General features: G+C 37.1%; 2 protein-coding genes across 2 annotated transcripts in view; both read left to right on the top strand.

The window, feature by feature from the left end:
• The first annotated feature begins 3,902 nt into the window (after positions 1 to 3,902).
• LOC131662557 (nudix hydrolase 3-like) lies at positions 3,903 to 43,163 on the top strand. The gene is made up of 21 exons (XM_058932372.1): positions 3,903 to 4,078; positions 4,155 to 4,334; positions 31,939 to 32,016; positions 32,536 to 32,632; positions 34,577 to 34,710; positions 35,939 to 36,020; positions 36,217 to 36,303; positions 36,648 to 36,754; positions 37,102 to 37,273; positions 37,464 to 37,696; positions 37,808 to 37,889; positions 38,835 to 38,900; positions 39,757 to 39,834; positions 39,937 to 40,032; positions 40,315 to 40,421; positions 40,545 to 40,713; positions 41,635 to 41,718; positions 42,016 to 42,110; positions 42,193 to 42,283; positions 42,381 to 42,527; positions 42,766 to 43,163. Exons 1-21 carry the CDS (start codon positions 3,978 to 3,980, stop codon positions 42,817 to 42,819), a joined length of 2,340 nt encoding a protein of 779 aa, XP_058788355.1. The 5' UTR covers positions 3,903 to 3,977; the 3' UTR covers positions 42,820 to 43,163.
• Positions 43,164 to 71,556: 28,393 nt separating this feature from the next.
• LOC131659297 (uncharacterized) overlaps positions 71,557 to 72,089 on the top strand; it is a 546-nt gene continuing 13 nt past the window's right edge. The window contains exon 1 of the mRNA XM_058928509.1: positions 71,557 to 72,089. This exon is cut by the window's right edge and continues 13 nt beyond it. Coding sequence (XP_058784492.1) covers positions 71,557 to 72,089 — 533 coding nt within the window.

Raw genomic sequence — 72,089 nt, forward strand, 5'->3', positions numbered from 1 at the left:
GATGAATACTAAAGATCATACGTGAGTTACTATGTGTAGCACAAGCCGCAAACGTTTTGGAGAAGCAAGTATGCTTCTGTATCTGATCACAATTGGAAAGACCTTAGGACATCTCATATTTTTGTTGCAATGATCCTATAGATTATGTTCAGAGAAGTGATTCTAATTCGGAAGCCAGTGGAGATTCTGAATGTATAATCTTCTGAAGGAACAAGTGCTGATGATTCTGAAGACTGGAGGTTTTGAAGATTGAAAGTCTGAAGATTTAGTTTCTGATAACAAAGAATTTTGAAGACCAAGTGCTGAAGAGTATGAAGGCGCGGTTCTGAAGACTTGAAGCTCTAAAGAATGAATTCTCAAGATAAGGGCTGCAGCTTCTACGACAAGGTTCCGAAGTGGACAAATTCTTAAGATTGAAGACCTAATCATGATATGATGTCTCTCTTCCACTCATGCTTTAAATATCTACCATCAGAAGCCTCTGAAATTGAGAAGACAAATGTTACTGTTAGCACTGATAAAGTAAAAAGTACATAAACACTTTATACCACTACCTCTCCATTAGCGTGAATTATGGAAAAGGACAATTGTGGCTGTACTACTCAATATCATTGTGTAACGACTATTCATCCATAGCCAACTGGTTCTCAACGACTATTTTTCAACGGGTCTATTTCCCTTGGCTATTTAAAATGAAGATGATTTGAAGTGAAATGTTGTTGGTGTTGGCATCAATGCGGCAGTCACTGGAACACAACCAACCCATCAACCATTGTAACGAAAACAAGTACAACTGCCTCCGTATGGCTCTTGCATTATGTTGTTAGTTACAAGATGATCATAGATCTGTATCAAAGAAAAATCCACAATATGATTATTGTGATTTAAAATGATTATTGAAGAAAAGAGAACATGGGTTCTTATCCAAAATGTTCTTAGAAAATCCAAGATGAAGACGTTCTTCCATCTGATGTTTATCAAGTTCAACCAAGCTATCAGAAGCTTATGAAGAATAAGACGTTAGAAGCTCAAGAGCTTTGGGTTGTTGTGTGTAAAAATCTACTTGAAGAAAAGAATACCACACATCAAGCTACAATACAATGTAATATTCTTAGTGTGTATTAGGATCTTCTTACGTACTTTATTGAATTTACTCTTGTTTGTACAGAAGCACTTTATTGTAAACGAACTCCTTCAAACAGTTGTTTGATAGTACCTTGAGAGGCCAAGTGAAGGTCAGAAGTTCGAGAAGTCAATGGTTGCAGTCATTGTGGGAAATCCTCATAGGAGACTGAGTGAAGGTTAGGAATCTAAAGAGGTCAATGAATGTTATATATGTGGATCAGATCACTAAACATTTCATTGTTGGTCAGTCACAAGAGGTGGCTTGTGTAGGAGTCAATCATAAGGGTTTCCAGTGCAAGGGTGTTAGTCACAAATAGTGGTTTGTACAAGGGGAAATGAATGTTATATCTGTTAGCTCAGATCAATGAACATGTCATTGGGTGTTAGTCACCGGATGTTATCCGTGCAAGGTTGTTAGTCACAGGGTTTTTTGTGCAATGTTTGTCACCGGTTGTTGCCCGTGCAAGGTTGTTAGTCACAGGGTTATCTGTGCAATGTTAGTCACCGTGGTTGCCCGTGCAATTGTAATCAGTTTGGTTATAGTGGATTAAGTCCTCGTGCTCAAGGAGAAATGACCTCGGAAGGGTGGATTGGATTAGCTTTGGGGTTTCTCAAGTGAACCAGGATATATCATGTGTTCTTTACTCTTATGCTTTATTGTTTATGCTTCCGCATTATTCTTATAAAGCATCAATTAACATAATGATGATAAGAAGCGAGAAACTGTCAAAGAGTGAAAACCCTATTCAAACCCCCCTTTCTTGTGTTTTCTTCACCTTCAGTGATTGCGAATGAGTGATTAGTAAATAATTAAACATGTTAACCTTCAAATCACTAAAGGGAACGCGAAATCCTATCAAGTAGATTATGCATTCATGAAGGGAAAAGTCACCCATTGTATTTGTTACATATCCTCTTCACGGAGAATCGCCCCTCAATCTTTAGAAGGTCCCACCGCCGTGAAGGCATGGCCTAGGCCTCCCTCACAAACAAAAATAATGGTAGTATACAATGTCTCTTGATCCTCCTATACTAATGAGTTATCCTTTGTGGAACTCCGAACTTCAAGTTGGATGTCTTTCATCATAAGGGATCATGTTAACACATGAAAGAAGTAAATACAAATAACAACATGAGGTAAGCTTATAGCCAAGTCTAGTGTTCCTACTGATAGTATACGAAATAAGTCATTAAATTCACACCAAACTCCTCCATTAAACCCCATGATCTTCTTCTCTAGAAAACCTAACAGAAAAAAGCAAATTTGAAAGAAAGTGAAATCTAGGCATACCTTAAAAGAAGCAAATTAAGAGCTCACATGCTAAAAAAAGTGGCACGAGCTAGTCGAGGATGAAGGCCTATGTGAAAAATTGGCAACAACGGAAGAAGTCACAAACAAAGAAGAAGAATAAGACTTTCTCAAGTCCACATATAATGAGAAAATATGATTAATAGTCAAAGAAATTCTTATATGCATTTCCACAATAGTGAACAATGCGATCTACCACATTAGAAAGTGAAAACCACACCACCAACGATCAAAATCTCATCGAGGACTGTTTGAAGCACTCGAGTATCCTAGGAGATAGGGGACATCATTACCATCAAACACAGGGACACAATCAGAATCTCCATGTGAAACATCGTTAATCAAGATAGAGACTTTTAATGAGCCAATTTCTAATGCTAATGACATTCCACAAAGACCATTCACTTACTTTTATTAAACAAATGGCCTAGAGATGTACATTGCAAATCTCTTATTCTATAGAATAGAACAAAGGCTTGAAGGAAAATTTTTCTGGGCCGTTTGCAAGATCCATAGAAAGGCCCAAGAGCGAACCTCGAGTTGAAAGGTATGTAGAACAAGTAGACCTTCGTTCTAACCAGAAACATGACATTCATCTCTTCAGCACATCAATCAATATTCAATATAATTTGACAGTTGTTCGCATAACACATTGTATCAAACACAAGTAGTTTTAACCACTATTGGTATATAAAGGTAAAACACGTCATTTTAAATATTCAAATTCATTCTCACTAGCACATTATTTCTAATTTCTGTCAATGACTTAAGTATTAGAGTGTTAACTTTACTGATAAGCCTATCTCCATCACCTCAAAAGTACATATTCATTGTAACAAGCTACAAGTCGCTCCCTCACATTTCATTTCTAATTCCTAATTCCTAACTTAATTTCTAATTCATTATAAATAGTTACAACAATTATTCAATGAATTAAAATTTATCATATATACTTCTCATATAATAATAATAATAATAATAATAATAATAATAATAATAATAATAATAATAATAATAATAATAATAGTAAAAACCATGCAGGTGTATTTATGAGTATATATATTTGGAGAATATCTCAATTCATGCCATGATATTTTTGGACATCAGCGCAATTATATTTATGTCCATTGCTTTCGTAGATACACTTCTAGAAGTATTTTCTTTTCTAAAATTTGAATTTTTCTGAAAATGTATCTACGAAATTATTTTAAACTAAAAAACATTTAAAAAAATATTTTTTAAAAAATTCTATAAATATATCTACAGAACACATCTAATGTAAAAAAAAAAAGGACTTCTACATATACACCTTAAAAACAAAACGATAAATTTGGCAATGCAAATGTGAGAAACTTATGGGCTGAGATAAGCTATTCTCTATTTTTGCGGTCCATTATTATTCTTTATGTTGCGATAGGACTCGTGTTACACGTGTTTATCTAGTTAACAAGTGGACATGCTGTGACAGCTGTATCTGAGTTGATGATAAGTTGGTTTGGAGTACAACGACGACGACACTCTCATCTCATTCAGCTCAAACGCAATGGCAGAAGAATCTCAAATTCAACACTCACATTCTCAACAACAAGAGCATTTCGACATTCTCAACAAAACCGGTGACAAAACAGGAATTACCAAGCCCAGGCAAGTAACACACTCTCACACAACAAATTTATCCCATAACATAACTTATATAACAAACCAAATGTGTGCATTTCAGTGGACAAGTTCACCGAGATGGAGATTACCATCGCGCAGTTCACGTTTGGATTTTCGCCGAGAGCACACAGCAGTTACTTCTCCAACGTCGTGCTACTCGCAAAGATTCACGGCCTGATCTTTGGGACATTTCTAGCGCCGATCACATCTCTGCCGGTGATTCCGCTCTCGTCACTGCTAGGTACTTCAAATACTCAATTTTCATTTCTCTCTGATAGAAATTTACTTCACCCAGTTTGTGTCGCATTCGCATGCAAAAAGGATAGATGACGTGACTATATATTTGATTGTCAATGATTGAATCAAAAGAATCTATAAACTATTTATTATAATTTCTATAAAAATTCAAATCAAACTACAACTTATTAAGGAAGAAATTTGTCCGATATTTCCATTAATAAATTCAAAACAAATTATTTTATTAAAGATAAAATCAGTCAGATCTATTATTATCAGAATTATATCTATAAAATTACTTTAACTAATTTATTTCTTTTTTTCAATATTATATCTTGGATTTTAAATTTTACAAAAAATATTATTTTAAAATCAAATTCTAAAATTAGTTTATATATATATATATATATATATATATATATATATATATATATATATATATATATATATATATATATATATATAGGGGCGGAGCCACCCTTCGTTGAGGGGGTTCACTTGCACCCCCTGGATCTTAAATTTTACTACCTATAATTATCATTTTTTACATCTTGCACCCACTCATATTATGACACTTGGACCCACGCTCGCTTATGTAATATGAGACTTTTTAGTTTTTACCTATGCTTGGTTGTTTGCTTTCACATTTAATTCTTTACTTTTTATGAAAAGAAACAAACTTGTTCATTATGTTTATGACATTTATTATGATTATATTAACCTAAGGATTAAAAATTTATGCTTGTCACGTGAATACACAGGCCACCGTGATAATGTAAAAAATAAATATGTGAGATATATTATTAGTAACATTTCTTTTTTGATATTTATGACTTTTGGTTGAACATTAATATGTTAATAAAAACTAATTTAAAAATTTAATTTATTTTAAACAATATGATTTTAAAAAGAATATATATTAAACAAGATTATTTAATTGGACGAGGATACCGTTACTCAACTAAATTCAAGAATATCGAAGTGTTCATAATATTATATATATAATAAATTATAAATCATATAATGAATAAAAGGTATAATTTATCAAACAAATATATTATATTTAGTTTTAATTTCTATAATTTTTTATTTGTTTTTTTATTGTTCTCTTGTGTTATTCCATGTAAAGTCAGTTAATAATAAAATTGATATATTATATCACTAATATTTAAAAAACAAAAATTAAATATTTTATATATTTTAATTTTAATATAAATCAACTTCATATAATAGAAACTAAAGAAAAATAAAATATTTGAAATATATATATATATATATATATATATATATATATATATATATATATATATATATATATATATATATATATATCACCGTTAAAAGACATTATCTAACGGTGATACTAAATGAAATAAAATAATAATAAAAAAATACATAGCATATTTTTCTCCTAAAAAATAAGCTATCTAGTATCACCGTTAGATCAATTCTTTTAACGGTTAAGATTTGGTGTCAAATTAAACTTTGATACTTTAGTGTCATATATATATATATATATATATATATATATATATATATATATATATATATATATATATATATATATATATATATATATATATATATATATATATATATATATGGGGACGACTCAAGTGAGAACACTTGGTTATTATGAGAAATGAGAACAATGAATCACGACCATTAAATTTTGATTTTGTTGATTTTAATTGATTGGATTGGTTTCTCTTTCAACGTTGATTTATAATAAATACTAAGGATCATGGAAAGAGAAACCATTCTAGTCCATTAAAATCAACAAAATCAAAATTTAATGGTCGTGATTCATTGTTCTCATTTCTCATAATAACCAAGTGTTCTCATTTGAGTCGTCCCATATATATATATATATATATATATATATATATATATATATATATATATATATATATATATATATATATATATATATATATATATATATTCCTATGACATTATACGTTCCCTATATGAGAATGTATTTTTATGTGAGAATATGATAATAAATCTGAGCTATTAGATTTTAAAATAAATAATATAGATTATGTGTTATTATTTTTTCTCTCTTCCATTATTAAAATAAATGATGGAGGAGAGAGAAAAAAGATGACATACAATATCCACCATTTATTTTAAAATTTAATTGTTCAGATTCATTTTCATATTATCACATAAAAATGACATTCTCATATGATACGTTATATATATATATATATATATATATATATATATATATATATATATAGAGAGAGAGAGAGAGAGAGAGAGAGAGAGAGAGAGAGAGAGAGTGTCATCCTTCTGACTTGAAGCCATTCTAGATTTTAAGGAAGAATGATCTCATATCTTATTTCATCATTGTCTTGGAGCTTATGATCTTTTCTCTTTGATCAACTCCAAAACCCACAATGCAATCGGGCTTAAGTTATAGGCTTTGGAACATATGCTTTCTTCCCCCATGTATTGCAAGCGGTCAGAGTCTAGGTACCATAACATGTGTTTCAACTGCACTGCTAAGAATATCTACAACATAGATTATCTGTTTCTTAGAAACCCATAGCTTCTTGGGTTCTTTCTTGTTAGCTTTCCCATAGTTCTTAACAACTTTAGATTTAACAACAGGATAATCATACTTACAAGATTTAAAACGGGAAGGTTTTGCCTTGGGTTTATAATCAGATTTCTCTTTTTCTTTTCCTTTGTCTTTCTGCACAAACCCAGTAGAGACAGAGTGGGAATGAAGAGTAATAGGTTTATCTTCCTTATCAGAATTGGATTCGTGATAGGAGTTATAACCAACGCCATTTTTCCCATTTCTGCTCACGCCATAAATCATAGAAGCCATCATGCTTCTCCCTATGCTTCTGGCTAGGAACTTCTGAAAAGTTTTGTCATATTTCTTAATGACATTATCAGTACTCTCAAAAGCTTCTTGAAGAGTTCTCGTGCCTTTGAGGTCATAGTTCCCATTTTTAAGAAAAAGAAAATCTTCATTTAAAATGAAGAAATCTTCCTTAAGCTTATTGTTTTCAAAAGATATGGATTCTTTGGACCTTTTAAGTTCCTTGAATTTAATCTTGAAAAACTCATGTCTTTCTAGAATTTCAATTAAGGAATTAGATAATTATAAATGAGAAAGTTCAGAAAATACCTCGTTGGAGATTACCTCCTCAGCGTCTGATTCTGAGTTTTCTTCACAATTTGGAGAGATATCGGCATCCGAAGTTTCAACATAAGCCATCAAGGCCATGTTAGCCTTTTCTTCTTCTGAGCCATCCTCTGATGAGTCAGACTCATCCCAGGTTGCCATCAACCCTTTCTTCTTGCTCGTGAGTGCTTTCTTCTTGGACTTGTCCTTCCGGAGTTCAGGGAAATCATACTTGAGGTGTACTGGCTCGTTGCATTTATAGCAGATGATTTCTCTACAACTATACTTCCTCTGCCCAGAAGTAGACTTGAAGCGACCATTAGTCCTTCTGGTACCTCAGAACTTGTTGCCTTGGTTTCTCTTCCAGATACGCTTAACCCTTTTGGGAAACAGAGACAACTCATCTTTGACTTCATTATAATCTTCTTCCGAATCCTCGATCTCTTCAGCATGAAGAGCTTTGAACTTCTAAGATCTTTTGACCGATTTAAGCACAACAAAATTTCCTCTCTTTATGAGGTTCATCCTATTCTAGCTCAATTTCATGACTTCTCAAGGAACTCACCAGTTCTTCTAGAGAAGTGTAGCTCAGATCCTTTGCAAGTTTGAGTGCAGTTACCATAAGCCTCCATTTGGATAGCAAGCTTCTGATAATTTTCTTCACATGATCTAACGTTAAATATCCTTTGTTCAGAACTCTCAATGATGCAACTAAGGTCTGAAACCTTGAGAACATCATCTCAACTGTTTCATTATCCTCCATCTTGAAGGCTTTATACTTCTGAATCAAGGCCAGAGACTTGGTCTCCTTGAATAGAGCGTTACCTTCGCGAGTCATCCTCAAAGAGTCAAATATAGACTTGGCAGCTTCTCTATTTGTTTTTTTTACTAGTATAAGAAATCGCATTCAGCATAATGGTTCTAGATTTGTGATGATTCTTATACTCTTTCATTTGTTGATCGTTCATACTTCTTCTTTCGACCTTATTTCCTTTAGAATCAACATGATGTTCATAATCATCGACTATCATATCCCATAGATCACATCATAACCCTGAAAGAAGCTTTCTATTATGTATTTGCAATAATAAAATCTTTCTCAATCAAAGATTAGAGGTTTAGTGTTGTAGTGTTCTCTTTCATTGATAATTTGTGTCGGTGATGGTGGTGATGGATCAACCATAATGTTTCTAAACCTCGCCTGGATCTTTATCTGGCACGGTTAAGTGTATAAAATAAGAACCAGAGATTTGATGCCAACTGAAGGTGCGATAAACACAAGAAAGGGGGGTTTGAAATGGGTTGCAACAAATATAAACTTTTGGCAACTCAAGCACACAATTAACAAGTGAGTAAAAATAGATAAAAACAATTTTTTTATACTGGTTCAAAGTTAACGAAGTTACTTCAGTTCACCCGCCAAGGTGATTTTTCCTTCTCAATAAGGACTTAATCAATTATAACCAAACTGATTACAGATAACCACGATGACCGCAACCAATATCTTCTTGAGAATTATGACTAACAATAGTCCCCTAAGGTATCACCCATAATAATTCCGATCAACCTTTTTAACAACCCTAACACGTTTAGTTGATCCTTATCTGACTTGGTTTTCAGAAGAGATGTCTTCAGATATTCAGAACCTAATCAGCAGAATCTTTGTCTTCAAAATCTTCAACATGGGACAACAAAAGCAATATCTTCAGATCAACAGAACTTGTTCAGCAGAACCTTGTCTTCAGCATCTTTAGAACATGCAACACAAAAGCAAAGCTATAGAATGCCTCCAAAGCTTCTTTGTAAAAGTCAAGATCAGAAGCTCTTGTACTAACATTTCTTAGAACCGTTGCAGAAGTAGCATCCCAAAATCTTGACTATCTTTGTAACACACATAGGTATTATTCCATAGTGTTGAGTTCAGAATTTGATGACGCCACACGCCTGCTTACCAGAGTCAGAAACTATTTAGAAAAAGATACACACTAAACAGAAACTATTAGAGTACACAATTGTTTTTTTTAAGATAACATGTAAAATTATCATCAAAACTTTAGGCCAGATGTAGAAACAATCTTGTTCTTACAGAAAGAATTTTTTCTCGACAGATCCTATGTCTAGGACTATGGACACGGGTCACGGATATCTGCTTCCTCACACAATTTCTCCCCGACTGATCCGAATTCATGAACTATGGACACGGGTCACGATTTTCCTCATTATCAGAGAATGTCACACGGCCGATCCGAATCCCCAAATTTGGGTCACGGGATTACAGGCTTCCCATAACATGAAATACTTATCACCATTTAATCTGAATCCACTAAATATGGACGATATCCAACAAATAATCATTTACCTTCTTGGTTACTACTTTATATGAGGCTCGAACTCAGGATACACACAAGTATTTTAATACCATGTGATTATATCGCAATCACAATATATCATAAGGTGTTTTCATACAAGCTAGTTGAATCACAACTTTGATATCATTCTTCAGGGATACGTCTGGGATACGTCTAGCGCTTCTTTGCCTGCTTAGCGCCCTGAATGTTCTTTCAGGTTTAGGAAATCCGTTGTGAATAGGGCGCGACAATTTGGGCATGCAATAGCTTTCACCTGTCGTGACACCAAACTACAGTAGAATGCCAAAAACACAAATGCTTAAAATTAAAATAAATAAAATCAATTACAAAATCAGAAATGTAGTAAAAATCACGTCCCGACAATGGTGCCAAAAACTTGTCTGCTTTTCATGCTTTTCAAAGGTGTCACATGCAATTATACATGTTTTGATTGCAGCAAGTAATAAGTATAAGAGTATCGTACCCACAGGGAGTGCTACTACTTAAATATGACTTTGCATTAAAACTATTCTTTCACCTTAAGCATAAGTAGGAAAAGAAACAACAATAGGTGATAGTTTTTGATCTAAAATTTTGATAATAAATTAAAATAGGCACAGAGAACAACATGTGTAAGAGTGTTGAGATAACGATAGTTGAACTATGATCCATTAATAACTTTTAGTGTGCTCATGTGTTAATGATGTGTAACGTCGTGACATGCAAGGTCAGAAGGATCTAAAGGTGTATCTCTATAATAATCAGTAGCATGCATAAAAGGGCAAGGAAATCAAATCTCTAAGTTCCACTTGTAACCTTAGTATACGTCTATTAAAAGTTCTGATCTTCCTTAACGATTGAAGTTTCTTACGTCTAAGTAACTAATTCAAGTAAATATCTCTATTACATTCTTTCAACCATTTTTACTGATGAAATACACTTGATGTTGGATCTCTCACAACAACAAGCGTATACCTATCTCTAAGGTAATTAATCAAAGAAATAGATGTTGGAGTTATAACATATGGTAAAGCATGCCTTAATCTCACAAGCATATAACATAAACACACTATTAATATTAACTTCACATAACTCAACTACAAGGAGTTTAGCTCATAATGAGTTGAGTACAAATAGTGAACATGGTTCTTATAGGAAACATCTTAAGACAAGAAAATGCACAAAAGAAAACAACCTAATAGAGACTTAGAGTAGAACTTGAAACGGCTAAGTCTTCAAGAAGAAACTCCAGTCGCGCCAGTGTTCATCAGCAAGCACAAAGATGGATGAGGAGAGAAAATGACAACACTCTTCTGCAACACGCTTCAGGAAAATATGTAAAATTAGAAAAAATGATGAATCCTTTCCATTGTTGCTTCAAGCTCCTTTTATAGGACAAATAATTAGGGTTTTTCTTCTGTCTCGGATCATGAGCCTAGGACCAAGAATATCATCCAGCCCAATGCAATCAGCAAAGTTTCAAGCAAGACAAAGAGGATATTCATACTACCGACCAAGGGGAGGGGACAAGGCGAAATGGACAGTCTGACGCAGCAGGTGCAGGTGGCACGCAGAGTTCTTTTTTACCAGAATTTTATCTTCTAGTGCTGCTTGCTTTCCACCTTGAATTTGAATTCATTCCACTATCTTTTTCAGCATCATGTGAGTTTTTCCCCCATCAGTACTCCTTCATATTCCCTTGTTGCTAGCTTCCAAGTGAGTTTGGTATTTCTTTATAATTTCTTCTTCCTCACTCATAGCTCATCAACTGTCTTGCCCAGTCGTGAGTCAGCTTGCCTAATTGCTAGCTTCTGCACACAAAATAAACATTAAACTAACAAATGGGAGCATCTAATGTACTCCACACTAATTTGATTAAAACAATAAATAAACAGACAATTAAATAAATAAACATAAAAATAACATTAAACTAATTACTAATATAGACATGTATTAACTCACTAAATGTGGGTTAACAATATACAATCCGAGTTACATGCTTAACTTTAGGAACATCTCATTCTTACACATATACAATCCGAGTTACAAGCTTAACTTTATGAACACCTCATAGGGATCTACCTCCGAGGCTATGTATGTGAGTGAACTTTCTAGATGTCATACTATGACTATCCACTTATACTTGATCGATACATTAGCAAGATACTGAACCGATCTCTTCGAGATCACCACTTGTTAAGCTTCTTCCAGCCTCACTCCTTAAGGATCTTATTAGTCATAAGAGTGATATGCTCAATACTTATTCACACTGATTACTGTTCATACAGGTTGGCTCCTAAGCGTCCATGTAACACCCATATACAAATACATGCATCAAATCATATAAGTATACATGAATCCAAGTATTTGGTACTGAAATACCAATAAGTTCCTAGACAACACATTATACATATTAATGCCCAAATACTAAGGTTCTACACAATGGCATAATACATACAAGATGTTCAAAATAAAAAGCTAAGAACTAGATCAACAATGATCTCAAAGGAATTCCACAACGGAAGCTTCGCCATATCCAAAAAAAAGAACAAGGAATAAGGAAATCAAACTTCTTTCTCCTTACCCTTCGCGGAACCTGTAGTACCTGAAACAATATATAATGGGGTGAGATATAAAATCCCAGTGAGTTCCCTATCCTATGGATCCTCTCGGCTTTACAAGGTTCTAGCCTATCACTCTCAATCAAGACAAGGAACTAGACCTTGAGTTCACACACTAACATTATATGGAATCATACTTAGAGTTCAACAACTCAACACAAGATTATTAATCGGAAACCAAAACCAAGGCATCCCCATATTCCCGTCCCCTTCTACGTCTAGGAGGTGGCACGAGTCATGAATCCTTTGGAAAAATCTTGACATACGAAATGGATTCGGACTCATGAGCCTTTCCCCATGAATCGTCACTTCACATGGCCCGTACACCATCACAAGTCTCTACCCGTAGGTTCCATTCGTACACAAAAGCGGGAATCAAACCTGCCAAGATTATGTGCCTTTCTGCACGGTGAATGCCTGTTAGCATTCAAAGGAAAAATAAAGAATAAAGAAAATACTACGGTTCCGATTAATACATCAACAAGGGTGATCGCTTCCGCAAACCACTAGGCCTGTTAGCCTTTCATCATAAGATTCCAACACGTATGTCCATATAATGTCTCATCCTAGGTTTTCTTTGTTAAGCTACATAACCTAACAATTCCTAGTTTTTCCTCACTTATCCTTTATTCACATAACAATGAAGTTATTCAACCCTCTTGATATAAACATTTATAACAAGGTATACTAATCCACCTGCAATAGAACTCAGTAACAATTAAAGAGTACACAAGCATCATACAAAAAGCATAACGTTCTCAAGAATTCGAACGAAAACCAACCCAAGTACTCAAGAAATTTCCCGATTCTCGATTAAATAATCCTCCCTTTGTTCCCAAAACCTATACTACTAGAAGTACACGCTTCTAGCTTCCTATCACTTCGAACGGTGATTAAAACAGAGTTATGGTTCAAAAGTTATGCTTGAAACAATTTCCATTAAGTTAAGAAAAATTGGTTAAGGAAGCTTCAGTTCGCGCCGCGCAACAACTAGGTCGCGCCGCGAACCCTATGGCAGAAGCAAACCACTATAATTTCTAACACTGTTCGCGTCGCTAACTAATCTACGCGCCGCGAACCCTATGGCAGAAGCAAAGCTCTAAAGATTTCCAACTGTTCGCGCCGCGACACCCAGTACGCGCCGCGTGCTGAAGGCAGAAGCAGAACCCCTAAAACCTGCATAGTTCGCGCCGCGCAGCCCCGTTCGCGCCGCGAAGCGCGCGAGAACTCAGTTCTCAGTTCTGTTTCAGCCACAACTTCCATGGTTCAAAACCATCCAAACCTGTTCCAAATCAGATTAAAGCATGGATACAAACTATAGGTGATCTATTCATGGATTATAATCACTTTGCTCATGAACATTGATGAATTTGTCCAAAACCTAGAATTCCTCTATACAAAACCCTAAATCAAAACTTATGATTTCTCATCCATAATCAAAACTATAAGTTTCTAACTAGAACCCACCTCGATTAAGAGTCGTTGATGTCGAAGATGAGTTGATTCGGCGAAGAAATGGTGAAGATCCAAGCTTTTCTCCTCTTTCTCCTTTGCTCTTCCTTCTCTCTACTTCTTCTCTCTATCTTTCTCTTTTTGGTGTAGAATGAAGAAGAAAACAAAAGGAAATGATATAAGGAAAATATCTTTAAGTTAACACTACTAACTTAATGTCCAAAAGTATCTCTATCGTATCAATTGATAAAACCTCAGTGTCAGTTAATACATTAGAGCATTTAATTAATACGGGGTATTACATCCTCCCCCACTTAAATAGAAATTCGTCCTCGAATTCAAGAATTACCTGAAAAGGTGAGGGTAAGCATCCCGCATTTCCGATTCAAGTTCCCATGTAGCATCGCCCGGATGCGTCACATCCCACTGAACCTTGACAAGAGGAATCTCCTTGTTGCGTAACACTTTAGTCTCTCTTCCTACGATACGGCTCGGTAAGGGTTCAAAAGTCAAATCTGATTCTATCTCAATTGCATTTGGTAACACCGGCTGGAGAGGATCGGGAATAAACTTCCTCAGTTGAGACACGTGGAAAACATCATGCATTTCTGATAGAGAAGGTGGTAAGGCTAAACGGTAAGCTACTTCACCAATCCTCTCTAGAACCTCATACGGTCCCACGTATCTCGGACTTAACTTCCTTGACTTAAACGGTCCTTTCAACCTCAACCTCGGAGTAACTTTCAAAAATACATGGTCACCTTCCATAAACTCCAAAGGCCTCCTGCGGTTATCCGCATAACTCTTCTGACGATCCTGTGCTTGTTTAACCTTTTCACGAATCATTCTAATCTTGTCCGTGGTCTCTTGAATAATTTCGGGTCCCAAAATTCTATCATCACCAATTTCTGACCAACACAACGGTGTTCTACATTTTCTCCCATATAATGCCTCATAAGGTGCCATACCGATACTCGCATGATAACTGTTATTGTAAGCAAATTCAATCAATGGTAAAAGTTCCTTCCAATTTCCTCTACTTTCAAGCACACACGCTCTTAACATATCCTCCAGGGTTTGTATCGTCCGTTCCGTCTGACCATCCGTTTGAGGGTGGTTCGACGTGCTCAAACATAATTTAGATCCCATCGCTTGCTGAAAAGCTCTCCAAAACCTTGAAGTAAACTTTGGATCTCTATCCGACACAATACTAGAGGGTACACCGTGCAACTTCACAATCTCTGCGATAAACAACCGCGCAAGATGACTTGCCTTGTAAGTAGTCTTCACGGCTAAGAAATGTGCAGATTTCGTCAACCGATCTACAATCACCCAAATAGAATCATATCCACCTTGAGTACGAGGTAAACTAACCGCAAAATCCATTGAAATACTATCCCACTTCCATATTGGAATCTCTAGTGGTTGTAACAATCCACCCGGCCTTTGATGTTCAATCTTTACTTGTTGGCACACCGCACACTCTGATACGTACACTGCGACATCTCTTTTCATTCCGGACCACCAATAATCCCCTTTCAAATCTTGGTACATTTTTGAAGAACCCGGATGTATAGTGAAAGCACCCTTGTGAGCTTCATCCAAAATCCTTCTTTTTAATAACGCATCATCCGGAACACAAATCCTCTGATTAAACATAATCACCCCATCAGTAGCTCGAGTAAAACCTGGTTGAACCAACACCTCTTGTAACTTAGTATCAGACGCTTGTGCTTGTTGGATGTCGTTCCTCAAAGTAGAATTAACATTCAAGTTCCCCATCAATACTCCATTTTGGGTCCAAACAAATTGAAGGTTGAGATCTCGAAATTTCTCCAATAATGCATACTCTGACATCATCAATTCGGCCCTCTTTAACACCTTCCGACTCAAAGCATCCGCCACTTTATTTGCTTTGCCTGGATGATACTTCAAGTCAAAATCATAATCCTTTAAGTATTCCATCCACCGCCTCTGACGCATATTCAACTCCTTCTGGTCGAATAGGTACTTTAAACTCTTGTGGTCGCTGAACATTTCAAAATGAACTCCATACAAGTAATGACGCCACACCTTTAGGGTAAAAACAACTGCAGCCAATTCTAAATCATGAGTTGGATAATTCTCTTCGTGAACCTTTAACTGTCGAGATGTGTATGCTACCACCTGACCATCCTGCATTAAAACCCCTCCTAATCCTTTCTTGGAAGCATCGCAAAATACTTCATAGGACTTATTTGGGTCAGGAACGATCAAAACAGGAGCAGTCGTCAATCTTTCCTTCAAGCCCATGAAACTCTGTTCACACCCCGAATCCCAATCATAAGGACACTCCTTCCGAGTAAGTCTAGTCATTGGTAAAGCCAATTGAGAAAACCCTTTTATAAATCTTCTGTAGTAGCCGGCTAAGCCTAAGAAACTTCGGACTTCTGAGACATTGCTCGGTCTCTCCCAATTAATTACCGCTTCGATTTTCGTCGGGTCCACTGCCACACCTCCTTGAGATATAACATGACCAAGAAATCTTACCTCTGTCATCCAAAACTCACACTTACTTAACTTAGCAAACAATTGATTTTCTTGCAGTACCGACAGAACAATCCTCAGGTGTTCTTCGTGCTCTTGTGGATTACGAGAATAAATAAGAATGTCATCGATAAAGACTACCACAAATTGATCTAAGTAAGGCTGAAATAACCGATTCATATAATCCATGAAAACAGCTGGAGCATTCGTAACACCGAAAGGCATCACCAAGAATTCGTAATGACCATAACGGGTTCTAAATGCAGTCTTTGGCACATCTGAGCTCTTCACACGGATTTGGTGATAACCTGACCGCAAATCAATCTTCGAGAACACACAGGCTCCTTTCAATTGATCTAACAAGTCGTTTATCCTAGGCAAAGGGTATTTGTTCTTGATGGTGGCCTTATTCAACCGACGGTAATCAATACATAGTCTCATCCCACCATCCTTCTTCTTTACTAACAACACTGGAGCTCCCCACGGTGAGACACTAGGTCGCACAAAATGTTTAGCCATCAGTTCTTCCAATTGCCCCTTCAATTCTCTTAATTCAAGTGGTGCCATCCGATACGGAGAAACGGATATAGGAGCCGTTCCCGGTACCAGGTCAATAGAGAATTCCACTTCCCTTTCCGGAGGAAGAGAAGTGACATCCTCGGGAAAAACATCGGAAAATTCTCTAACGACAGCAATTTGTGAAACCTCTAACTGGTCACCCGTCTCCTTAGTGAGAACCAACAGAACAGACTTCTCTTTCTCAAACAAGAAATTAATCATACCTACCGTACCTTCTAGTATAGTAGTCAACACATCCTTCGGAGTAGCTTCTTCAGTTGGAATAATGATTAACTTCTCCTCACACCCAATGAACACCGAATTAGCAGAAAGCCAATCCATTCCCAATACAACGTCTACCTTCTTAAGTGGTAAGCAAACAAGATCAATCTGGAAATTCCTACCACCCACAGATAACACACAATTTTCACACACCAACGGTGTCTCTACCATCTCATCCATAGCAGTAGTAACCGCCATAGGAGGAAATAAAGGAGTAGCTTGCAACCCAAGTCGCTTCATACATTGTAATGACACAAAAGAGTGTGTTGCTCCACAATCAAACAGAACAAAACAAGAATGCCCATTAATGAAACACGTACCCGCAATCAAAGAGTTATCACCCTTGGTCTTCTTAGCATCCAAGGTATAAACTCTACCAGTACCCCTTCCTTGAACTTGATTCCTATTCTGAGGACAATTCCTAGCCATATGCCCTTCTTGATGATAATGGAAACACTTCGCCCCTTCAAAGGCACATCTTCCAAGGTGATTCTTACCACAACTACGACACACCGGAGGTGCACTAGACCGAGGACCTTGCACTTGCTTTCCTTTGAAAGCTTGTGGCCTAGGTCGAAATTGTTGGCTTGGCCTTCCTCTTTCATGTTGATTCTTCTTCTTCAAATCTTCCTCAGCTTGAACTTTCTTCAAACTAGTCTCGGCCACATAACATTGTCGCAACAACTCTGTATAAGTAGTGAACTCCCTCTGGGACACACTATGTGAGATATCAGCCCTTAAACCAAACAGAAACTGGTCCACCTTCCAACCCTCATCAGGAGCATACGCGGCCTGCCTAGAGTAAGCAGCCAAAATCTCAAACTTCTCAGCATAAGTAGCTACTGACATATTGTCCTGCCTTAACTGCTGGAATTCCAACTCCTTCTTAGTTCTCAGTGAACTAGGAAAGTATTTCTCCATAAAAGTGGTCTTGAAATTCTCCCATTCCTTAGGTACTCCCTGAGTAATCATCAAAGCAGAAGCACCCTTCCACCACCTCATAGCTGGACCTTTCAGCGAATGAGAAGCAAACACTACCTTGTCCTCTTCACTACAATGCACGATCTCAAAGATTCCTTCTACATTGGCCACCCACTCATGCGCCTTTATAGGATCTAATCCACCATGAAATTCCGGAGGATTCATGCGAATGAAATCTCTATAAGTCCCACCTACAGCTTCGGGCACAACCACTGGAGCATTATGACCGCCATTCATTTGTTGCATCATCTGCAGCATGAACTGATTCTGCTGCTGTTGCATCTGTTGCATGAACTGGGGCCATGGAACATTCGCACCGCCATCCGGTGTATTCACTTGTGGAGGTCGTGTGGGGGGTCGACCACGAGTCCTGCGTCCGTCCGCCATGTTCCTGGAGGTTATCAAAATGGGATTAAGTTGATCAGGCTCAATGCCATAGTCATAACACAACAAAACTCATGGGAACACAACACATCTTGGACAGAAAGAAACACTTATAATATCTCATGGCTAGGTCGAGGATACGACCTGCTCTGATACCAACTGTAACACCCATATACAAATACATGCATCAAATCATATAAGTATACATGAATCCAAGTATTTGGTACTGAAATACCAATAAGTTCCTAGACAACACATTATACATATTAATGCCCAAATACTAAGGTTCTACACAATGGCATAATACATACAAGATGTTCAAAATAAAAAGCTAAGAACTAGATCAACAATGATCTCAAAGGAATTCCACAACGGAAGCTTCGCCATATCCAAAAAAAAGAACAAGGAATAAGGAAATCAAACTTCTTTCTCCTTACCCTTCGCGGAACCTGTAGTACCTGAAACAATATATAATGGGGTGAGATATAAAATCCCAGTGAGTTCCCTATCCTATGGATCCTCTCGGCTTTACAAGGTTCTAGCCTATCACTCTCAATCAAGACAAGGAACTAGACCTTGAGTTCACACACTAACATTATATGGAATCATACTTAGAGTTCAACAACTCAACACAAGATTATTAATCGGAAACCAAAACCAAGGCATCCCCATATTCCCGTCCCCTTCTACGTCTAGGAGGTGGCACGAGTCATGAATCCTTTGGAAAAATCTTGACATACGAAATGGATTCGGACTCATGAGCCTTTCCCCATGAATCGTCACTTCACATGGCCCGTACACCATCACAAGTCTCTACCCGTAGGTTCCATTCGTACACAAAAGCGGGAATCAAACCTGCCAAGATTATGTGCCTTTCTGCACGGTGAATGCCTGTTAGCATTCAAAGGAAAAATAAAGAATAAAGAAAATACTACGGTTCCGATTAATACATCAACAAGGGTGATCGCTTCCGCAAACCACTAGGCCTGTTAGCCTTTCATCATAAGATTCCAACACGTATGTCCATATAATGTCTCATCCTAGGTTTTCTTTGTTAAGCTACATAACCTAACAATTCCTAGTTTTTCCTCACTTATCCTTTATTCACATAACAATGAAGTTATTCAACCCTCTTGATATAAACATTTATAACAAGGTATACTAATCCACCTGCAATAGAACTCAGTAACAATTAAAGAGTACACAAGCATCATACAAAAAGCATAACGTTCTCAAGAATTCGAACGAAAACCAACCCAAGTACTCAAGAAATTTCCCGATTCTCGATTAAATAATCCTCCCTTTGTTCCCAAAACCTATACTACTAGAAGTACACGCTTCTAGCTTCCTATCACTTCGAACGGTGATTAAAACAGAGTTATGGTTCAAAAGTTATGCTTGAAACAATTTCCATTAAGTTAAGAAAAATTGGTTAAGGAAGCTTCAGTTCGCGCCGCGCAACAACTAGGTCGCGCCGCGAACCCTATGGCAGAAGCAAACCACTATAATTTCTAACACTGTTCGCGCCGCTAACTAATCTACGCGCCGCGAACCCTATGGCAGAAGCAAAGCTCTAAAGATTTCCAACTGTTCGCGCCGCGACACCCAGTACGCGCCGCGTGCTGAAGGCAGAAGCAGAACCCCTAAAACCTGCATAGTTCGCGCCGCGCAGCCCCGTTCGCGCCGCGAAGCGCGCGAGAACTCAGTTCTCAGTTCTGTTTCAGCCACAACTTCCATGGTTCAAAACCATCCAAACCTGTTCCAAATCAGATTAAAGCATGGATACAAACTATAGGTGATCTATTCATGGATTATAATCACTTTGCTCATGAACATTGATGAATTTGTCCAAAACCTAGAATTCCTCTATACAAAACCCTAAATCAAAACTTATGATTTCTCATCCATAATCAAAACTATAAGTTTCTAACTAGAACCCACCTCGATTAAGAGTCGTTGATGTCGAAGATGAGTTGATTCGGCGAAGAAATGGTGAAGATCCAAGCTTTTCTCCTCTTTCTCCTTTGCTCTTCCTTCTCTCTACTTCTTCTCTCTATCTTTCTCTTTTTGGTGTAGAATGAAGAAGAAAACAAAAGGAAATGATATAAGGAAAATATCTTTAAGTTAACACTACTAACTTAATGTCCAAAAGTATCTCTATCGTATCAATTGATAAAACCTCAGTGTCAGTTAATACATTAGAGCATTTAATTAATACGGGGTATTACAGTCCAACTTACTTGACATCTCTACAAGTGATCGATTATGCAATACAATATCAATTATATCAATCTAACTTTCATTTAAGTTGCAACTCTTTCCCCTAAATTGTACATTACGAAGACACAAAAAATGAGATTCAATATTAACTTAGTTCAAATAGTGTGTGAACATCATACTCCGGGTTCATCACCCCCAATTACTACTTTGGAAGATAAACAACAAGAGGATTTTCAATAAGCCACCCCCACTCTTGCAAATTCTGTTAGAAATGTGGAGACTTACTCCCAGCAACTGATAATATAAATCAGATCATTTATCACATTTTCTTCCCCTTTTTGTCATAACATCAAAAACCACAAAAGATTCAGATGAAAAACAGACAATATGAGAGAAGAATAAAGGAATTCATTCATCGGAAATAATCAGAAGATACAAGGGATGAGAAGATAGATGCACAAAGCTGATGCAAAAAGAAAGAGACAACTAAGACACAACAGACTACGACTGGCCTAGTTTGGAAACTATCTTCGCCAGAAGGTCTTGAATCCCAACATTGCTCTCAGCCTGCTTCTCCATGAATGAGCGAAACTCATTGTTGATATCATCTTGCTTGTCCATGCGAGAAGCTAGTTCAACTTGATTCTTCTGAATAACCTCTAGAGTCTTCACCAGAAGAGAGGGTTCACCAGAAGAAGCTTCACAACTTCTGTTCAGAGGAACAACATTCTCAACAGCAGCATCCATAGTGAGATCATCATCATTATTTTCCTCAGCAGGAATATTCCCAGCAGGATGAATCTCAGCATAAGCTTCTTCCCTAGAAGCATCTTCTTCATACTCAGGAGCAGGAAGATCAGAATCTCCATTCTCAAGGGCTTGAAGAATGGCAGCAAGATTCCTAGGAGCAGTAGGAGCATCATCTTCTGGAGGATAAATAACTTCTGGGATGACCATATTGGGGGACTTCTCAGAAGGATTTTCCCTCAGAAAGTCAAACAACCACTTGAAGTCTCCAGTCAGAACTGGATACTTAGGCCTCCAAACCACAATCTCCCTACAAGGGTTGCCTTCCATCTCGTTAGAAACTTGTGCTTCTGCAATTTCATCAATGAATGCCTTCTCTTCAAAACAATATCTCCCTCCAAGACGACTGAACCAAAAGTCTTCATAGTGCCTCAGAAATCCACAAGGTCGTGGAGCAAGTTCTACACAAATTTCCCGAAGTTCTTGAAAACAAGCATCTGCTTTTCTTCTGAAGATCCTCCAGAATTTTCGCATAGCAACATCATTTAATCCAGCATGATGAGCTATTCTGAGAGCATCAAAGACTCTTCTGACATTCCGCTTTACCATTTCATAAATTACACCAATAGGGTATGCTCGGCGAGATTTTATTTTGGTTACGGCAGAATCTGGTTTCAGAACAAGATAGGGTTGAGGTTCTCTATCAAGACAAAGAGATGATTCTGCTTCATTCTCAGAATCCAACACTACCAGCTCAGGTTCAGGACGAGGCTTGGGTGTGTAATTACAATCACGGAGCAATTGCTCATGTGATGCAGAATTTGGAAGATCAGATACAGAAGGATTATTTTGTGAGGTAGAAGGAATGGATTCATAGTTTGCATGAGGTGGAGGTTGAGAAGTGGATATATTTGTGTGAGGTGGAAAGCGAGTTTGAAGGGGTCGGATATCAAGAACAAGGGTTTCAAGGGAGTGGTCAGAAGTAACATTGGTTTTGGGTGGAGAAGGAGGAATGAGAACATTTGAGATAGGTGAGGAAGGAGGGGTAAGAACATTGGTTAGAGGAGAAGAAGGAGGTGTGAGAACATGGATGGTTATAGGTGATTCTGAAGGGGCTGTTTCTGGTTGATTTTCTGGTTCAGGGGTTTGAGCAACATTTATTGGTGCAACTTCTGAACGTAAAGCAGGAACAGAAACAAGTTCAGAAAGATGTACACCTTTAGATATATTCTGAATCGCTTCAAACTCAGCCTTAAGTCTTCTCTGCTTCTTGTTCTTCTTCTCTTCCACAATCTTTGCCTTCCCAAGAGAAATTTCTCTTCTTCTGGCAGATTCCAGTCTTTCCTTCTCATTATCAACAGCTTTTTGACCTTCAACTTCTTGAGTAGCAGGTACTTGATTAATTTCTTCTTGCTGATTCACAGCTTCTTGAACTTCTTCTTCTTCTTCCTCTGAGGCTTCTATGATAAGTTTTCTTTTTCTTTTCTTCTTCTTTTCAACATCCTTTCCATCTTCCACATTCTTATTTTTCATTTTTCTCTTCTTCTTCTTCTTTTTCTCAGCAGTCTCTTTTTCACTATTTTCATTTTCAACAAAAGCTTCCTGAACTTCTTCAGCAACAACTTCTTCTTCAACAACTTTCTCCACAACAGCCGCAACAACTACACCTTGGACTTCCTTCTCCTGTTTAACGGAAGGATGATCAAATTTACGCTTTGTCCTTCTTTCCTTCTTGACAACAGCTTCTGGTGGAGCTTCTGAAACATTTTTCAAAGCAGCAGGCCTGAAAGTAGAAGCTTTCTTGCGACCACCTTTTGCAGGAGCATTGTCGTCTTTATCTTCTTTGAGAGAGTTAAGATATTTAGTCCTAACTTCTGGCAGCTCACTTCTGAAGAAGGATTCAAAATCAGCAAGAACAAGATCTCTTCTGCTTCTTGCTTCTGGGAGAGGTTGAGGAGTGGCTATAACCTCTTGAATGAGGTTCATCTTTCTCAGGGTGTGAGCATTCAAACAACTTCCTGTGTCAGTGACAAGATCCTTGATGACTCCTTGACCTTCCAAGTCTTCAACAATCTTGGTATGAATCAGGAGATTAGTAATTATTCTTCCAAAAGGAATAATATTACCCTTCTTTATTCTGAACGCATTTCTGGAATCCTTTACAGCATTCCACATATGATTGAATATTATGAAGATAATATCAACCTTCTTCTGAGTAGCGATGCAATACAAAATATATTGCTGCTATTTGCGTACAAAATCTGCAGAATGGGTTGATTTCCTGTGATAGAAACACCCTAGAAGAATCTTGGTCCAGATTTTGTAGAGTTCCTTCATGTCCTTGACACACTTAGTTTTCTCCACATCTGTATAGAGAGTAGCCAAAACATCTTCCCAATAAGCTCTTTGATCAATTTCATGGACACCTTCAGGGTTTCTTAGGTCAAACATCATTCTTAGGATGTTCTCAGTAACAACAACAAATCTTCCATGGACAAACGACAGGATTGATTTAAGGGCAACTATAGCGTGTACCCAAAACTCCTTCACTAGTTCTGGGTAAATAGGTCCACAGAACTCAGAGAACAGAGAAGTCCATCCTTGAAACAACATATCCTCTTTCAGATGGAACTCATGTTTTTCAAGACTATCAAAGTCCACCGTTAGTTCACAAATAACTTCTAACTCTTTTTTGGGAATAGAGCAAGAGATAACAGGAACAATTTGTAGAGGAACAGAGGAACCAACATTGAGAGAAGATGAAGCAGCCATTGAAACAATACTGAGATTACTTGAAACTTTTATGGGTTTGCGTTTAGGGTTTGAGAAAAGGGCAAAGAGGTTGCAGAAATGCATGCAAGAAGAGAGAGAATGGGAGCGAAAAAATAAACGTTATGATTTGAAATATATTTATAGAGGCGGAGGTGAGCTGAGGTGAGCTGAGGTGACTCTAGAAGATCTTCTGACTGTAGGCTCTTCAGAAATTCTGAGATTCTCTAAAGATGCAGCAACTTGATCTTCTGATCCTTTGCTTCTGAGACTTTCAGCTTCTGAAGCTTTACTTCTTGGTTCTTCAGCTTCTGATATATCAATATCTATATCTGCAAAATTCTCAAACTGCTTTGGCTTTTCAAGACAAATCTTATCATCAAATCTGATATTGATTGATTCTTCTACAACCAATGTTTCAGTATTGTATACTCTGTAGCCTTTAGAGCGTTCAGAATATCCAAGAAGGAAACATTTTTGTGCCTTAGAATCAAACTTACCAAGATGATCTTTAGTATTCAGAATAAAACAAACACATCCAAAAGGATGAAAATATGAAATGTTGGGCTTTCTGTTCTTCCACAATTCATAAGGAGGTTTATTTAGAATATGTCTTATAGAAATTCTATTCTGAATATAACATGCAGTATTTATTGCTTCTGCCCAGAAGTGCTTAGCCATATTGGTTTCATTGATCATGGTTCTGGCCATTTCTTGTAGAGTCCTATTCTTTCGCTCTACAACTCCATTTTGCTGTGAACTTCTAGGGCAAGAGAAATCATGGGCAATATCATTTTCTTTGAAGAACTCCTCAAAGAATCTGTTCTCAAATTCACCACCATGATCACTTCTGACCTTTATGATTTTGCACTCCTTCTCAGATTGAATCTGAGTGCAGAATTCAAAGAACACTGAATGAGACTCATCCTTGTGTTTTAAGAACTTTACCCATGTCCAGCGGCTATAATCATCTACAACGACTAATCCATATTTCTTCCCTCTGACAGATGCTGTTTTGACTGGTCCAAACAGATCAATGTGCAGAAGTTCTAACGGCCTAGAGGAAGAGACAACATTCTTAGACTTGAATGCAGGTTTGAAGAACTTGCCCTTTTGACATGCTTCACAAAGACCATCTGATTTGTATTTCAGATTGGGGAGTCCTCTGACCAGATTTAGTTTGTTAATCTGAGAAATCTTTCTCAAACTAGCATGTCCTAATCTTCTGTGCCAGACCCATTACTCTTCAGAAACAGACATAAGGTAAGTCACCTTCTGCTTCTCAAGATCAGAAAGATCAATCTTATAAATGTTGTTCTTTCTCTTGCATATAAATAGGATTGAGCCATCCTTCTGACTTACAGTCTTGCAAGACTTTTTGATTGAAGATTATGTCATAACCATTGTCACTTAATTTACTTATGGACAATAAGTTATGCGCTAATCCTTCTACAAGAAGTACATTAGTTATGGAAGGAGATTTACCAATACTTATGGTTCCAGAGCCAATTATCTTGCCCTTCTGGTCTCCTCCAAACTTGACTTCTCCACCAGACTTAAGCACCAGGTCTTGGAACATAGACCTTCTTCCCTTCATGTGTCGCGAGCACCCAGAGTCCAGGTACCATGACATTTTGTGCTTTGTCTTCTTTGCTGCCAAGGATATCTGCAACAGAAATTATCTTCTCCTTAGTTACCCATAATTTCTTGGGTCCTTTCTTGTTAGTTTTCCTCAAGTTCTGATTGAACTTGGGTTTAGCATAATAAACAACAGGAGGAACAACATGATATTCTTTAGGTTTGACAGCATGATATTTTCTAGGTTGTGTCACATGCTTCTTAGTGTGTGTAACGTTAAAGCTTTTGGCATGTGAAGTGAGCCTAATATCATGTGAATGGCCATATTTGAACTGATCATACAATGGCTTGTATGTGATTTTCATATCATCTACAGGTTCAAATTTGTGTGGGTTATCACCCTCATAGCCAACGCCAATCCTTTTGTTTCCAAAAACACCATATATCATAGAAGCAAGATGACTTCTGCCAATACTTCTAGATAAGAACTTTCTGAAGCTCGAATCATATTCTTTCAGAATATGATTGAGACTAGGATTGGATTTTTCTGATTGAGAAGGAGATCCAATATTTTTGGATAATTTTAAAACTTTTTCCTTTAGTTCAGAATTTTCCACTTCCAGCTTCTTAGTTTTAGATTCAAATAGCTTTTTCAGCTTTTTGTATTTGATGCTAAGATGAGCCTTGAGTTCTAGAAGTTCAGTTAAACTAGAAACTAACTCTTCTCTAGATAGTTCAGAAAATACATCTTCAGAATCTGATTCTGATGTAGATTCTGATCCATCATCCACTGTGGCCATCAGTGCAAGGTTTTCCTGCTCGCCTTCAGAGTCTGATTCTGATTCTGATTCTGAATCATCCCATGTTGCCATAAGACCTTTCTTCTTATGAAACTTCTTCTTGGGATTCTCCTTCTGAAGTTTTGGACATTCATTCTTAAAGTGTCCAGGCTCATTGCACTCATAACAAATGACCTTCTTCTTGTCAGATCTTCTGCTTCCAGGAGATTCTCCTTTTTCAGGCTTCTTTGAACTTCTAAAGTTCTTGAACTTCCTTTGCTTGCTCTTCCAGAGTTGGTTTACCCTTCTGGAGATCATGGACAGTTCATCTTCTTCTTCTTCTGATTCTTCAGAATCTTCTTCTTCAGCCTGAAAAGCGTTAGTGCATTTTTTATAATTAGATTCTCCAGCTCAATTTCATGACTCTTCAGAGCACTGATCAATCCTTCAAGAGAGACTTCATTCAGATTCTTGGCAATTTTGAAAGCAGTCACCATTGGACCCCATCTTCTTGGCAAGCTTATGATGATCTTCTTGACATGATCAACTTTGGTGTATCCCTTGTCAAGAACTCTTAATCCAGCAGTTAAGTTTGAAATCTTGAGAACATCTTCTCAATATTTTCATCATCCTCCATCTTGAAGGCTTCATATTTCTGGATTAAAGCAAGAGCTCTGGTCTCCTTGACTTGAACATTTCCTTCATGAGTCATTTTCAATGACTCATATATATCATAGGCAGTTTCCCTGTTAGATATCTTCTCATACTCAGCATGAGAGATAGCATTCAGCATAACAGTCCTACATTTATGATGATTTTTGAATAGCTTCTTTTGATCATCACTCATCTCTTGTCTTGAGAGCTTTACACCATTAGCTTTAACTGGATGTTTGTAACCATCCACCAGAAGATCCCATAAGTCACCATCTAGACCAAGAAAGTAACTTTCAAGTTTATCTTTCCAATATTCAAAGTTTTCACCATCAAATACTGGTGGTTTAGTATAACCATTGTTACCATTTCCATTATGTTGCTCAACAGAGCCAGATGTAGGTGTATGTGTTGGTTCATCACCAGCCATCTTGACTTAAGCGTTTTTCTCTTCCTGAATCTTTTCTAAACACGGTTAAGTGCTTGCACCTTAGAACCGGCGTTCTGATGCCAATTGAAGGATAGAAAAACACTTAGAAAGGGGGGGGGGGTGAATAAGTGTAGCTTTAAAACTTGTAAGATAAAAACAATTTGCACAATGATTTTTATCCTGGTTCGTTGTTAACTAAACTACTCCAGTCCACCCCCTTGGAGTGATTTACCTCACCTGAGGATTTAATCTACTAATCACACAAGATTACAATGGTTTTCCACTTAGATAACCTCTAAGTCTTCTAGAGTATTCTGATCACAACTTGATCACTCTAGGAACAAAATGCTTAGATACCCTCTAAGACTTTCTAGAGAATCCGATCACGACTTGATCTCCTCTAGTTCTTACAAATTAATGTAAAACAAATTCTTATAAGAGTTACACTGCTTCTTAATAAGCTAATATCACAACTGTGATTTTTCTCTTAAGTTTAAGCTTAATCTCACTAAGATATTACCACAGCAATGTAGTGAGGTTGAAGATGAAGGTTGAGAGACTTTGAATTTGACAGCATTTCTGTATGTTTGCGCAAAGTGTTGTGTTCAGCTTCTCATCAGAACTTCTATTTATAGGCGTTTAAGAAGATGGCCGTTGGGAGCATTTAATGCGTTGCGTGATCCGTACAACATTGCATTTAATGTTTCACTCTTTTGTCAACTACCTCGAGCCTTGCTTTCGCTGTGTCTACTGACGTTGCCTTTAATAGCTTCTAACGTTAATTTTGTCAGTCAGCGTAACCTGCCATCTTGTACTTGCTTCTGATCTGATGTTTGTGTAAACAACGTTTGAATATCATCAGAGTCAAACAGCTTGGTGCAGAGCATCTTCTTGTCTTCTGACCTTGAAGTGCTTCTTAGCGTGATACCATGAGAACTTCAGTGCTTCTGCTTCTGATCTCAAGTTCTTCTGATGCTTCCATAGACCATGTTCTCATTCTGCTTGACCATCTTCTAATGTCTTGCCAGAGCATGTTCTGATGTTGCATGCTGAACCTTCTGAGTTAGTGCTTCTTGCGCTGATTTTGTGCATACTCTTTATATGATTCCTGAAATGGAAATTGCATAGAATTAGAGTACCACATTATCTCATACAAAATTCATATACATTGTTATCATCAAAACTAAGAATATTGATCAGAACAAATCTTGTTCTAACAGTTACATATCTGGACGAATCACAACTGACAACTCTTGCCAACTATTTACGAGTTCACGCGATGTAGTTCGTTTCATGATCCATACTTATTTCCGTAACCAAGCTTGGATTGCTCTCGGTTGCTTGTCACATACTTGGACTCTCAAGGCACAAAACTTGCCTGCTTGAACAAAGGGGTGTGATACTCCACAACTACCACAACAAAACATAATCAAGCATGCATACTTGTGACTAAGATACTACTAACACATGCTTTTTTGGCTCCAAGGTATAGCTCCCTCTTCCAACATGAACCTCTTTCAACTGTTTCTTGGGTATTTCAACATTTCCATAATGGTCTCATGCTAACACCGAATCTCTACTGAACTACTCTGAATCCAATATCCCTTCTAAAACTGGGGTACAATTGGTATATCTTCAATTCTTTGTTTGGTTTATAAACTACTCGTTTAGAGTAAGCAGTCATGCCCTTAAACCTTTCCTTAAACTCCGCCATTGCCATAGATTCTTGATGAAGTTGCTGAATTTCAAGGCCTCTCGAGCCTCCAAACTATTGAAAAATAATTTCCCAGAAATACTTCTTGGAAATACTTTCATTCATTCAAGATGCTCTAATGGCCTTATGACTTGAGACACTAGCACACCACCTCGCTGATGAGTCTTGTGGCATACGTGCGATAAAACTATCTTTTCTCCCTCACTGCATGGAACTACTTGTAATACTTGTTCCTTACCTATGGCCAATCTTGAGCTACTAAAAGTTAAGAAATACATTATAGTCTAGAAATTGTAACACCCATGATAATATAGTGTAAACTGGTACTGATACAACTATAAGAGCCTACCGACATCGTTATATATACATGCCCATACAAAATACAAAATTATGGCACATAATATACACGAGTGCCTAATCAAAAACAAAGATCTATGCACAATACCCACAGATGCACATAATCCAAAGAGGAGGATCACGATCGCAAGAGTCTTCGAAACATCATTAGACAAGCTTATCCTTGCCTTTAACTAGCTAAGAATCTCCTGAAAAGCGACAATAATGGTGGGGTGAGATAATAATCTCATTGAGTTCCCATATCTTATGGGTCCACTCAGCTCTAAAGGGATCTCTTATAGATTTCTTAACTTAATCCTTGCATCTTTTCGTTACTTGTGTAATACTCGCACAAATTTAACAAGGACTTAAGTGTCTAAGGGGATTTATGCTTCGTATGGAAAACACACAACATGAATTCACATAACTCAAGGAATCGCTATTCGGGAATGCATAACAAAGTATCTTTTCCCGGTTGATCCTACCTCTAGGACTATGGAGACGGGTCACGGATCTCTGCTTCCTCGGAAAATTTCTTTCAAGCCAATCCGAATCCATAGACAATGGACATGGCTCATGATTTTCCGCACAATCAGGGAATGTCTCCCGACTAATCAAAATTAAGGGATTTGGGTCACGAGATAACGGACTTCCCATAGCTTGGAATACTTCTTCTTGCCCGAATCCACTTACTATGGACATGGGTCACAATACTCACCAAGTAATCATCCGCCTTCCCGGTTACTACTCTATATGAGGCTCGAACTTAGGATACACATGAATAGTGGTCATTCCCGACTACACGATTAGTTCATCAATCTCCATGTGGCTAAGTCACAACCATCATGAGATTATACACCCTTTCCATGTGATTATATAAGAATCACAATATTTCAATACCATGTGATTATATCACAATTACAATATATCACAATGTGTTTCCATACAAGCTAGTTGAATCATAACTATGATATCGTTCTCCATCCATGCCTTCGACATTCTCGTAGATGTGACGAGTCATCTCTAGCGACTACTCGCTCAAGGATGCACAACGAGGCACTTCTTACATTCGATTATCGCAACCTAAGTTATTTGCCATAACCTACGTTATCTTTCTAATTCCATTCACCTAGCTATAAATCTAGGTTTAACCTCACTCATTATCATGGGTTTTAATCAATTATCATACAATCAACACAACCAAATAAATCATAGCATGGTTCACAAAATACAAACACATCTTAATCTTAATATGGTTCATAAACACACATAATAGTTCATCATCAATAGAACTTTTGGAATAAAGGTTCCTCACTAAATAGGAATTTCAGAACAAAGGTTCCTCACCAAATAATCAGCCAATAATTGGAACTTAATCATGGTATCTATTTACCAAAAGGTAGATTATTGGACTCACTTTCCAATGTATCCGACCTCACATCAATCAAAGTTACGAATCCCGTTTTATGGTGGAAACGGAAAAACAAATCATTGCACAAGTCATCATAAGCATAAATGATAGTATAACATCATCTAACAAGTGATATTTGACATTCATATATGTTTTTTCTCACAATTCCTTCAGTTAACTTGCTAAATAAGCATTAGGCGAAGCTTTCACGCCTAATGGGATAAGACTCGGTTGTTTTTGGCGTTGTTTGTGTGTTTCTATATTGTTAGTTGACTTTTCAAAGTTGACTAGAATTAAATTTGAACTAAAGTGGTTTATGGTGAACATGATAATTTATTAGGTTGTTGACTTTAGATGATCAAGTAGAGTTAATAGTTGATCAATGATTGAGTTTGTCATGAAATGAGGGCAATTGTAAGACACTCATTATCTGCATTTGGAATCCAACTCATTTCAACTAATAAATTCCAATAAAAAAGGATCTAGGTTTTTTTTTGATAGACAAATGTTGGTAAGTTATAGTTTTCAGGGTTTGAACTTTGGAGCTCTTTATTTAGGGAGGTCATTATAATTGATACATTATTTTAAGTAGGGTAGAGGAACTGTTCAGAATGTTTGAAATATGAAGATTGCATTGATGGTTAACTGTATATTGTTGTATATTTGGTTTTTTTAGGAGGGTCCTGGAAGAAGAGTTAGGTGTAACCCTTCCCAAGGATGCATTCGAATTGATATCCGCTTTCCTGCAAGAGGGGTAAGTAGCTTATGCTGCACTAGTACTACTCTATTTTTCAAAATTTTAGGACTAAGTTTGGTTTTTCTTTGTGGATATGCTTTGATCATAATTACTAAACTGCCACATTACTTTCGGCCTGTTTATGATTTTCAAGATTTACTTTTTTTCACCATTTACTTCACAAAAATTTGAAACTAGAAAACGAAATTTAAATAAAGTAACATTCTTTTAACTATGATAAAAGCAAAAACATATCAACTGAGAATGTAAAATAAAATGCCAAAATAAAACATCCTGTAAGTTCTCTGCATGTTTTACTCTTTTAGTCCAAAAACGAAAGAACTATCGTCATACTAAGCCGAGGATTTGTTTCAGACCCTCTTTCACATATGAAGAGAGACTGCTGATTCGTTATGTCTTTTTTATTCTTCGTTTTATTGCATGATCATTGATGTTTTTCACGTTCAATTAATGCAGTACTTCCTTTCTTTTATTATCCATGAACTAGCTGATTTTAACTTTTGATATGAAATACAGTGTCGCAAATGATGGAAAGTTCATCAACAAAGAACATAATGATGTGTTTCTGGTAACTACTATAGATCCAATACCTTTGGAAGCTCTTACACTTCAGGTGATAATGTTTTAGATACTTTCAAATTGAACATTCCGCATTTTCACCACATTTTTGCACAGTTCTCAAAATAAAGTAGAATACTGGGATTATAGTCATATTTTGCCTTCATTCTTTTTCATTAGTCGATTATTTTAAGAATTGGAACTGATATCGTAAACAATTGTTTCACATTTTCTATGCCAAATTCAATGCTAAGTTAGTAAACTATCTAGTTTCCAGCTAGTCATTTAATGGAATTCTGTTATCTAATTGCTTGATAATTAGGGTGTGTGTGGTCTGCTTTTTTATGGCTAAAAAGATACTATCAAGCTAATGATAAAAATAAAAGCTTTAGATGTAAAGTTAAAAGTTGTTTGGCTGTTTTATTTCTTGCTTTAAAGCTGTTTGCTAGCATGATTTTATAAATGCTATGTTTTTATTACAATGCACTATAAATGAATGATAAATTCTTTTATAAAATAAAACACGCAATTTCACAAACAATCACTATTACTAAAAGGCATGAATATTTATAGTATGAACAAAAATTCAGACATGATCATTCATTTATAATGCATTGTAATAAAACCATAACATTTATAATTAATTAATACTAAAACGATTATTAAGTAGGGGTGGTCTCTGAAGCTTCAAGGAATTGACACCGTAAGTAATACCTACATGACGAAAGTCACGAATACGTTGTGACTGTGGAGAACTATGAGCAGAGACATGTGTTTTAAAGAGAAGAATCAGTTGTAAATGAATATGAGTTAGAATATGAAGTAGCCAATGATGCAACGAGAGGTGGTGTATTCTTGGGACAGTAGAGGAACCACCTGGAGCTTGGTTTTGAAGATGACAAATTTGTCATGAGAGAGAGAGACTTGGTCAAAATATCTGCCTTTTGATCAGCACTAGGAATGCACAACTTGCAATTCCTTGGCTAGAACCTTCTCTCGATCAAAAAACAAAAAACAAGTCTATCACCATGTGCTTAGTCTTGGCTTGAAGGTTAGGACTATAAGCCATAGCTACTGCACTTTCATTGTCACATAAATGACATAAGAAGCAGTGGGAACTTTTAGCTCACAAAGGGTTTGCAGCCAAAACATCTCAGCACTAGTTAGGGTTGGACTTTTATATTCAGTTTTTGCATTTTACCTAGCAACCATAGCTTGCTTTCTTGACCACCAAGAAATTAAATTGGGACCAAAATAGATGGCACTACCCGAAGTGGACATGTGGGAATCAGGATCAGCACCCCAGTTTGCATCACAAAAGCCACGCGAGAAGAAAGGCTGCTGAGTCGAAGCAGAGTGTAGTTGGAGGCCATAGTTAAGATTGCCCTGTAGGTATCTTAAAAATCCAAAGGATTTTCCAAGAACTGACTCACATTATTCATAGAGTAACTCAGTTTACGTCTAGAGATGGCGGCGTATTGGAGAGCCCCAACTACTAACCTGAACATAGTAGGATAACCAAAGGGTATAGATAGAGCCATCTTTTGAAAGTTTGGCAATGGCATTTATGGGAAATAAAAACTGAGGTGGTATCCTGCATTTTCGTCCTATGCAGTAAACTACTAATGTGCTTGGTTTAAGTAAATAGGAAGATGCAGAGGACTGCATCCTTATTTAATACCAAGAAAGTAGTCCACATCACCAAGTAGTTTCAGAGCAAGCTCTTGGTTAACTCATAGAGGCCCATCTGTTCTTACTGAACCTTCTAGCAAGATAGTATCAGTGGTCTGAGTGTGACGCCGGCGGTATTCTATAAACAAAATTCGGTTGACTGCAGAGTAATCTCTGTCTCTCACACTCTTCCTTGTGTCTCTCGCACTCTTCCATGAGTAGTGTATTGTAATCTAATTATATGCATGTCCTTTAGGTATTTTATAAGTATACACATGATTTTATTGAGTTTCCTGATCTTGGTGAGTGGACCTTTTTATGATGGCAGGAAACTGAAGTTTCTGCCGTTAAATATATCGCTTATGACGAGTATAAAAGGTTGCTGACCAAAGAAGATTCAGACTATGTCCCTTATGATGTTCATGGACAATATGGTCAACTGTTTGATTTAATTGAGAAGAGGTATGCTATTGCTTAAGATTCACATTAAATAAAAACATCATTATCATGTTTTGGTTTATGATAGAAACCAACTGAATAGTGGACTAAATGTTTGGAGAGTCTACATTAGGAGGGATAAGAAATAACTAATTTAGGAATCTTTTATCTATTAAGTTGATATTTTTTAGTTGTCATGCATCACTGTTTTTATTTTTATCTTAAAATTTAGGATTATCTAGTTACTTTTTTTATTTTTTTATTCTAATTTCGAGGAAGTTATTTTGTATAATAACTTAAATTAGAACTAAATGAAGCAATGAAAGCATATAGAGAGAGAAGCACATGTGAGAGAACAAGTCTCAAGTTTAGAGAGGGAAAGAGTCAAAAGAAGATAAGGTTGTGTAATGCATGGTCAGATATGTACTAAAAATGTGATTTTAATTCATCTCACTTGAAAAAAAATGGATTCCCTATATAAAGGTGCTTCAGCATTGTTTAAAGAAGTTTCAATGTGATTTTTTTTTCACTATGCTAAAACGGGAAAAAGCAAAAGGAGAAAGATATCTAACATAGAGTTGTAAGTTAGAGATCATCATCCCACAAGTCACGCGGTTTAAATATCTTAGGTCTTTAATGCAAAATGATGGAGAAATGGAAGGGAATGTAAACCATCGAATTCAAGCTGAGTTGCTGAATGGAGGAATTTTATGTGACATAAAGGTACCGCTAGAACTGAAGGGAAAATTTTATCGGAGTGCGGTAACACCTGCGATATTGTATGGGACAACAATATTGTACATGACAGAATGTTGGGCGATAAACAGTCAATACGAAAATAAAGTGTAACGGAGATGAGGATGCTGCGTTGGATATGTGGTAAGACTAAACGAGATAAAATTAAAAATAACAATATTAGAGAGTGTTGGGATAGCATTATGAAAAATAGACTAAACATAGGAGGTATAATTCCAATTAACATATCATATATGTTTATATAATCATCAAATACATAGATCCTAATATATTTTCAACAAGTTTCCCATCCAAACTCAAGCTGCATAGGTTTCCTTTGAAGTGCACATTCCCTACATTTATATTGTCATGTCTAAAGGACAACTTTATTTAAATCTTCATATACTTATAAGTTATGACCATATGCTGAGGGACAACTACCTAGCACATCACATAAAAAATAATGCTCTAATTGATTATGTACCTGATTTTGCTATTCCTTATATTTTTGTTGAAGGTACAAAGAGAATACCGTAGCACGCAGTTTGACTTTACAAAAGCAATTAAGTCGCTATGCTCCTGTTTCTCTTAATGCAGAGGTTGTTGTATTTTCATTTTTGTTTCCTTTGTTGCATTATATTGATTTCTATCTATCAATTATTTAGTTTCAATTCTTTTTATATCCCTGTGCTTTTAACAAGTTTTGTTTATGAATTGTGAAGATGATGATATCATTAATAGTTGAGTGTAACAAGTTTTGTTTTGTTTTTTTTTTTATTTTTTTTATTTTGGCAGTTGACAGGGGTAACAGATTCAGACAAAGAGGCTCTTGTTTTTATTGTCAAGGCTGCAAGTGTTATGGATGAAATTTTTTATCTGCAGGTTTAACTTACAATACATTTATAGCTGTGTTTATATACAATTTTTATGTACATTATGTGTATTGATTTTGCTTTCTATTTTGTATGTGCATGTTCATATCAAATATATAAAGTCTAAGCTTTTTTCTGAGCAAATAATTTTTCACATGCATGTAATAATGTTCCATGTGTCATGCTTGGTACCTAGGTTTTACTAATTATTTTTGTGAAATTTGATTGGCTATTTGTTTTGTGCTCCGAAAAATATTCTTTATTTTTAACTGTGGTTGAAGATTAGAATCAGGAAGGCTGATATGTTTTAATAATAATGTGTATTACTAAAGTTTCTGTTTATTTCCCTATCAGTCGTGGTACAGTAATCCAGCTCTTAGAGATTGGTTGAAGGAGCATGCTGATACGTCAGAGTTAAATAAGTTGAAATGGTCCTATTATCAGATAAACAAGAGCCCGTGGTAAGTTCTTTAAATCTTGACTACTTTCTCTACCAACTGAATGCTATATATTTATGTAGACCAACAGACTTTGGTGATTTTGTATCTCAGAAAGTCAACTTAGACCTATGATGAAACTCTGGTGTTTTCTTGTACTTGAGGACATTTGAGAATTCCAATAGTCTAGAATTTGGTTAATTTACTATATTTAAGATTAAGCTTTCTCCGAGAATCTGTTTTCTCAGTCTGAGTCCAGCAGGGATTACCAACAAGAGTTTCTATTAGCCTCATCTGGCTCATTTTGTTTAGCACTTCCTTTTTTTTTACCTGATTAATGTAGAAATCTGACTTGAACCCAATCATCGCAGGTCTTGCCTTGATGATAATGAGGCATTTTTGACAACTGCAGATTCAGCAATAAGGCTGCTCTCTAAAGCAACTAGGACAATTAGTGAGTGGAAGGGTCTGGAATACAGAGCAGCATTTCCAATTCTTAAACCTGCCAGTGCTAATTTCTACCCCTCTGACATGGACAAAATGGTACAATAGAAAAATTCAGATTTGATTGGTTTGTTACTAGATATGATTTGTGATAGAATATCATGACGTTGTCTAATCAATGGAACCAATCCTATATAGTGAGAAAGGATTTATGTTGTCATTTAAAGAAGCTATTTTATCAAAACATTTGGTTTGATTTATAAAAGAGATGAAAACTTCTGTTTTGCAGGAGTTCAATTTATGGAATGACAGTCTAGCAAAGGATCAACAGACAGAGGCAACAAGCTTTTTCACTGTTATTAAAAGGCACAGTGAATTTATTTTAGATTCTGGTCTGTCCAATGATAAAGTAGCTTCTTCTAAGGATCTGTACATAGTTCCTTATTCTCAAGAGTACAAGTCTCTTCTTACAAAAGCTGCTAAATTATTGCGTAAAGCTGGAGACATTACCAACTCAACAAGGTATATTGTTATTTCATCCATTCCCTTATTATTAAGGGGTCAATTTTCAGCTACAAGCTAAACTACTTACGTGTTGTGGGTCAATCAATAACGATTTGTTTCCAAGTGTAGTTTGAAGAAGCTGCTACATAGCAAGGCTGATGCTTTTCTTTCAAATGATTATTATGAGTCTGACATAGCCTGGATGGATTTGGTTAGTCAATACTGCCTAGTTAACTTTTTATGATCCAAAAAAAAGTAGTTGTCAAGCTGGTGATATATGTTGTGAACGGTATCTATTCAAAGTAATATTGTCAAGTATGAATAATGTACAAGCACTACTATGTTTATATTAGCTATTATAATCTAATGAGTCTGACTAATGGATTATTGGGCCAAATACAAAATCTTAATACCCTTGAAAAATCTTACACAAAAATAACATAATCCCAAATATAGAAGTAACACAAATATGACCCATCAAATCAAAATGGACGAGAACAGAATGAGAATTTTGGTTGATGAGATGATCTTGTCTTGAAAGGCAGACTCGCACATGTCACCTTAGTCTTATTTTTTGGGATCAAAGGTTGACAGCGTTAGAGCCGTCAATGCTGAAATTGCATGTAGCTGACCTAGAGGACTCTAGTTTTCCTTCCCATCAGCTACCTCTTGAGAAGACTACGTCACACGCCATCACGTGCATTTGACAAGGAAAAGCTTTCTGGCGTTACTGTGCACGTTTCACAGCGATCAGTAATTTATTTGGTAACTCCTCTCTCGGTTTTGGGGGTCACCTATCCAAGCTACCTCCTTGGTTATTCTACTTCGAAAAGGTGTAGGTGATAGTGGTCTCTCGTGAATAAGTGTTTATGATTCCTCATAGTTTTTTAGTGAAATACCTGAATTCATGGATGATACACTAAGTGAGTTTTAATTTTAGCCAGAACTTATAATCTTATCTTGACATGGTGAATACTTTTGTTGTAGTTCTTCTACTATTTCATCTGTGCTGTGCTCTATGTTTGTTCACATCATTTATCCTTGGTTAATGTGTTTTTTTTCCGCAACAGTACGCTTGTGTAATTAAGGTAATGAGTTTTATTTTGTATACACTTTCTGAATCATGATATTATTTGGCATTCTCTTCTCTATGCAGGACTCTAAGTTGGATATCACAATAGGGCCATATGAAACTTACGAAGACAAACTTTTTGGATATAAGGTGATTAGTGAAAACCATGCTTTATGCCGCATAAACAATTCAAGTCCCCAAAGCAATATGATGTCAAACAAAAATGATTTATTTATTTAGGAACATGTCCATAAATTTAAATTTAGAAATTATTAAGAATTGAGATAGGGTCTAACTCAACCCTACAAAACCAACTTTTAGGGTGAGGATTACCCCCTTTATTAAGCACATGTTCAGGTCATATATTGTCCGATGTGGGACTCTTAACAAAAATAAATGTCATTGCATGATTGTTGTAGTAGAGAAATCAGAAAATGCTAAGCAATGTCAAGAACATAGGTATTTACGGTCAGATACAAAAACACTCTTAGTCTTTGATGATTCTTGTGGGCGTGTACCTTGTTTTCTTGAAGTTTCATTATTGTTCAAGGCACTAATGCATAATTTGTTGACCGAGTCCTTACAAGGAAGATACTTGGACAACCATGTGTTAAGTATCTTTTAGAAACCCTTGTTATTTTCATATTTATTTCAGTTACCTAATAAATCATTTGAGACAATAGTAACATTTGCCCGTGACAGTTGAACATCCAAAAGATTTGGTGTGAAGTGTCTAAAATGAAGCATAAAGTGATTTTGTCTGGCTATTGAGCTTAATGACTCAGTATTGGTGCGACTAAGCTTGTTCTATGTCCATAATCATTTATTATATATAGATGCAAATGCAACGATCTGGTTTGAAATCTATAAATAAACATTCTCTGATTTGGAAAGACTTTTGTAAAATGCAAGTATGAAAGTTTTGAAAGTTCCACATTGGTTCTAAAGACTATTTTATACTAAGACATTTGGCTATCTAACTTGGTAATTGCATTGTTTGTTTAAGGCTACCTTTGAAGCATATATTGGAATCAGGGACGATGAAGCAACAGCTCAATTGAAACTTTTTGGTGATAATCTGCAGGTATTACGCCTCAAGCCTTTTAATTGAATAAAATTTTGTAATTTTATTAATTTTTTTAGAAATTTAGTGTGAATGATATCACAAATAATTCTGCTATTGAAGCTTTTGGAGCAAAATCTTCCAATGGATAATGCATACAAATCAAAATATGTGAATGCAGCACCTATCCGTGTCATCCAACTTCTATATAATTCAGGGGTGAGTGTTATGAACATTTGACTACTCTGTGTGGCTTCATAGGAGTGATTTTGAAATATAAACAGATACCTAATGAATGAAAAATAAACATGGTACATACGACAAAAAAGAGTGTTGAAACAATTCAATCTGTTGCATCTGATAGCTTCTGCAGTAGTTATGGTGGACAGAATTTTCCTTATGTCCTTTCTGATATAATTTTCTGGCATTTCTGACCTATAATGCATTTCTTCATGCTTGAAATTACTACATTGGAAATTTTACACAAGTGAATTATTTCAGGATGTCAAGGGACCACAAGTTCAAGCTTTCAATCTACCAAATGATGAGCGCATTGTAAAAGACAGGGGAACATCAATGGTCATGCTTAAGAATATTTCAGAGGCTAAGTAACTTTCCAACCCTTATTGCTCTAGTTTCTTCAAATTTAACTCCATCATGATTGAGTCTCTTCTGTAACATTTTTTTTAAGTGGATATTTTACGTTGGGGAAATCTTCCTTTTCTTATCAGGTTCAATCATATTCTTTTACCTATAGCCATTGCCTGTGTTGCCAAGGAACAACAAGAACTAGTTGATTTCAAATCGTTTTTTACTCATATAATTTGCCATGAATGCTGTCATGGAATTGGACCTCATACAATATCACTTCCAAATGGTAAAGAGTCGACTGTGAGACTGGTAAGTTGCAAGATATAGTGACACTGTTAGTATGACTCACTAATGCTTCATCATCATCATCATCAAGTTATTGAGATCTGCCACTACGGACACTGATAATTGTAACATTTTAAGCTCGTTTGCAATTCTGGTGGTAACATCACATATTTTCAAGGACTAAACTTTGTGAGGTAGGGCCATTGGAATAGTTAGAGAAAACACAAGAATTAAGTGAGGAATCAAAGAATGTGAGTGAGAGACACATAGTAATAGAGAGTACAGTCTAGGACTGTCACTAAATACTTCTGTTGCGATATTTGTAAAATATAAATAGACTATTTATATCTTATCATTGCAATAATTAGTACATCTTAAAATTTGGGTTAGACGTAACTCAACTCTACCACACCGGTTTATATAGCGATGGGTACCAGTCTATTTTAGACATTATATTTTATACAATATAAGACTTGAATTTTTTGCAATATACCCCTCACATTTATCACTATTGAAATATGTACATGGACAACATCGTGAGTGCCTCAAAGAAATAGACTATTAGCATCATCTTAAATTTTTATATTGTTGGGTCTAACTTTTTCCTAGGAAACCTACTTGTAAGGTGAGGGTTGCAACTCTTTATTAACTCTTTCGAGCGCAATTCTTATTCCGCCGTCTTCTTAACATGATATTTAGAGCTTCACAAGAAACAACCCTTATTTCTGCATATCAGACCCGCTGGTTGAAATTTTTTTGGGATACTGTATTTCATGTTTGATTTCCGGAACATCCGAAGTATCCTTTTTGATACTCTACTGCTACTGATACTGTACCTACTACATATGTGAAATTATTTAATATGCACCTATCATATTAAATTGTTTGTACCATATGATTATGTTTGATATAATATCAATTACAATATATAATCTTTTGATACAGGAATTGCAAGAATTTCACTCAGCTCTGGAAGAAGCAAAAGCTGATATAGTTGGCCTCTGGGCATTGAGGTTCTTAATCTCCCAGGTTAGCTATTATACTTTTTCACTGCGGATGGAATACTATATTATTAAGAAAGGAAAAAAAATAGAAGGGGGATGAGGAATCTTTTCAAAACAGGGAGAGCCAGTGAAGGGAACCTGAAAGTAAAAAAAAAAACATAAACCCAAGATTGCTTTTTGATTACTTTCTTCACTTTGTAACTCTGTAGTTCCCTTGTTATTATTCATTATGTTTAACTTCTCTATACATTTCCTAGATAGTTTATTGTTCCATTGCTTAGAACTGTGTTAATGTCATAGATTATCTGTATGATTTCATCAGGACATGCTTTCCGAAAGCTTATTGAAGTCCATGTATGTTTCTTTTCTTGCTGGATGCTTTCGCTCAGTACGTTTTGGCTTAGAGGAAGCTCACGGGTGTGTTGCTAGCTACACATTCTTCTTTCATCTGGTGTTCATTTTTTGTAATTTAGCATCTAATTCTACCGCATATTGTCAGAAAAGGACAAGCATTGCAGTTCAACTGGTTATACGAGAAAGGAGCCTTTGTCTTGCATTCTGAAGATACATTTTCTGTTGATTTTTCCAAGGTATTTATTGCTTCAAAATATTTCTATTTTCCTCCCTTCATTTTGAATCTATTTGACCCTAAGATAAGCGATGTAAATTATATTTTTCTTTCTAAAGATTGAAGGTGCAGTTGAAGGCCTGAGCAGGGAGATACTCACCATACAAGCTCAAGGTGATAAAGAGGCTGCTGGCTTGTTTCTTAAGAAATACGGTGTGATGACAGAACCATTGAAAGTTGCTCTAGAAAAGTTAGAGAATATTCAGGTATTAATCACAGAACCATTGAGTAGTTGTAGTTCCAAGTGATACTTTGTTTTCATTCAACTTGTGACTGCTTATCTGTGTGATACACATTAGATATTGATGTCATCTATCTTCAAGATAGTTTGTCAATGTTGTATGATAAGTAATAGCGCATAGCGTTTCTTATCTTGCATATACCATGTTCTTACATCCAGACTGTGAATTAAAACTAATTGTTGGTGTGTTTTCTGTACCTTAGGTACCTGTTGATGTGTTTCCTACCTTTCCCTTCGCTGACAAAATATTGCAATGATTGCAAGATAACCAAGGTGCAAAATGTTCCATGCATGCTTGCAAAATCTTTGCGCCAACCTTGGAAAAGTTGTTTAATTGTGTTTCTTGTTGCTACTAAATAATGGAGTACTACATATTGTACCAAAAATAAAATAAAATACTGGAGTATTGTATCTCTATGGTCTTGGAGAATGGTTTGATACATTGTCTACGTATTTTACTTTACTGGCAACATTGAATTTAATCGATAGATACACTACTCTTATATTTGGTTGCACGAGGCATGCATATACTCTATGCAGCGCATATTTGTTTGTTTAATTTAATTAAGTATATTAACAATGATATGTTATTACTTTTCAATGGTTTTATTATATATAATGAGGATTAATTAGTCTCTTAATTTAATTTAAGATTTTACTTTGATCCCTTGTCTAACAAACATTATTGTTGTGATTTTGTGACAATCTAGTTGGCAAAATTGGACAGCATGAGTCTTGCCAGCATGAGTCGCAAATCTGATATAAGTGTGTGTTCTTCATTCTAAAACATTTCGAAAGTTTGCAAATAGAATAGCGTTTCTAGGGTTCCTCTTCTTACTCGGTCATCTTCTAAGTTTCCAATTTTTATTAAAAACATTGACATACCTAGATTTTCTTCATCTTTAAATCTATAAATGTTTGAGATTTTAAGCAATCGTTAAAGTTAACAACTAAAGTTTTGGGAAGGTTGAATATGTCCTTAGAAGACATAAGAGGAGGGAATGTTTTTACCAAGAGGAACGTGTTCATCGTGTTGTGGCAGACATAAAAGTTTGAACTTCGATTTTTTTAAGATTGTAGAAATTATATAAATCACATGGATAACGATTGTAATTTCTTCAAGTGATTAGATGAAATTGTTGATGAAGGAATATGAAGATCGAAAGATAAAAGAAGAATTTTTTTAAATTGAAGAATGAGGTTAATTAGTTAAGAGGATAGTTGAAGAATTTTAAATTAAGGAATGAGGTTGTTTCCGTAAGAAGGTCATAGTTGAAGATGCTAATTTTTTTGTGTGTAAGCAAGATGAAATTAATAAGAGAACTAAGAGTTCTCAAAACCTGAATACACAACAAAAACGGAACAAAAAACTCCATCTACAAAAAGAAATGACTGAAAATAATGGAGATAAGGGAAGATGAATGACACTATTGAGTTATATAGGTCACCCAAGAAGACCTATTCTAGTACCCCAAAAAAATGATCTTGATATTATTCATTATGCTTAAGAGTTTTTAGAAGGTTATGCCCACAAACCCCTTATACAAGGAAATAAAGTTCCGGGCTAACTTCTAACCAAACAAAGAACACGGCTTGAAGATGTTAGTCTTCACACCAAACAGAAATTTTGCACAAGTTGACCTCGAACCAAGATGAAGTTTTGAGTTGGTTATCCTCCAAATCAAATAGGGATTTTACACATGCTGACCACGAACCAAGACAGAGTTTTGAGTCGTCTATCCTCCAAAATAAACCAGAATTTATACCTTGATGATCTCAAACATATTGAGTTTTTTTTTACACCAGGCTAAACTCATCAACCAAAAGATATTTTACACCAGGTTGATCTTGAACCGATAAAGCTTTTAATTAGACTGAGCTCAAGAACCGTTTTAGATATTTTTACTTGTCGATCTTCACGAATTAAAAGAAATTTTTTTCTATGGAGGAGCTCATGTACCAAGTGGAGATTTAGACAAATCCCCCAAATTTAAATGGTTTAGCTCCCAACGAATATAACAACTTCCTAAGAAAGAATTATATACTCAAGAGAAAACTTTACTCTTTGTAAATTTACAATTTTCCCCTTACCTTGAATAATATTCCTCACTAGAATCAAAAGCCCTCTTGAAGCATGTAAGACCCATAGTTTTATGTTTAATGGTAAAACGTTACTTGGTTTAGGATTTGATAATACTCAGTCGGTGGAAAGTAGAGATAATCGAAAAGCTCGCTACGATAAGGGCACTTTCTAACGATATTATATGTGATTGAATGCATATGTGTTGGTATGAATGATGGTGTGCCCAAATGGGGTTTTGTGATAATTGTGTATCCGACTGAGAATGTTTAAATGTTGTGTGCCCAATTATGAATATGTGTTTATGCAGTGATGCTAAATTTGTGAACATACTTTCATATGATTCGTTGAATATATGAATTGACTCGTGGTTATGATTACATATGTGAAGATTATGTAAGTTGTTGCATTAGTATATGTAGAGAAAATGTATACTCATGCATATCACAGTTGCGTGTATGTCGAGTGGACTGCACCGGGTGAGGACTCTGTTGGATTGAGCCCACCTAATCCAGCGGGATTTTATTAAGTCGGTGTCAGTGGAGAATACTGCACCTTTAGTGGAAAGAGGCCACGACTCTCTGCGGAGAGGTTAAATTTCAGAATTCATACATGTGAGGAACCTGGTTAGGGGGATCACACCCATGTAGAGTCTGCATTAGAATATTTGTGCATTACTTTATTTGTTGAAATAAATATTGTGACTATTGTATATCATGTATTACTTGCATGTGTGTATTCTTTCGTATATGCTATTTTTAGATTGTGACCCTCTATTACCTATATGTTGCGGGTTAACGCCCACCCAAACCATGGCACAGTACCCGATGCCACCACTGGAGATGGTGTCATGGACGACGTGGGATTTTACTGATAGGGACCGACTTAGTGCTTGGAGTTTAGACCCAGCTGCAGGCACATCATACTATCATGGGCAGGTCGCTATCACTACTTATCATGACGCTCTTCAAATACATCATAGTACAGTCTGGCAGATACCTCCTTTTCCTGTTCCTATTCATATCTTTGGTGCTCCATGGTATACCCTAGTAGACCCTCAGTCTGGGACGCAGACGAGTTCGGTAGGGAGTACTGCACCATTCGGTGGTTTGGGAACCACCACTCAGGGAGGATATGAGGTAGGTGGACCTTCGATACCGGTGGAGACATTATAGGAGGCGATGCATAGGGCAGCAGCTGCTGCAGGACTAGGACCTTCAGGAGGTCCAGAGGTACCTCACATGGTATCTCCTTCTGGAGTTTCTTTAGGAGAGGACAATTGCTATGAGATTCCAGCTCCCTCGGTCACCCCGACCATGTGGATTGATTTGGTCACCACTGAGTCAGGCGATGATACTAGTACAGTGGTGTACGAGGCGACATCCCGGGTTCGGGCCCCTTCCGAGAGCTCTTGCCTGGTTTGTGGAAAGCACCCTTGTGTTTGTCCCCTCTAGTCCCAGCGTTATTGTATAGGCTCACCATGACTTGACTACTCTGACGTAGATGATGTTTAGCCGTAGTTATTTTTGGTACCCTTTTGGATGATTGTACTTGATATTATTACACTTCTAGTGAGCAGCTCATATTATGTTTAGGTTGTAGTATGCCCTAAGTCCATGACACACTTATGTTTAGATGTCATGAACTAGGTGCGTTATTTTAGGGATTTGTAATATTCAGGTACATACACTTTGCTTCCTTGAGGAGCACTACCGATGCATATAGTACTATTCAGTTTTAAAAACGGTTGTCTTGCTTTTAAAATTATATGTTGTAGTTCCTTCGAATATGTTAGAGTCGACTTCCCATTTAATCAGAGCACGGCTTTAGATCTTCAAAGGGAAAGTGAATTAGGAAGTCATTGGTCTAGAATCTTTTAGATTACAGTAGTTGACGACTCAGTTCTAATGAATAGTTTATTAAGTTTGTGATACTGAGTTGATTCAATGAGATATTTGTTGGGAATCAAAGAAGGATCCTAATCTAAGTATTGGGTTTTGTAGGAATAAGATGCCTCCCCGAAGAGCACCTACATCCCCTAGGAGGAATGATCTCTCCATAGATCAAATGGCTCATGCAATGAAGGCTATGGCAGCTGCCGTGACTGCACAAACCAATGCTAAGATGCAAAGAGATACAGAGAAAAGAGAGCGAGAGATCCGTGCTGCTGGGTCTCGTACTCTCACTCAATTCCGTCACCAAGACCCACCTAAGTTCCATAGGGAAGGAGGTCCTGATGCTGCTGATTTATGGCTTCCGGCATTAGAAAAGATATTTGGAGCAATCCATTGCCCTGAAGGGGAAAAGGTTACTTTAGCCACCTATCAATTACTGGGAGATGCCGAGTACTGGTGGAGAAACACTAAGCTTATGATGGAAGGTGCTTACGAAGGAATAAATTGGGAAACATTTAAACGAAAATTTCTAGCCAAATACTTTCCTGAGACTGCTAGGGAAAGGTATGGTGAAGAATTCTTGAAATTGCGCCAATGAGGTATGACCATCGAGGCATATACAAACAAGTTTGAGTCTCTGTCAAGGTTTTTTCGCTTCTTCAGAGATGGTGTCGATGAAGCTTACATGTGTCGTCGTTTCCAAGATGGTCTGAGGTATGATATGCAGGATGCAGTGGTACCTTTGGGAATTCGACAATTCCAAATGCTGGTGGAAAAATGTCAAGAGATTGAGGATATGAAAAATAAGAGGGTAAACCGTGTAGGAAATTTAACTGCTGGAGGACCTAGCCGTCCAAATAATCTTAATAATAATCGTGGTAAACAATGAATGAAGCCTTACCAACATCCTCAGAATAATCGTGGACCAAATCGTCCTACAAATTCACCTCGGGGAAATCAAATGAGGAGGAAACAAGTGTGCTACAATTGTGGTCAAGAAGGACATTATGCTAAAGACTGCAAGGACAATGCACCTTCCTGTTACAATTGTAAGAAGCATGGTCATTATTCCCGAGATTGCAAGGCTCCAAAGGTAGAATCGACGCTAAATGCAACACATGGAGCCCGACCCATTGCAAAAGGGCGTGTCTACACTGTGGATGTAACATCCCGTAAATTCTTGTTTATTAATTTAATTAAGTTTTTAATTAAATTATTGGAATTAATATTTTATTGGGAATTATTTGGAAAATGATGAAATATTGGTTATTGGGCTTAGTGTGGTAGTTAGCAAAAGGGGGGTATTAACTATGTAAGCCTATTAAGACAATTTCTATTTTTTTCATAAAAATAAAGGAAATTGGGAAAAGAGAAGGTTAGAAGAAAAAGGGCAGAAGTCTGAGGAACTGAGAAGTACGTGAAAAGGAGAAGAACCAAAGAGGAAGAGAACCTTCGAAGATTCGACTCTGAGGTAAGGGGGATTCTTCGGGTTAGTAATCCTTATGTGATTATGGGTAGTATAATTGATTAGGATTGTCATTTAGTTCAATCAGACGTGTCGGGTTTGGGGATTTTGTTAGGTTTTATTAAACCTTCATAATTTGGCATGATTTTGATAATAACTATGATATATGTTATTAGATGTTTAGAACTTGTTTGAAATGTGTTACAATGTGTAATTTGGTGATGTTTGTGTGTAATATTCGTGTGTGGACGAATTGGTTGGATGAGGGAAAGTATTTTGCTGTCAAAGTTGTGAAATTGCTGTTGCAGGTACGTAGGAACCGGTTCCTGTGTGGGAGGAACCGGGTTCCCCTAATAAAAACAGAGGCGTGGGAATTCTAGGTTGTTGGGAACCGGTTCCCAGCTAGAGACAACCCGGTTCCCCATAGTAATAATCAGAGACGAGTTTTGGGAAGCAGTCAGGAACCGGTTCCCGTGTGGGAGGAACCGAGTTCTACTGTGTGTTTTTAGAAAATTGTTTTTACTTTAAAAACCCATAACTTTTGATCCGAGTGTCTGATTTAAGTGCCGTTTGGGGCATTGCGAAGCTGATTTAATAGCCTATATGATGAATGGGTGAAATGGACGTAAAGTTCGAGTTTTATATCTTGTTTATATTATTTATTGGGTGATGTCTTACATGTATGCGTGTGATATATTTGTATGAATGCTAAAACATATGCATGCTTATTGGTGATGAATTGGTGATTGATAATGAGACGATGTATTACATTGGATGGGTGATGTTGTAAGCATGTTATACGTTGCATTCATTCGCATACATTTTGGTGATGGATCCCAGTGATGTTTGTGGATCAAAATGGTGGGCATAATTCCCATTGTGAGAATATTGTGCTGGTTGGACTGTATCTTGGTGATGAAAAAGATCAGTTGGATGGGATTAGCCCATGTATGATACCACATGCATAGTGTCAGTCCATTCATTGCATTATAGCCTAATATAACTGAATGATTGTATGATGTGATAGGTGATACTTATGCATTGATGCTTGCTTGCTGTAATAATTCCGAATACATGTATGGTTGAGTGGATGATAATTGTTATGAAATTTTATTACTTATGACTGCATAATGCTTATTAATTCGAATGAAACTCACCCTTACTTTGATGATTTCAGATTAAGGAGTAGCGACATCTGGATTGGGCGAGGATAGCTCGTAGGCTAGTCCGTAGTTCGTGTCGAGTCATGCTATGATTTGTAACACTGGGATCGATAGTCTTAGAGTTACTTATGATACACTGTTTTGCCATTATTGGATTATGTACCATTGATTTTATTGGAGATGTTTTATAACATTGTTGAATGAGTTTCCGCTGTGCTGAACATATGTTTTGATATTTTTGGATTATTCCTAATAAAGCATGACAAACGACTTGGAGTTTCTTTATTATATTAATTGTAACATCCTTGTTGTATGATTACTCTGATTATTATTGTATTTTCCGCGGGGGTTTTAGAAGGGTGTTACAATAGTGGTATCAGAGCATAGTTGGTCGTTAGAGTCAGAGTCTTGGTGTCAGTATTCCCTTGTATGCGACTAGTGTAAGGTAGACACTGTCGATACTTTTATTCTAACGAGATTGTTTTGTGAATTAGCAGAACAATGGCTGGAAGAGGTGGAAGGAACGATGACGCTATTGCAGAGACTTTGGGTATGATTGCTGGTGTATTGGGAGGGAATGCCAATGGAGCTGTGATTGGTGCTGACAGGCAGTTGAACAGCTTTCAGAGGAACAACCCTCCACTATTCCAAGGCACCCATGACCCTGATGGTGCTCAGAAATGGTTGAAGGAGATCGAGAGGATCTTCTGAGTAATCGATTGTGCAGAAAATCTGAAGGTGAGGTACGACACTCACATGTTATCAGAAGAAGCTGACGACTGGTGGGTTACTACTAGAACTGAATTGGATTCTGATGGGATCGCAATTACTTGGGCTATATTCAAGAGGGAATTTCTGAGAAAGTACTTTCCTGAAGATGTTCGGGGAAGGAAGGAAATCGAGTTCTTGGAGCTGAAACAGGGTCGTATGACGGTGCCGGAATATGCCTCTAAATTTGTGGAGTTGGCTAAGTATTACATACACTACACCAACGATGCAGATGGGGAATTCTCTAAGTGTATCAAATTTGAGAATGGCCTGCGAGACGAGATCAAGCAAGGCATCAGGTATCAGAGAATTCGCCGATTTGCTGATTTAGTGGACTGTAGCAGGATCTATGAGGAAGATAATCTTAAGCTGAAATCATCTCACTCTCGCGAGTTAGTTGATAAGAAGGGTAAGAAGCCTATGGAGAGAGGTAACCCATATGGTAGAGGAAACCCAAAAGCTGGTGATTGGAAAAGGCCTAGTGGGGGAGATTCTGGTGTTCCCGTTAGGTGCTATAACTGTGGTGAACCAAGGCATAAGAGGAACGAGTGCAAGAGCGAAGAGAAGAAGTGCTTCAAGTGTGGCAGGATAGGCCATGTTGCTCCCGACTGTAGAATGAAGACTGTGACTTTCTATAACTATGGCGAAGAGGGTCATATCAGTACGCAGTGCACCAATCCAAAGAAGAACCAATCTGGAGGAAAAGTTTTCGCTTTGTCTGGATCAGAAACTACTCCAGAGGATAGACTGATTAAAGGTACGTGTTTCATACATAACACACCTTTAATTGCAATTATTGATACTGGTGCGACTCACTCGTTTATTTCATTGGGTTGTGCTAAGAGGCTAAATTTAGAGATATCAAAGATTAATGGAAGTATGGTTATTGACACTCCTGCGTCGGGTTCAGTGACCACTTCATCTGCATGTTTGAACTGCCCTATTGATATATTTGGTAGGAAGTTTTGAATGGACTCAGTGTGCCTTCCACTTGAACAACTTGACGTTATTTTGGGGATGAACTGATTGCAATTCAACCGAGTTCACATCAATTATTTTACGAAGACGGTCATCTTTCCTGAAGAGGTTAGTGTCGAGGAGTTAGCGATGACTGCAAGACAAGTGGGTGAAGCGATTCAAGACGAGGCAGCCGTGTTTATGTTAATTGCGTCAATGGAAATGAAAGGAGGAGGAGTGAGTAATGAATTACCAGTGGTATGTAAATTTCCAGAGGTTTTTCCAGAAGATGTTAGAGAGCTACCACCTGAAAGGGAAGTAGAGTTTGCTATTGAGTTAGTTCTTGGAACCAGTCCTGTGTCGATGGCACCTTATAGAATGTCGGCATCTGAATTAACTGAATTGAAGAGTCAATTAGAAGAATTGCTGGAGAAAGAATTCATTCGTCCAAGTGTGTCACCGTGGGGTGCATCGGTGTTATTGGTAAAGAATAAGGAAGGATCTATGAGGTTGTGTGTAGACTACAGACAACTGAATAAAGTCACTATCAAGAATCGGTATCCATTACCGAGGATTGATGATCTGATGGATCAGCTGGTCGGAGCAAGTGTGTTTAGTAAAATTGATTTGAGATCTGGGTATCATCAGATTCGTGTGAAGACGGACGATATTCAGAAGACTGCATTTAGAACAAGGTACGGTCATTACGAATACACTATGATGCCGTTTGGAGTTACTAATGCACCTGGTGTTTTTATGGAATATATGAATAGGATTTTTCATTCTTATCTTGATAAGTTCGTCGTGGTGTTCATTGACGATATTCTAATATATTCCAAAAGTGAAGAAGAACATGCAGAGCATCTCAGAATTGTACTTGAGCTGTTGAAAGAAAAGAAGCTTTATGCCAAACTGTCGAAGTGTGACTTCTGGTTAAGTGAAGTGAGTTTTCTTGGCCATGTGATTTCCAAGGACGGTATTGCCATAGATCCGGCAAAGGTAGAAGCCGTGTCTCAGTGGGAAGCCCCGAAGTCTGTTACTGAAATTCGTAGCTTTCTGGGTCTTGCAGGTTACTATCGGAAGTTCATAGAAGGATTTTCGAAGTTAGCTCTACCATTGACGAAGTTGACTAGGAAGGGTCAAGCGTTCATTTGGGACTCGAAGTGCGAAGAAGGATTCCAAGAGTTGAAGAAGAGGTTGACTAGTGCTCCTATTTTGATTTTGCCGAACTCGGCATAATCTTTTGTTGTGTATTGTGATGCTTCATTGATGGGACTTGGAGGTGTACTAATGCAGAACCAACAGGTAGTAGCTTATGTGTCGAGACAACTTAAAGTGCATGAGAAGAATTACCCGACTCATGACTTAGAGTTGGTAGCTGTGGTGTTTTTGTTGAAATTATGGAGACATTACCTTTATGGTTCACGGTTCGAAGTGTTTAGTGATCATAAGAGTCTGAAATACCTATTTGATCCAAAAGAACTTAATATGAGATAGAGGAGATGGTTAGAGTTCCTTAAAGACTATGATTTTGGGCTGAATTACCATCCGGGTAAGGCGAATGTTGTTGTTGACGCTTTGAGTAAGAAGTCCTTGCATATATCTATGTTGATGGTGCGAGAACTAGATTTGATTGAGCAATTTCGGGATTTAAGTTTGGTATGTGAAGGCACTTCGAATAGCATTAAGTTGGGTATGCTAAAGCTGACAAGTGGCATTCTTGATGAGATTAGATAAGGACAGAAGACTGATGTTGAGCTGGTTGACAGATTGACTTTGATTAACCAAGGAAAAGGAGGTGAATTTAGAATTGACGAGAATGGCATAATGAGATTTGGCGACCGTGTTTGTGTTCCTGATGTTGCCGAACTGAGGAAGAGTATCTTGGAAGAAGGACATCGTAGCGGATTGAGTATTCACCCTGGTGCTACCAAGATGTACCATGATTTGAAGAAGTTATTCTGGTGGTTTGGAATGAAAAAGGAAATAGCTGAATTTGTTTATTCTTGTTTGATTTTCCAGAAGTCAAAGATCGAACATCAGAAACCGTATGGAGCTATGCAACCTTTGTTTATTCCTGAATAGAAGTGGGATAGTATATCCATGGACTTTGTTTCTGGGTTGCCAAGGACATCTAAGAACTATGAAGCCATTTGGGTTATTGTGGATAGACTGACGAAGTCTGCTCACTTCGTACCGATGAGGATGGATTACCCTATGGAGAGGTTGGCTCAGCTGTATATTGAGAAAATAGTAAGTTTGCATGGTATTCCTTCGAGTATCGTGTCAGATAGAGATTTGGGGTTTACATCTAGATTCTGGGAAGGGTTGCAGAAGGCCTTGGGTACTAAGTTGAGGCTGAGTTCTGCTTATCATCCGCAGACTGATGGTCAAACTGAAAGGACGATTCAATTGTTGGAAGATCTGTTGCGTGCCTGTGTATTGGAAAAAGGTGGTGCATGGGATAGTTATTTGCCGTTGATTGAATTTACTTACAACAATAGCTACCATTCGAGTATTGGTATGGCTCCATTTGAAGCTTTGTATGGTAGGAGGTGTAGGACACCATTGTGTTGGTATGAATCTGGTGAAAGTGTACTGATTGGACCAGAGATTGTTCAAGAGACGACTGAAAAGATTAAGATGATTCAAGAGAAGATGAAGGCTTCTCAAAGTCGTCAGAAGAGCTATCATGATAAGAGGCGGAAGACACTTGAATTTCAAGAGGGACATCATGTGTTTCTAAGGATAACTCCTACGACGGGTGTTGTTCGAGCATTAAAGTCAAAGAAGTTGACGCCGCGTTTTATTGGTTCGTTTCAGATTACGGAAAGAGTAGGAGAGGTGGCTTGTCGTATTGCTTTACCACCAACACTTGCAAACCTACATGACGTATTCCATGTGTTTCAATTGAGGAAATACATTGCGGATTCGTCTCATGTAATCCAAGTGGACGATGTGCAAGTGAGAGATAATATGACAGTTAAGGCCTTGCCTATGAGGATTGAAGATCGGAAGTTAAAGCAACTGCGTGGTAAAGAAATAGCTTTGGTCCGAGTGGCTTGGGGAGGAGCTGCAGGTGGAAATGTTACGTGGGAACTGGAGAGTCAGATGAAGGACTCCTATCCCGAACTCTTCGTTTGAGGTATATTTTTGAGAACGAAAACACTTTTAGTGGGGGAGAGTTTTAACACCCCGTAAATTCTTGTTTATTAATTTAATTAAGTTTTTAATTAAATTATTGGAATTAATATTTTATTGGGAATTATTTGGAAAATGATGAAATATTGGTTATTGGGCTTAGTGTGGTAGTTAGCAAAAGGGGGGTGTTAACTATGTAAGCCTATTAAGACAATTTCTATTTTTTTCATAAAAATAAAGGAAAATGGGAAAAGAGAAGGTTTGAAGAAAAAAGGCAGAAGTCTGAGGAACTGAGAAGTACGTGAAAAGGAGAAGAACCAAAGAGGAAGAGAACCTTCGAAGATTCGACTCTGAGGTAAGGGGGATTCTTCGGGTTAGTAATCCTTATGTGATTATGGGTAATAGAATTGATTAGGATTGTCATTTAGTTCAATCAGACGTGTCGGGTTTGGGGATTTTGTTAGGTTTTGTTAAACCTTCATAATTTGGCATGATTTTGATAATAACCATGATATATGTTGTTATTACATGTTTAAAACTTGTTTGAAATGTGTTACAATGTGTAATTTGGTGATGTTTGTGTGTAATATTCGTGTGTGGACGAATTGGTTGGATGAGGGAAAGTATTTTGCTGTCAAAGTTGTGAAATTGCTGTTGCAGGTACGTAGGAACCGGTTCCTGTGTGGGAGGAACCGGTTCCTGTGTGGGAGGAACTGGGTTCCCCTTATAAAAATAGAGGCGTGGGAATTCTGGGTTGTTGGGAACCGGTTCCCAGCTAGAGACAACCCGGTTCCCCATAGTAAAAATCAGAGACGAGTTTTGGGAAGCAGTCAGGAACCGGTTCCTATGTGGGAGGAACCGGGTTCTACTGTGTGTTTTTAGAAAATTGTTTTTACTTTAAAAACCATAACTTTTGATCCGAGTGTCAGATTTAAGTGCCGTTTGGGGCATTGCGAAGCTGATTTAATAGCCTATATGATGAATGGGTGAAATGGACGTAAAGTCCGAGTTTTATATCTTGTTTATATTATTTATTGGGTGATGTCTTACATGTATGCGTGTGATATATTTGTATGAATGCTAAAACATATGCATGCTTATTGGTGATGAATCGGTGATTGATAATGAGACGATGTATTACATTGGATGGGTGATGTTGTAAGCATGTTATACGTTGCATTCATTCGCATACATTTTGGTGATGGATCCCGGTGATGTTTGTGGATCAAAATGGTGGGCATAATTCCCATTGTGAGGAATATGTGCTGGTTGGACTGTATCTTGGTGATGAAAAAGATCAGTTGGATGGGTTTAGCCCATGTATGGTACCACATGCATAGTGTCAGTCCATTCATTGCATTATAGCCTGATATAACTGAATGATTGTGTGATGTGATAGGTGATACTTATGCATTGATGCTTGCTTGTTGTAATAATTCCGAATACATGTATGGTTGAGTGGATGATAATTGCTATGAAATTGTATTGCTTATGACTGCATAATGCTTATTAATTCGAATGAAACTCACCCTTACTTTGATGATTTCAGATTAAGGAGTAGCGGCATCTTGATTCGGTGAGGATAGCTCGTAGGCTAGTCCGTAGTTCGTGTCGAGTCATGCTCTGATTTGTAACACTGGGATCGGTAGTCTTAGAGTTACTTGTGATACACTGTTTTTCCATTATTGGATTATGTACCGTTGATTTTATTGGAGATTTTTTATAACATTGTTGAATGAGTTTCCACTGTGCTGAACATATGTTTTGATATTTTTGGATTATTCCTAATAAAGCATGACAAACGACTTGGAGTTTCTTTATTATATTAACTGTAACATCTTTGCTGTATGATTACTCTGATTATTATTGTATTTTCCGCGGGGGTTTTAGAAGGGTGTTACAATGGACGCTAAAGAGAGTGGTCAGGCCAATAATGTGATACAAGAGGAATGCCAAGTTACAGGTAACACTCTAACTGCCTTGATTGATACTGGGGAAACCCATTCATTCATTTCCTTAGACTGTGCAAATCGTTTGAACATAAAGATATCTCCGCTGCTTTTTGATTTACAAGTTTCTACATCTGCTAAGAATTTAGTTGTGAATTCAACATTGTAATACGGTGAACTGACTTTATCGAAATGTCGCGGATAGCAAGAGTCGCCACCGACTTTTATTTTATCCAAATATTAGAAAGGCTAAAAGAACAGGAAAAACCTTTTAAATAAAAACTGAGTTCGGGGGGTAATTATGCAAAGGGAAGGTGTAAGGCACCCTTTGCATCCATGGTTTTCCATGGGCTCTTAATTGCTTTGCTCTTTTGAAGGAAAAAAAGTGTAGAAAAGAAATAAGACTTTAGCTTGTAAATAAGCGTAGCTTTTTGAAGGTTTATGAGAAAGAATATGAAAAGATTTTTAGAGCAAGGCAAAGCAATTAGGGGCAATTACCTTATAGTTTAAAAAACGTTCTTTTAGCCTTTCAGGGTGAAAGGGTCTATCCATGCCAGAAGAGGGCAGGAAGCCTTTCATTTGGAGGTTGAAGGGTCATCGAGAGTTCGTTCGCCATAAGACTGTCCCATGCCATAGTGAGGGCAGGTAGTCTAAGGGAAGAACCAGAATAGCCTTTCGTAGGCAGCTAGAGGATACCTCAGCCTTTTCGAAGGCAACTTTCGAGGGTCGAGGTCATATTGGTGTACCAAAGGCAGCATCATTAGGGTCGTATGACCTTTGCATAATCGAGGCAACATGGCTGAGGTATCCTCGTATTCGAGGGACATGGCTATTCTGCAAAAAACACAAGGCAACAGGCAACAAGGCAACAGGCAATAGAGAGGTTACCCCAAAAGTGTGCGTGGGTGCAACAATCACGTGATTTGATTCAGTTATTTATCTTATAAATAATTATTCTAAGTTGATTACAGGCTTGCACTCCCTATAATTACTAACCACAACAATTAATATTAACAATTAAAATAATAATGGGGAAAGGGAAAATGAAACCAGTGAGGGGAAGGGAAATTGAAACCAGCGGGATAATAATGCTATAGGTCTAACACAAGTAATAATTAAGATCAGGGTTTAGGGTTACCGACTATTCGAAGCTTTGGCATTTGGCAAACCCTAAAACGTGGGAAAAATAAGAAGCAATAGTAGGGTGAGTGCATTATCGGTTCAGAGGCAAACATAACTAACCCTAATAAAAAATAAAAGGATAAAAGAAATTAAAATAAATAACTAGACACTTAGATTTGAATTTGATCTGATATGGTTGGCAGTCGGAGGTAGCCTCGAGGTTAACCCTGAAGAATGGCAAAGGCAGAGGCAGAAAATAGATGTGAGTGTATGCGGAGTTCATATTTAAAGGGTAAACCCTGAAATAAAAGGAAACAAAATAGACTTAAAAATTAAATTTAATACTTAGCTTCGGATCTTGATAGGTGCGTAGTCGGAAAGCGTCTGAAAAGTCAACCCTGAAAAGGCACAGAAAAGAAATATTCTTAGTGTAGGGTTAATTCTCGTAAACCCTAATTCGGGCGTAAATTGAGTAAAGTAACACAATCGATTTAATTAATTATTGGTTTCGCAACCTAATTAATTAAATCGAAGAAAGGGAATAAAATCAGGTAAAAACATTTTTAATGGTTTTTATGAATAAAAATAAAATAAATAGGAATTATTAATGATATTTAAATAAAACTATCCAATTTAAAACATATTAAGAAAATAATCAAATTAAATAATGTAAAAGAAAATAAATAATAAATATAATATAAATAAATAAATATTATTATTATTATATGTATAAAATAAAAGGATTTATGAAAATTATATTTATTAGTAAAAAAACAAATAAAACAAATATGTATATATATATATATATATATATATATATATATATATATATATATATATATATATATATATATATATATATATATATAATTTAAAATAAATAAGAGATGTAACTAAAAATAAAAAAAATTGCAAAACACTCAGCTGGATCCAGTGTGGCATGCGCATGATGACCATGGTAGACCTGCATGACCTGAGGCGTTGGATGAAGCATTAACGAGATCTGAGGGCTAATGGAGTGAAGGTGCACGCTAACGCGTGTTTCATGTTGCACGTGATCCATCTGCAAACAAAACCAAAACGCGCGCGAACCCAATTTGAATCAGCCAATCCAGAGATGACACCTCATCGTCTTCTTCCTCCCGCCTCAACTTTTAACAACGTTTTTTTACCAAAAGCGCTGTAATACATCTTCTTCATCCCTGCAAAATAACGAATAGGGGCAAACCTATAAAAAAATTTTCGCGACATGTCCATTCAAATCGTCCAGATCCCTTGAATTCGAATATGCCACTTGTTTGTCCTAATTTTGGCTTGAACAAAAAGCCCTAAATTAAGCTCATGAACCCTAACATGGTAGATCAGGATTCTCACGTTCAAAACTCACCAAACTTTCCAGAAACATTGATATCAATATAAGAAACATGAATGCGCATATAATATTGATCAATGATGCATGAATGAATGGATTCGAGCCAGAATAGGAATCGACTAAAATTGACTTACAGTGTTTGATTCTTGATGCTTTAAGGCCTAAGAATGATTGAGAAAGATCTCTTGGAGGTCCAGGAGTGAGTTAGGATCGACCAAACACTTTGAAACACCTTGTAACAAAGAATTGAAGTTTGAGATTTTCTTTAATTTTTTGTCTCGGACCTAGGGTTCTTGCAGCAATCTTTCTGAACCCTTGTACTCTGGATTGATCATATACTTATAGAGGAATGATTAGGGCAACATAATATGAACAAATCTCATTGAATCTTTGATTTGTCAATTGGAAAATTTGATTTGTGAATATTGCTAATTATGGCCAAATTGATCCAATATCCTTTTAATTAGCATGTGCACAAATTTGATTTATTTAGGGGAATATATTGATTTATTCCTTGACCTAAAATTGAAGTAAAAATCAAATCTTTCATTATTTTCATAATTTATATGATTAAATCATGATTTAAATGAATTAAAATCATAAAATAATTAATAAAAATTGTAAAAATAAAAAGTCTTTGTTTTTAGCACGTGGATGGGCCTATAATGAGGGTAGAACAAAAAGAATGCAAGCCCATTTAGAAATATTTTAAATTTTTGGCTTTTTTTCTCTTGTACACCCTTGAAAATAGGTGAACTTGTACACCATGCCATTTCTTCATATCTCAATATTTTTTCAAGCTTGTGGACATTTTGGAAACCTTATAGAGTCCCCTAACCAGTGTCTTTGGTCTTCTATCAAAATAATTTTCCATGCTCCTTGTGTGTCCTTTTTTAAAAAGTGACTTTTTGTTGACTTTTGAAAAGGACTTATAATGTTTTGGTCCATATCTCCCAAATGAAGCATTTCTAGACTTGGCATGTGAGATACAAATTTGTAGAGAATTCAATTTCCTTCAAAATGAGCTTTAGATGGAAAATTTATGATGTTCCATGTGAGAGTTATAGCTGGTCAAAGTTTAGTTGACTTTTAGGTTGACCTAGTCGACTGTTGACTTACTGAACAATTGAGTGACCAATCCTTTGAATTGAGACTTGATACTTGTCATAGAGATAATGTGCGATATATTGAGCCATATGGTATGCCTTGGAGCCATTGATTCACTGATTTTCCTTTGAATAAACCAAACCCTAGTTTCAGAGCCTTGTATAGGAGAGTGTGTCATGGAGATTTATGTACTGATTTGAATTTGTATAAGAGAAATAGTATGGGCAAATTTTGGGGTATGACAGCTGCCCCTGTTCAATTATCTTAAACCTGAAGATGTAGAGTGGTTTGTATGCCAGTCGGTATTTGAAGGTGGAAGATGATTGAACACTAGAATACCAAGAAATTTGCCCTAGCTGAAGTAGGGACTCTTGTTGGAGATGGGCTTAAAGATGCCATCCAGTTGTATGATGGGGATGGACTTAAAAATGCCATCCAGTAAATCATGCATTAGATTATGTTTGGAGTGTTTGAGAAGTAGTTGTTTGAGTGTTGATCGTGTCATTACTGTTCGTAGTAGACGAATTAGATCTTTGAAAGATGATCGTGTCTACACCGTTCGTGATGATAGAATTAAATCTCTTGTCGTGTCAGCACCGTTCGTAGTAGCTGAATTAGAATTTAGAAACAGTTGATCGTGTCCACACCGTTCGTGATGATGGAATTAGATCTCTGAGAGTTGATCGTTACGGAAACGTCCGAGGTTACCGCTTTTAGATTTTGAAAGTTGATTGTTTAAGGAACCGTCTGAGGTATCGACTTAAATCTGAAGGTAGATTGTTTAAGGAACCGTCCGAGGTATCGACTTAAATCTGAGGGTAGATTGTTTAAGGAACCGTCTGAGGTATCGACTTAGATCCGAAGGTAGATCATTAAGGAACCGTCCAATGTATCGACTTAGATCCGAAGGTAGATCATTAAGGAACCGTCCAAGGTATCGACTTAGATCCAAAGGTAGATCATTAAGGAACCGTCCAAGGTATCGACTTAGATCCGAAGGTAGATCATTAAGGAACCGTCCAAGGTATCGACTTAGATCCAAAGGTAGATCATTAAGGAACCGTCCAAGGTATCGACTTAGATCCAAAGGTAGATCATTAAGAACCGTCCAAGGTATCGACTTAGATCCGACGGTAGATCATTAAGGAACCGTCCAAGGTATCGACTTAGATCCGAAGGTAGATCATTAAGGAACCGTCCAAGGTATCGACTTAGATCCAAAGGTAGATCATTAAGGAACCGTCTGAGGTATCGACTTAGATCCGAAGGTAGATCATTAAGGAACCGTCCAAGGTATCGACTTAGATCTGAAAGGTTTTGAAGTTGTTTATTTGACTGCAGCAGTAACCTGAAAAAGGCAAAGTTAGTTTTTTATGCCATGTCATGATGCATGTAATGCGTTTATGTGACGGGATTCTCAAAATAAATGAGAACCTTGCATGTTATGTACGCATTTGTCGCGATGCATTATGTATTATGTATGAACATGTATGCAATTGTATGAATATGTTTATGATTTATGACGTATGACTATGATTTATGCTATTTGACACATCTTGATTGAGAAGGTGGATCTCCATGTCATTGTAATTTTGATGTTTAATCTTATCTTGAAGATGCTCAGCTGGGGATTTATGACTTCTTGCTTGGGGATGATCAGTAACTTGATGTGCCCAGACTGGGGATAAGAGATATTGATAAACCATGTTGGAGGAGAGCAAAGTGTCGGGGGACCGGCCGTGTTGAAGATGTAAACTCTGTCGGGGAGCTATGTCTTTTGTCGAGAGTATGTTTGAAGATATCTTCTTGAGAATTGCTCTGTGGGGATATGATCTTGTGAAATCGGAGCTGTGGGAAGGCATGGATGCCTTGAACATTGCCCCCAGTATTATAGTAACTATCATTCCTGGATTTGATTAGGACACACCGCTGAGTATTGATCAAGATGTCAAACTGGACTTGCATAGATTTGCCCCCGCTAGTAGAGACTTTGACAAGATTCGCCTCGCGAGGACTTTATGAGACGTGCACTATGGGCGACATGCCCCTAGTAATCATAGGCAAAAGACAATATCCCATGTTGGTTGGGAAGTAGCTTCAGATCTATTTGGATGCATGCCCCTGATTGTTTTGGCGCCCTTGAGAGATTCTTCGAATCTTGACTTGATTGCCCCAGATTGATTTGGGCAAAGCGTGCCATGCCCCTTGTATACGTAGGAGTCATTGCTTATCGGAGTAATCTTGTCTGTCGGGATAACTTCCAGTCATTAGTTGTACCCTGTGCAAATTCTTTCTGTTGCTAACATTTGAAATTATGTAGCAAAATATGTTTAATAATGAATTCATGAGATGCAATGCATACGTCTGTCTTGATTTTTTGAAAACATTAAAAGATGAGACGTAAAAGCGTGATATTTGTAAAAACGTGGTGTTTGTAAAAAAATGAAATACCAACTCAGCATTTGTGGTGAACCTTAAGGAGTCGGGATTCCTTTGTTACGACAGTATGCTTTCGAACTAACCATGCTTCAGTTAGGACTTTCAAGGGTTGTAACGTGGCTTGGTTCACGGTTTAAGAAACAAAGGATAATGACTCAAAATTTGATTGTACCCACCCCTCTTCGTGATGATCTTCAGTCTTAAACTCAGTTAATTTCAACTTATGCATTCAGGTTCCAAGAGACTTTTGGATTTGCACCTTTGATAATGATGATGGTTCACAAACAAAGAGAACTTTTTGAGATGGCAGTCACTTCTTCCTTTTGGTAGTCACAACATTGTGTTTTTCAGGAATTTATTGACTTCTCTTCTTTCATCCTTTTGATATCCCTAACTTTTGCCTAAACTGTCTATTTTGAGCATACAGTCAGCGGGACGCCTTGATTTTTGCCTAAGTCTTCTTTTTGATTTTTGACTTAGCAGGCTTTTCTTTGTATATATGTTTTTTCATTCATTTTTTTTCTTTGAAAGACATTGACTGCCTTGCTTAATGATTGATGAAGCATTACTGGCTTTTGATTGGCATCTCCCACACTTCTTTGATGTGTGCGGATGAACGCTTGTGATTGAAACCTTTGTTGAAAGGTGTACTGAATGATTCTCTTAAAATAGAATGCACAGCCAAATTAACTGAGAACTACCCTGCCCCAGGTTATGATCAAGGGTTTTAATTAGTACAAGAAAGAAACTTCTACTTCTTAGGCTCAAAGGGGTTAACGAGGGATTAACATCCTTATATCTCCACTGTTTAGGAATTGAAACAATGCCTGTACATCGTCAGCATAGTCCGCTCAAAAGCATACTGTATGAGGTTGCGGTATCGTTTTCGTCATCCTCCCTTAAAAGGTTTACAGCTTAGTAGGAGTTGAATATCTCAAAACATATGCAAAGTAAAGATATAATTTAAAATGAGTGATAGCGAAATAATTAATTCAAGACAAGCATATGCAATGCACTAATGACGATTATTAAACAAATAATGTCTATCATAAGTCGAGTGTTTAAACAAACAGAATAGAAATCAGCAAATGAAAAGTAAACTAATGATTTGAAAGTTCCTCCTTCTAGCCATCAACAGCATTAGCAGTCATATTAGGAGTCTCAGGAGGATCAAATTCAACTTCTCCGGCGTCGATCATATCTTGGATCTTATTCCTCAATGTCCAGCAGCTATTCGTATCATGACCAGGACTATCGGAGTGATATGCACACCTTACATTAGGATTATAGCTTCGAGCAGAAGTACTAGGATTCTTAGGGGGATCCTTTAAAGTGATCAACTCAGACTTCAACAGGTATTGTAATGCTTGAGCCAGTGACATATTGATCTTTGTAAACTGACATCTAAGCGTGTCTTGCTTGTTTTGATGACCTTTTTGAGGTGCCGATGTGGAGATCAGAACTGCCCCAATGGATCGGCCATGGTTACTCCTTTTCTGATCATGCACATCATTTGAATCTGACTTTCCATTGAGAGGTTTCTTTGCAACACCTGAGGATGTAGCAGCTTGAATCTTACCACTTCGGACACCCATTCTCGACACGTTCCTCAGTCAGTATAAGTTCAGTGAATCCAGAAGATGAACTTCCCAACAAATGACTATAGAAAGGGCCAGTCAGTGTACTCATAAATATATCCACCAACTCTCTGTCAGCCAAAGAAGGTTTGACTCTTCCAGCTAGATCTCTTCATTTTTTAGCATACTCCTTGAAACTTTCCTCGGGTCCCTTAGACATGCTTTGTAGTTGCATGTGAGTTGGTGCGAGGTCCGCATTGTATTGATATTGCTGGTAGAAAGCAACAACCAAATCTTCCCAGGTACGGATGTTGGTACTCTCCAGTTGATAGTACCATTCGAGTTGAGTTCAGATAAGCTCTCTTGGAAAAAATGGGTCCATAGCTTCTTTTCGGTAGTATGAGGTTGAATCTTCCTTACATAAGACCTCAAGTGCAGCTTAGGACAAGAGACTCCATCGTATTTTGCAAAAGTTGGAATCTTGAACTTCGGAGGTATAACAACTTCAGAGATGAGTCCTAGATCTTCAAAATCCAGTCCAGGTATCTTCTGAATTTCCAAGGCTTTCATACGTTCCTCCAACAACTTGTACTTGTCATCAGGATGTTCATCCTCGTGGTAATAGTCCTCTTGTTCTTCAGAAGGCTTGGCAGAACCATGATTACTTTTTGCATCAGTTTTGATACTAGCTTCATCATCTTGCTCATCTTCGTCACTGTCTTTAGAGGCTTCGGAATTCCTGAGTTGCAAGATCGGTCTAAGCCTTTTCCCCAGAGTTTTCTTGCCCTTCTTCTTCTTCTTCTTGGTAAGGAGTGCTTTCAGTTCGTCTTGTCCCTTGGACAAATTCAGGATCAAAGCTTGGAACTCAGCATTCTGAGTTTGGAGATTTTTGACAGATTGTTCAAGATTCATGATGCTGAAATAAACAGCGAGGAAGGATGAGAGACATATCGTAAGAAAACCTGTTATGCGATGTTATGGATGCGAATGCAATGTTTTTCAAGGATCTTTAAGGAATTTAGTTAGCAACGTTAGAAATTTAATCAGTCGCAGCTTCGTCTGAAGAACCTTGGTTTTCGTTTTTTAACGTCCTTCTTTAAGAATCAAGCTCACCATATCGAGTGGGTCATCGCCTCTGATTCGGGATACTTCTGAATTTGAAAGTATATGGCTAGAGGAAAATAAATCGTCTTGCCCCTTTATAGGCACTGTGTCTTTGAATTGGAAGGTATGTGGTCAGAAAAATAGATCCTCTTGCCCCTTGATCGGAATTCGGTCCTTGATAAGAGCACCTGAAATTGTGCGTCCTAAATTCCTAAGATCCTTGAAAGGGTTAGTTAAATCATGTTATGCTTATGATGCCATGATGTCATGATGTTATGCGAATGCAGTTCATTAGGCATAGTGTGAGATAGTAAGGACAAACGAGTCCATTCAACAAAACCTGCGAGGAAACAAAGGTTAGTAGCAAACACAAACAAGTCACACAAGTCACACAATTCACACAAGTAACACAATTCCCTTAGGCTCGGCTTGCATGGAGTTTAGATCATGTGAGGTACCCTTACCCAAAGGTATTTCTAAGGATAGAGATGATATCAGCAACAGGTTCTACCGAGTTACCCAGAATTGTCAGCCCTCCTAAAGCACCCTCGAACATGATACATACATACCATGCAATGATCTTTTGAGAAAGGACCTATCTGAGCTGTAGTATCGGGTAGCGACTATGCTCTTAACATACATCAAGAGTAGTCCCCCCACTACATTCCTAAAAGTCAAGATGGGTTAAAGGTAACTAAAGGTCCTTAAGCTCCGACTCACCTACAAATATCCACACGAACCTCTCTCATGCAAAAGAGGCATGCGAACAACCATAGAGGCCTAACTTAAGCGTGAACTCTCATATTGACCAATCCTCCACATACATGAAGGAGGTCGCCTTGACTATGCCACTTCCTATCTTAGATGTACTTGAGTCCGGGTGTAGGACTCGTCCTTCAGTTAATTCCCAAAACGCCCCTGAAAAATAAAACAAACAAAGCAAACAATAGAAAACATTTAAAGTGTTCCTAAACTTTTAAGGTAACCCCTCTTTTATAAGAAAATTCCCCAGCAGAGTCGCCAGTTCTATAATACGGTGAACTGACTTTATCGAAATGTCGCGGATAGCAAGAGTCGCCACCGACTTTTATTTTATCCAAATATTAGAAAGGCTAAAAGAACAGGAAAAACCTTTTAAATAAAAACTGAGTTCGAGGGGTAATTATGCAAAGGGAAGGTGTAAGGCACCCTTTGCATCCATGGTTTTCCATGGGCTCTTAATTGCTTTGCTCTTTTGAAGGAAAAAAAAAAGTGTAGAAAAGAAATAAGACTTTAGCTTGTAAATAAGCGTAGCTTTTTGAAAGTTTATGAGAAAGAATATGAAAAGGTTTTTAGAGCAAGGCAAAGCAATTAGGGGAAATTACCTTATAGTTTAAAAAACGTTCTTTTAGCCTTTCAGGGTGAAAGGGTCTATCCATGACATAAGAGGGCAGGAAGCCTTTCATTTGGAGGTTGAAGGGTCATCGAGAGTTCGTTCGCCATAAGACTGTCCCATGCCATAGAGAGGGCAGGTAGTCTAAGGGAAGAACCAGAATAGCCTTTCGTAGGCAGCCAGAGGATACCTCAGCCTTTTCGTAGGCAACTTTCGAGGGTCGAGGTCATATTGGTGTACCGAAGGCAGCATCATTAGGGTCGTATGACCTTTGCATAATCGAGGAAACATGGCTGAGGTATCCTCGTATTCAAGGGACATGGCTATTCTACAAAAAACACCAGGCAACAGGCAACAAGGCAACAGGTAACAGAGAGGTTACCCCAAAAGTGTGCGTGGGTGCAACAATCACGTGATTTGATTCAGTTATTTATCTTATAGTTAATTATTCTAAGTTGATTACAGGCTTGCACTCCCTAGAATTACTAACCACAACAATTAATATTAACAATTAAAATAATAATGGGGAAAGGGAAAATGAAACCAGCGAGGGGAAGGGAAATTGAAACCAGCGGGATAATAATGCTATAGGTCTAACACAAGTAATAATTAAGATCAGGGTTTGGGGTTACCGACTATTCAAGATTTGGCATTTGGCAAACCCTGAAAGGTGGGAAAAATAAGAAGCAATAGTAGGGTGAGTGCATTATCGGTTCAGAGGCAAACATAACTAACCCTAATAAAAAATAAAAGGATAAAAGAAATTAAAATAAATAACTAGACACTTAGCTTTGAATTTGATCTGATATGGTTGACAGTCGGAGGTAGCCTCGAGGTTAACCCTGAAGAATGGCAAAGGCAGAGGCAGAAAATAGATGTGAGTGTATGCGGAGTTCATATTTAAAGGGTGAACCCTGAAATAAAAGGAAACAAAATAGACTTAAAAATTAAATTTAATACTTAGCTTCGGATCTTGATAGGCGCGTAAGCGTCTGAAAAGTCAACCCTGAAAAGGCACAGAAAAGAAATATTCTTAGTGTAGGGTTAATTCTCGTAAACCCTAATTCGGACGTAAATTGAGTAAAGTAACACAATCGATTTAATTAATTATTGGTTTCGCAACCTAATTAATTAAATCGAAGAAAGGGAATAAAATCAGGTAAAAACATTTTTTATGGTTTTTATGAATAAAAATAAAATAAATAGGAATTATTAATGATATTTAAAAAAAAATTATCTAATTTAAAACATATTAAGAAAATAATCAAATTAAATAATGTAAAAGAAAATAAATAATAAATATAATATAAATAAATAAATATTATTATTATTATATGTAAAAAGTAAAAGGATTTATGAAAATTATATTTATTAGTAAAAAATACAAATAAAACAAATATATATATATATATATATATATATATATATATATATATATATATATATATATATATAAATATAAATAAATAAGAGATGTAACTAAAAATAAAAAAAATTGCAAAACACTCAGCTGGATCCAGTGTGGCATGCGCATGATGACCATGGTAGACCTGCATGACCTGAGGCGTTGGATGAAGCATTAACGAGATCTGAGGGCTAATGGAGTGAAGGTGCACGCTAACGCGTGTTTCATGTTGCACGTGATCCATCTGCAAACAAAACCAAAACGCGCGCGAACCCAATTTGAATCAGCCAATCCAGAGACGACACCTCGTCGTCTTCTTCCTCTCGCCTCTAATTTTAACTGCATTTTTTTTACCAAAAGCGTTGTAATACATCTTCTTCATCCCTGCAAAATAACGAATAGGGGCAAACCTATACAAAAATATTTCACGACATGTCCATTCGAATCGTCCAGATCCCCTGAATTCGAATATGCCACTTGTTTGTCCTAATTTTGGCTTGAACAAAAAGCCCTAAATTAAGCTCATGAACCCTAACATGGTAGATCAGGAATCTCATGTTCAAAACTCACCAAACTTTCCAGAAACATTGATATCAATATAAGAAACATGAATACGCATATAATTTTGATCAATGATGCATGAATGAATGGATTCGAGCCAGAATAAGAATCGACTAAAATTGACTTACAGTGCTTGATTCTTGATGCTTTAAGGCCTAAGAATGATTGAGAAAGATCCCTTGGAGGTCCGGAGTGAGTTAGGATCGACCAAACACTTTGAAACACCTTGTAACAAAGAATTGAAGTTTGAGATTTTCTTCAATTTTTTGTCTCGGACCTAGGGTTCTTGCAGCAATCTTTCTGAACCCTTGTACTCTGGATTGATCATATACTTATAGAGGAATGATTAGGGCAACATAATATGAACAAATCTCATTGAATCTTTGATTTGTCAATTGGAAAATTTGATTTGTGAATATTGCTAATTATGGCCAAATTGATCCAATATCCTTTTAATTAGCATTTGCACGAATTTGATTTATTTAGGGGAATATATTGATTGATTCCTTGACCTAAAATTGAAGTAAAAATCAAATCTTTCATTATTTTCATATTTTATATGATTAAATCATGATTTAAATGAATTAAAATCATAAAATAATTAATAAAAATTGTAAAAATAAAAAGTCTTTGTTTTTAGCACGTGGATGGGCCTATAATGAGGGTAGAACAAAAAGAATGCAAGCCCATTTAGAAATATTTTGAGTTTTAGGCTTTTTTTCTCTTGTACACCCTTGAAAATAGGTGAACTTGTACACCATGCCATTTCTTCATATCTCAATATTTTTTCAAGCTTGTGGACTTTTTGGAAACCTTAGAGAGTCCCCTAACCAGTGTCTTTGGTCTTATATCAAAATAAGTTTCCATACTCCTTGTGTGTCCTTTTGAAAAAAGTGACTTTTTGTTGAATTTTGAAAAGGACTTATAATGTTTTGGTCCATATCTCCCAAATGAAGCATTTCTAGACTTGGCATGTGAGAGACAAATTTGTAGAGAATTCAATTTCCTTCAAAATGAGCTATGAATGGAAAATTTCTGATGTTCCATGTGAGAGTTATGGCTGGTCAAAGTTCAGTTGAATTTTAGGTTGACCTAGTCGACTGTTGACTTACTGAACAATTGAGTGACCAATCCTTTGAATTGAGACTTGATACTTGTCATAGAGATAATGTGAGATATATTAAGCCATATGGGATGCCTTGGAGCCATTGATTCACTGATTTTCCTTTGAATAAACCTAACCCTAGTTTCAGAGCCTTGTATAGGAGAGTGTGTCTTGGAGCTTTATGTACTGATTTGAATTTGTATAAGAGAAATAGTATGGGCAAATTTTGGGGTATGACAAACATGCTTACACTATTTAGTAGTCATCCAAAATAGAGAATTTTTGGTCAATTTAATTTTCTTACCCTTACCGTCACTCGAGATCATTCTCGGGATGGATTGGTTATCCTATCACTATGTCATCTTGGACTGCGCTTGCAAGATGGTATTCTTCCCTGAACCTGGAGTTGTTAAATACTTGTCTGCCAACCAACTTGGAGTGACATTGAGGGAGGGAGCTCAAGAGTTTTTGTCACTATACAACATAGAAGTAAACCAGACATTCAGACAAAGAATGTACGCGTGGTTCAACAATTCCAAGATATATTCCCATTAGAGATCCCAGGATTTCCCCCAGTACGTGAAGTGGAGTTCTTTATAGACCTACATCCTGGAACAGGACCGATTTCGGATTCCCCTTACCGAATGGCACCAGCGGAATTAGTAGTACTAAAGAGTCAAGTAGAAGATTTATTAGAGAAGGGATTCATCAGGCCAAGTGTGTCCCCTTGGGGAGCGCCAGTCCTCTTGGTGAAGAAGAAGGATGGACGTTCACGCTTATGTGTAGATTATCGGAAGCTTAATAAGGAAACTATTAAGAACCAGTATCCCTTACCACGAATCGATGATTTGATGGATCAGTTAAAGGGGGCGGCCGTTTTTTCAAAGATTGACTTAAAGTCCGGTTACCATCAGATCAGAGTTAGAGATGAAGACATTCTAAAGACGGCATTTCGTACACGTTATGGGCATTATGAATACCTTGTAATGCCATTTGGAGTTACGAATGCACCTGCCATTTTTATTGACTACATGAATAGAATTTTCCACCCGTTCTTGGACAAGTTTGTGGTAGTTTTCATCGGTGATATACTCATTTATTCGAAAAACAAGGAGGAGCATGAAGAACATCTTCGGTTGGTTTTACAAGTGTTGCGTGAGAAGAAGTTGTATGCAAATCCTTCAAAGTGTGAATTTTGGTTAGAAAGAGTGAATTTTCTAGGCCATGTCATATCAGAAGAGGGAATAGCAGTGGACCCAGGAAAAATTGAGACCGTACTTGCGTGGGAACAACCAAAGACGATCACAGATATACGAAGTTTCGTAGGATTGGCTGGTCATTATCGAAGATTTATTGAGGGTTTTGCAAAGATTGTGGCACCGATGACACAACTTACAAGAAAGTATCAACCTTTCGCTTGGATTGAGAAGTCTGAAACCAGTTTCCAATTGCTAAATGAGCGATTAACGACTTCACCAGTGTTAGTTTTACCACAACCAGATGAACCTTATGAGGTTTATTGTGATGCATCACATCAAGGACTCGGATGTGTGCTAATGCAGCACAAGAAAGCAGTAGCATATGCATCACGACAATTAAAAACTCATGAAAGGAACTACCTTACCCATGACTTAGAGCTTGCCGCAATGGTCTTTGCCTTGAAAATTTGGAGACATTATCTTTATGGATGTACTTTTATCGTGTTCAGTGACCATAAAAGTTTGAAATATCTTTTTGACCAGAAGGAGTTGAACATGAGGCATAGAAGATGGATGGAAACACTCAAGGATTTCGACTTCACACTACAATACCAAGCGGGAAAGGCGAATGTTGTAGCGGATGCGTTGAGCAGAAAGAGTAATTATGCATTATCAATCATTAGACATACCATAATGGAAGTGGAACAGAATTTCAGTGGACTTTATCACTAGTCTACCAAAAATTAAGAGGAAAAATGACTCAATCTGGGTTATAGTAGATCGTTTGACAAAGTCTGCTCACTTCTTACCCGTTAAGACGACTTATACAACTGAGAAGCTAACTGAGATTTATATTGTCGAGATTATGAGGCTTCACGAAGTACCAGCGAGCATTGTGTCAGATCGGGATCCTAAATTTACCTCCCATTTTTGGAAAACACTACATGTCACATTGGGTACTAAGTTAAGGTTAAGCTCGGAATATCATTCACAAACGGATGGCCAGACGGAAAGGACTAACCAGTCACTAGAGGATTTACTAAGAGCGTGTGTGTTGGATGACAGAGGAAGTTAGGATGATGTCTTGCCACTGATAGAATTCACGTACAATAAGAGTTTTCATGCAAGCATTGGGATGGACCCATATGAGGCTCTCTATGGAAGGCGATGCTAGACTCCATTATGTTGGTATCAAGATGGAGAAAATATGATAATGGGACCAGAGATGATGCAACAAACTACCGATAAAGTTAAGATGATTCGGCAAAGAATGAAAGTTTCCCAAGATCTCCAAAAGAGCCATGCAGACAGGCGTCGTAGGCCTTTGGAGTTTGAGGAAGGAGAACATGTATTTCTTCGAGTCACCCCAACCACCGGTGTATGTAGGGCTTTAAAGGCGAGAAAACTGACCCCCAAATTTATTGGACCATACCAAATCACAGAGAGGATTGGGAAAGTTGCATACAAAATTGCACTACCACCGGTACTATCGAAAATTCATGATGTGTTCCATGTATCTCAATTAAGGAAATATGTTCCAGATCCCTCGCATGTGATCACATCCGATGACATCCAGTTGAAGGAAAACTTGTCATTTGAGGTACCCCCGCTAAAAATCGGAGATAAGAAGATAAAGCGCCTCAGAAACAAGGAGATACTACTAGTTAAGGTAATTTGGAACGAAGCCACGGGAGATGCAACTTGGGAACTAGAAAGCATGACAAAGGAACAATATCCAGAGCTCTT

Source organism: Vicia villosa, linkage group LG3 (assembly GCF_029867415.1).
Source record: "Vicia villosa cultivar HV-30 ecotype Madison, WI linkage group LG3, Vvil1.0, whole genome shotgun sequence".
Lineage (NCBI taxonomy): Eukaryota > Viridiplantae > Streptophyta > Magnoliopsida > Fabales > Fabaceae > Vicia > Vicia villosa.

Excerpts from the sequence above, each read along its gene's own strand:
- LOC131662557 (XM_058932372.1), top strand. The coding sequence starts at position 3,978 with ATGGCAGAAGAATCTCAAATTCAACACTCACATTCTCAACAACAAGAG. Across the intron at positions 32,633-34,576 it reads TGGAAGCTCTTACACTTCAG|GAAACTGAAGTTTCTGCCGT; the intron begins GTGATAATGTTT and ends TTATGATGGCAG. Across the intron at positions 36,304-36,647 it reads ATGAAATTTTTTATCTGCAG|TCGTGGTACAGTAATCCAGC; the intron begins GTTTAACTTACA and ends TTTCCCTATCAG.